Raw genomic sequence first — 72,089 nt, forward strand, 5'->3', positions numbered from 1 at the left:
CCCTCCATCCTCCCTACAGCCTTCATGGCTAGATGATTGGTTCCTCGGGTCTGGGCGCCGCTCACAGCCATGCCCCACCCCCCCCACCCCAAGATTCCTTTCTTCCCGGTGGTGCATGATGCACTGACGTGGTCGTGGGGGGCACCTTTCATTGCCCGCAACCAACCTCCTTGCTCATCCACTCTCACTACCTTCGATGGCGGGGCGGCCCACGGGTACTCGGAGGTCCCCAAGGTGGACAGAGCGGTTGCGATCCACCTGTGTTCCGAGAACTGCGCCATCTGGCGGGATTGCCCGTGCTCCCCTACAAGGCCTGTAGGATGACGTCGTCATTGACCACCAGAGCCTACAGCACCACTAGACAGGCTGCCTCCGCCCTGCATGCCATGGTCCTCCTACAAGTTCTAGGCCAAGGCACTCAAAGATCTGCACTTGGGTAGTCCTGACCCCGATGTGTTGCAGGAACAGCGCTCTGTGACCGACCATGCCCTCAGGGCAACGAAGGTCACAGCAGGGACACTCAGCCAGGGGAGCCTCCGCTAGGGAGTACCAGAGTGAGCAATGGGAGGTCTCTTGGGAAGTGAACAGGTCTATCTGTGCTTTGGCGAACCGCTCCCAAATCAGCTGGACCGCCTGGGGGTGGAGCCTCCATTCTCTGCTGAGCATACCGTGCGCACTCAATTGCATTAAATGTGAATCTTGTGAGAATTTTGTTTTAGTTACGCAACAAATACATTGCATAGTGTGCATTTTAATGTTGGTACATTGTAGTTTTAGACACCTAATATAAAGAAATCAAAACTATACAAGTAGAGACATTGCATGTTCTCTGTGGCTTTTGTGACACAGTTTTGGATGTGGATCATCTTCCAACAATGTCTCAATATGTAGAGGTCCTTTTGTTAGTAAAACAGGCTATCAATCATGTTTCTATTATTTGCTATGGAAAATTTTTAATTACATGATTATCTCTATGGACTGTAAATATTATGCTAACAAAGCTGCACTTGTAACCTTAGATGCTATGGAGCTTTTCATTGTTGACAATGGAAAGAAATGGGAAAATGCATCTGCTGCCTTACACTATATGGAGACCGATTGAACTGTTGCAACACATTATTGATGAGGTAATCCATCTTTGGGGTTATCAGTTGAGAGCAGTAGTTTTGCAGGTTTTATTTTGTAATTTTAGTTATTTGTTTCTCTTCCTCCTCTCAATGTACTTTTTGTCTTTCTTTTTTATGTTTGCTTGAAAAAATACTGACCATAAACATGCTCTCCAGACGCCATTGTGTTCACAGGCAATTGGAATGCTTTTATCTTGTAGAAATAGGCCCAATTTATTGAGTCCACTGCCCAGAGGTGATAGTTATCATCTCGGTTACTATCATAACCTCCATTCCCTGATGGAGGGAACAAGACGTTGTGTCGGTGTTGTGACACTAGGGGTCACTCTTGAGAGCCTCAAAACAACTCAGTCTTTGAGAAAAGGCCAATGAGAATTGGCAAGTGAAAAGTGAAATTTTGCATGCCACTCCCCCAGACATACGGGTATAAAAGGAACTGGAATTCCCACTCTCACTCAGGTATTGTGCTGAGGAGCCGAGACAAGGTCCCGGCCATTTCAGCGGCTAGTACACCTTTGTGGCAATAGGGACACAAAGTCTTGTTCCCTGCGATTACGACAGTAACCGCGACTTTCCCCTTCTGTCACTCACACAACGTTGTGTCGATGTGGTGACAATAGGGGTCCCTATAGAAAAACACCACAACAGTTGAACCATGTTATGTGGACTGCCGATGCAGGTGCGAGCAAGCTGCTGCGTGCGTAATAGCAGGCACATCAGTATGCACGTAACCTCCCCCAATGCCCCATAAGACGTCATGTAGTTCCCTACACACCTGAGAGGGGGAAGTGACGTAACTAGCATGGGAGCAGGCAGTGCCAGCAGTGGCCTTTTCTCTCCATGTTTTTCTTTCCACAGTGTTTTAGATTTGGCTAGGGAAATCTAACACTATTATACGCACCAGGGAATGTGTTATTTTCCTTTCCTATTCTTTCAGGGGGAAAAGACAACCATGGAGGCCACATACTGCCTGAAGGGGAGGTTAACATGTGGCAATATGTCATGTGGACTCATCAGTTGCACATGGAAGAAGCGCGGTGGTAGGTCCTGCCTCAAAGGTGAGGAGCTCTACAAACACAGTGGCCTGGGGTAGAGTGATCTCTGCCCAAGGGATACGTGGGTCCACCGACAGGGAAAAATTACATTACGGGGGGTTACCAGACTTAGCAGCACCTGTGGAGCAACTATTCCAGTACAGGGCACCTTAGTATCCATAGTGAATCTTCCTCAAATGACTTAGTGAGCCATAGGGCTAGGGAGGAAGGACATCTAGGGTCCACGACTTCATGAACATGGCTGGGGGTAAAAGTGCATGTTTTTGCCTCTAGGGTGTTCTGAACCTTGGAGCCTAGTCGGATGGCCTGGCCAGCCACCGCGACGGGTTGGAAAGCGCTATCCACGTGTCCAAGCTCCGGGCGAAGGGCACTAAGGAGACAATCGTGTCTGACGTACCTGGGGGTGGGGCATTGCAGCAGGGTGAGCAGGCAACACCACGTCAAGGAACCTTGCTTCGACCTGAGGCGGCTGCACTGAGGGGAACCTCAAAACACTTATTTCCCTGAGGAGCAGGGCGTCTTGTGCCATCCTCGAAAATCATCACTATGGTTGTAGGTGTTGCGCAGCAGGGCGTGCAAAGGCGGGGGGGGGGGCATTCATGGGGACCTGGCTGCCATGACAACAGCGGCTATAAACACTGATTATGTGACCCAAGGAGTGACTTTTTTGACTGTGGGTACCGCAGCCCGTTCGTGGTGCGGCGAACACACAGCAAAAGGAAACAAAGGATTTAACTTTTTACCACCATAGATAGAGGATAGAGTGGTCTGGTTACCAGCTCCGTAGCGGACATCTCTCTCCTGGGTTGTCCGTCTCAGGGGTGCTTAGGAGCCATCCGGGTCCTCGTGCCAGGCTGTGAGTCAGGGGCATCCGCTTCCTGCAGGGGGATACCCATGTGCAGCTCTTTATGTGCCTTGGCCTGGTGTACGTGCAGGAGAGCCATGGCATGCAGGGCCGAGGTGGCGTGATCAGCGGCACTGTAGGCTTTGGTCGCTTTGGCGATGTTTTGCGGGCACAGGTGCACCACAACCGCCTTATCCACCTTAGGGTCCTGCGTCTACCCATGGGCCGTCCTGCTGCCGAGGGTAGAGAGAGCAGATGAACCAGGAAGCCGACTTCGAGCAGCAAAAGGTGCCCTCCACGACCTCATCAGTATGTCGTGCACTTCTGGGAAGAAGGGAACCGGGGTGGGTGGGGGGCATCGTGAGCAGCGCCCCGAACCCAGGAACCAATCATCTAGCCACGAGTGCTCAGGGGAGGATGGAGGGTTCCAGTTCCACTTGTAGCAGCACGGAAAAGCATAGCAGTCAGCTCTGCGTCAGCCTCAGACTGGGCAGGCAGACCTGAAGGTGGCAGCCCAGTCGAGTCCTCAGTGTCTGATATCACCAATGCAGCAATCGAAAACTAATCCAGCTCGGGAGCCCCGACATAGACGCTAAGCTGGCCGTGAGGCAAACTGGCCTCATCTTGGAACTGGATGGGGCAAACAAGCGTGCTGAGGAATGGGAGGTCCGCATGGATTTACCAGGCGAAACAGTGCCCACCGAAAAAATCTGAATGAGAGTGGTCATTCAGCTCCTTTTATATCCGTATGTCCGTGTGAGAGGCATGCGAATTCCACTCACCAATTCTCATTGGCCTTTTCTCAAAGCCTGAGGTGTTTTGGGGCTCTCAAGAGCGACTCCTAGTGTCACTACATTGACACAACATCGAGTGAGTGACAGAAGGGGAAATGGGGATTAGCCCAGACCTCAATGGATGCAAATGTGAAATATTGATGAAATATTAGAAAATGTGAATAAGTTACACTTTAAAAATTTGAATAATACATAATTAATATTGAACAATAACTATTAAAATGTTACATCTTTACTGAGTCATTTTTATGAAGAAAAAAAAACTGTAGCTAAACAGGTTGCACTAACTTTAGTCTCAACCTCAGACATGCCCGGAAATCATGACTGTTTGTAGGCCACTTAAAAACAAGGTAGCTGAAAATTGACTAAAATATGTTGATCCTTTCAGATTTTGGAAGCTTGATGCACATTGTAAAAGCCTACAGGTGACACATGTCATTGGCTTGCCAAGAGTTTTGCAGGTCAGACTGATTTTGCTGAAGTCTGCTAAATTGCTAATTTACTCATGTGTGTAAACTGTGGGTGTATTTGCACAAATATACAGGAGGTCAATCTAAATTAAGTATAGTGGCAGTGGCGGTTCTAGATTGTATGGTGCCCTGGGCGAACACCCCCCCCCCCTCTTCAGCCTCGTGCCACCCCTGGAAAGTGCCCTGTGCTGCCCCCAGCAAGATGCCACCCCGGGTGGCTGAACATGTCACCCATAGATAAGTTTGCCATTGAGTAGCGCATGACCTAATTTGCTATTTTGGTGAGAAATATGTAATTGTGCTTAAAATATCTAGGAGCCATGTCTATTCTCAGTGCTTAGTCTAAACTCACGCCATGCATTTGCAATTGTGGAGATTCCAGGAGGTTCTATCAAAGTGCATGCCAAAACACTAGAACTATACTGGAACATAAAATGATGTCCCTGATAATGGCTGGGTTTTATGATCATCTTAACAATCAAAGCTCATTATTTTACAATGGGGTAATGCCTGTTTCCCAAGCCAGCATGTAGATAGCTTGTTATAAAGCTAAACTGAAGTGCTTCATCATGGGAGCTGTCCAGTCCAAAGGTGCTTATCACTTTTGCCAATATGTCTTTGTCTTCTCAACAACAAAATAATGTGGAAATACTAACAAACATGGAAGATGTTTGTTACCTTGTAGATGCACTGAAATGAATGAACAAGCCTAAAATGTTGTTACTTGGCTGGAAACAGGAACAAATGCACACAGAACAGGATTAAAATGATGGGCATCCGCAGTCAGCCTTTATCTCTCTCGGAGGCTTGATTAGCCTGATAAGGGTCCGGGTGTGTAGAATGAAGACCTGGCCCGGCCCTCTGCCCTGTCACATTCCTCCTTCGTTCTCTCAGGCTGAGCATGACGTACACCCCCCCTCTTTCCCTGGGGGAGGGTGTGCCTTGTGCCCTGTCTGATGGCAGGTCATACCCACCTTCCTGAATCAGGGAGGGGACAGGGGGAGGGAAAAAATAATGATTAAAATTATTTAAAAAAAACAATGTAAAATTTAAAAGAGACGGAAAAGGCCAACACAGAGCGGCAGCGGGAGAGAGAGGGTAGAGAAAAAAACGGTATCCCCCCATCCCTGGCCCCCTCGTGGTCAGCGGCCATTCCTCCACTTCCAGGCGGCCGGGCTCCACCGTCCCCTGGCAAATGGCCGTGGCTGCTCCATTGGGGTGGATGGTGTGGTGAGAACTCCACTACGGCGTATCCCTCATCCTTCCCAGGTTTCGACAACAGTGTAAAGCGATTAATGGAAAGGAGGAGGTGAGAACTTGCTTGACAATATAAATAATAGTTTTAATATAAAACTGAACCAAAAGACAGAAACACACACAAATGACTGATAGCTGCCCTCAAACGCTCTCTCTCCCTACACCACCATCCGCAGTCGGCCTTTATCCCTCTCGGAGGCTTGATTGGCCTGATAAGAGACCAGATGGCGCGGTGGGAGAGGAGATCGAGAGTCAACTGTCCAACATGTCAGTGATGCTGACAAAGGTTCTTGCTGACTTGGAGGATCTCGCTGCAATACATTGATCGATTACAGCGATGGAAATACAATTCTCTGAGTTAGTTACAAGAGTGGCAGATGTTGAGAAACAAATTGATTATCTGTAGTCATTGGAGAGGGAATTATCCGCTAATCCGCTCAAAGTTGATTTGGAACATGTTCTTGAAAAGCTTGAATATCTTGAGAATATTCATCTGCAGGAATAACATCCAAATTGTTGGAATTCCTGAGCATGAGGAGGGCAGAGATATGGTGAAATGATATATAGACAAACTTTTCCCGAGTCTGCTCGACATAACAGGCCACAAGCTGGAAATCAAGCAAGCTTACAGAGTTCCGACTCGGAGATCTGCTGAGGGAGAAAGGCACCGGTAAATCCTGGCCAATTTTCTGAGATCATCCAATAAAGATCTTGTGTTGCACCAGGCGACGAGCAAAGGAAAGCTTTCTTAGAAGAATCTAAATATTTTCTTGTTCCCGGACTTTGCGAGTTCGACAAGAGAGAGACGTGATCAATTCAGGGAATGCAAGAAACTCCTGCATCAACATAAGAATGCTTTTGCATAGATGTTTCCAGCCAAGCTGAGAATAGATGTGAAAGACGGTCGCAAAGTATTTGCATGTTCTAGGCACTGCGTACTTGTAGTTACTAGTATGTCATTACTTGCACTTGGGGTCACGTGATGCCATGCAAGAAGCAGACATGTGAGTAACAAGCTCTGCGCACTTTGCTAAATATTTAATTATTCTCATGATATAATCCATGTTATAATCCATAAAATATGGCGGAAATCTAAAGATTCAGCAGATCCATGTAAGAATCAGCTTCTGCTTGCATCTTTCTCAGATAACGTTAAATCTGCAAAAACCTCCTATTACCATACAAGATCAACAGCACCAAAGACGCTCACAGCTTGTTTAGACCATTCAACACACTTCTCTTCCCTCCTCCTCCACAACCTGACACATCACTGACAGAAGATATCTTCACCAAATTTTTTACTAATAAGGTTACAACCATCAGCAATACATTCTCAGCACCACACCCTGTCAAACACCTGTCTCCTGTACAGTATGCAACTCTTCTGTCTCTATGTTCTCTCCTCTGATTGACAATGAGGTCTCAAAACTCCTCCTCTCCAAACACCCCACCACTTGCTCCCTTGACCCCATTCCTTCTCACCTTCTCCAGGCCATCTCCATCCATCCTACCTGGACTCACACACATAATTAACACATCTTTACTTACAGGCACTTTTCCCACTACATTTAAGCAAGCTTGAGTAACCACGCTGCTGAAGAAACCCACACAAATAGAACACTACGGACCAGTCTCTCTCATCCCATTCATGGCAAAAACACTTGAAAGGGCGGTTTTCAATGAAATCTCTCACAGAAAAAGCAGCTGGATGACAATCAGTCAGGCTTCAAAAGTAGACACTCCTCCGGGACTGCCCTGCTGTCTGTCACTGAGTCGCTGAGACAGGCAAAAGCTGAATCCAGATCATCCATCCTTATTCTACTGGACCTTTCTGCAGCCTTTGACAGAGTCAACCATCAGATCCTACTCTCCACCCTCTCTACTCTGGGCATCACAGAAACTGTGCTTGACTGGTTAAACTCCTATCTCTCAGGTAGGTCCTTCAAGGTAGCCTGGAGAGGACACATCAGTCACACCAAGCCACATCAGTTACTTACTGGGGTACCTCAGGGATCAGTGCTTGGGCCACTTCTCTTCTCTATATACACAACATCACTGGTCATATGGTTTCTCTTACCACTGCTACACTGATGACACACAACTCTACTTGTCTTTCCAGTGCAACGACACCACAGTGACTGCTCGAATCACTACCTGCCTTGCAGAAATCTCAGCCTGGATGAAGGAACACCACCTGCAACTCAACCCAGCCCAGACCGAACTCCTTGTCTTTCCAGCCAACCCTTCTGTTGAACACAATATCACCATGCAGTTGGGTACAAATACAGTATCGCCCTCCAAAACGGTCAGAAATCTAGGGGTAACCATCGACAACAAGCTAAATTTCACAGACCACATCTCAAAGACTGCAACATCATGTAGATTTACACTTTACAATATCAGGCAGATAAGACCCTTCCTCTCTGAACATGCCACACAACTGCTTGTTCAGTCACTTGTCATAACTAGACTGGACTACTGTAACACTCTCGTTGCAGGCCTCCCAGTATGTGCAATTAGACCTCTGCAAATGATCCAGAATGCAGCAGCACATCTGGTCTTTAATGAACCAAAGAGAGCACGTTACACCACTCTTTCTCTCTCTCCACTGGCTGCTGGTTGATGCGTGTATCAAATTCAAGGCTCTGATGCTGGCATACAAAACAGTCACTGGGTCTACTCCAGCATACCTAAAATAATTTCTGCAGTGCTACATGCATGGGCTTGGCTTGGGAGGAACTTGAGGCGGTTCTTAGGGGTCAGATCATGTAGTATGACTCATTCATAAAAAAGAATCCAAAGCACGAGAACTGGAAGGAAATATTAAAAGTGCAGAGGCAGAGCTGAAGTGCCAAATGTCATCTGATGGCCTCAGAGAATTGCCCCATTTGAAATACAGATATAATACTATTTTGTCACAGAAAGTGGAGTTTTGGCTATTCAGGGCAAGACAGTCATATTTTGAGTCGTGGGACAAAGCAAGAAAACTTTTGGCTAGATTTATAAAACAGAGAAAGTCCTTTTCTACCATGCCCTCAGTGAAATCTGCTGGTGGTGAAATTTTTACCTCAGTCATTGATATTAATAATGCATTTAAATAATTCTATCTTGATCTTTATAGTTCCATGTCTTCATCTACTGATGAAGTTATTAGACATTTTTTTGAAATATTTGAACTCCCTAAATTGACAACTGAGCAAAAAAATTATCTTGATTCTGAGATAACCTTGGAGGAGCTTGGCGAGGTAATTAAGTCCTTACCTACCGTCAAGGCTCTGGGGCCGGATGGTTTTCCCGCTGAATTTTTAAAATCTTATGCTACAGAACTGGCTCCACATTTGTTAGACGTTTATACAGAATCATTAAAGAATGGAAAGCTTCCCCCAACCATGACACAAGCCCAGAAAAGTCTGATTCTTAAATAAGACAAAGATCCAAGTGACTGTAAAAGTTTCTGTCCAATTTCCCTGATCCAGTTAAATATAAAAATGTTGTCAAACATTCTGGCTAAATTATGACTAAACTTATACATATAGATCAGGTGGGGTTTATTCTGGGCTGCAGCTCTTCTGATAACATTATATTGATGAAACGCCTAATGTTTCATCAATATAATGTTATCAGAAGAGCTGCTGCCCGGAATAATATTTTATTGTTTATTCCGGGCTGCAGCTCTTCTGATAACATTATATTGATGAAACGCCTAATGTTTCATCAATATAATGTGCTCAGTAGCGAATTATCAATCTCCGGTCACTGCCATCTCACTTGATGCCGAAATGGCATTTGATATGGTAGAATGGGCTTATCTTTTTAAAATTTTGGAAATGTATGGGTTCGTAGTACAATTATTGTTTGGATTAAGTTACTTTATAGACAACCTGTAGTGGCGGTACAAACAAATGTATTAATTTCAGATTATTTTACTCTGAATAGGGGCATCTGACAGGTTTCCCTCTTTCCCCATTATTGTTTTGTCTTGCCCTAGAACCATTAGCAGCCGCAATAAGAAAGGATGATGATTTTCCAGGGGTAATTGCAGGAGGTGTGCCGCATAAGCTTTTGCTTTACTCAGATGATATTTTATTATTTGTCTCTGACCCTAAAAGATCTATGCCTTGCCTCCACAGAATTATTAATTCCTTTTCCAAGTTCTCAGGATACAAAGTCAATTGGTCTAAATCAGAAGCTTTGGTTTTGACAGCATACTGTTCAGTAACGACCTTCCAGCTGGGCGCCTTCCAGTGGCCCAAACAGGGCATTTAGTATTTGGGAATTTTATTCCTAGCAAATTTGTCTGATTCTGACTTAGTTAATTTTGATCCCTTAATAAAAAGGTTTTCGAATAATGTGAACAGGTGGGCTTCATTACATTTATCGTTGATTGCGAGGTTAATGTTATTAAAATGAATTATATTCCAAAATTCAACTCAGTGGTCGCTTTCACTTGAGAGAGCCCCTCCCTGGTTTTGTATTGTCCTTGCCCCTATTTCACCATTGCAAACCATTTCTATCAAACTAACAGGAGAAGCTTAGTTGCACCCCTTTATTTCGCATTTGCACTCGGTATGAACAAAAGTGTCCAGAGTGTTTAATTCAGACATTTATCTGAATGCTGCCTCGAGCATATGCCTGAACCCAAAATGATGTTTTGATAAGTCCCCCTTCTGCTGGTCAGACTGGATTTTGAGGGGGGTTACTACACTCAGTGACCTATATGAGAGTGGAGTGTTGAGACCCTTTGGTACTTTGGCTCAACATTTTGGGATTCCCAGATCTCAGATTTATAGGTAGTTAAAGTTACACCACCTGCTCTGTACTATTTTTGGGAGTAGCATACACCCCCCTAAAGTGGCAGATACTTTGGGAGAGGTGATACTTCTTGGGTCCTCACCAGTGTGATGATAAGCAGGCAGATTGTTTTGAGGGGTTGGAAGTCAGTGGGAGCACCCTCAATTCGGGAGTGGTGCGAGGAGATATGAAGGGTGGCAGCCTTCGAAGAGGTAATATGTAGAAGCCTGGGGATACGGAATTCTTTCAATGGGAAATGGGGTAAATATTTGATGATTTTGGGTTTGGGATTTGGTCTGTGGAGAGAGGAGTATGGTTTAGAGTAGTACGTTTAATATATGTGTATGTATATTTGTGTATGGCAATGCGTATGTGTATGTATGTATGCATATACACATACGTACAGAATATATGAGTATGTGTGTGTATATATATATATATATATATATATATATTTGTTTTATTATTATTTTATTCTCTGTATATGTGTGTACTTACGTAAGACCACTGGGATGTTTGGGGTCAGGAGGGGTTCTTGATTGGGGAGGGGTAGTAGTGGGACTTCATGTTGATTTATTGTATATAAGTTTTGGTTGCTTTGACAAATCAATAAAAATGTTAATTACTAAGAACTTGTACTTACTGCCTCTATGCGACATACAATTTTTGACTGCAATGCAAACAAACTGTAGGACTATTTGAACCAGCCATTAGAGGAAGTAAGAGGAAGATGTAGAGAGAGAGAGAGAGAGAGAGAGAGAGAGAGGATCACTTATTGCACATTATTACTCTAATCTCATTTGTTAACCATGTTTTAATTATTTATACAGGCACATTTATTATTTATAAGTTGTAGGCTAAATGTCTCGGTTACTATCGTAACCTCCATTCCCTGAAAAAGTGGTGAGTAGGTCATATCGGCCCTGGCGGTAGATCCTGCCCGTAGTTGTAACCCGAACACACACACACACAAGACGAGACAGTCACAATGCAAGTCAAAACTGCTTTATTAGATAAAAAGCAGGCGAAGGTACAGTGGGGAAAATCCAGAGGGAGAATGGTTGAGGTAAGCGTAGGGTCGAGAGCCGGGAAAATCAGGATATTACAAAAAGGGCAAATCTACAATAGAGTGGTCAAGGAAAGCAAGGGGTCAAAGCCGGGGTAATCAGAATAAACGCAGTAATCTAACAAGTAGAATAAACAGGGGGGAGCTAGGGGAACACTAGTGCTGGCAAAGTGAAGGGGTAACTAAACAATAACCAACAAGAGTGAGACGAATGTGCTGTGGTATTTAAAGAGGTGAGTGCAGGTGTAAACAATGATGTGGTGATTGGGACGAGTGCAGGTGTAATCAATACTCTGGCGATTGGGAGCGGGTATGTGAGCCCTAGGGGAGAGATTGCGTGTGAGCGGGAGAGCTCGAGGAATCAAAACGAGCGTGAATGCTCGCGGGCTCAGAACGAGCATGCACGTTCGTGAGATCGGGGCGAACCGAAGGGGTGGGGTTCGTTACAGTACTCCCCCCTCTGCTACGGACGGCTCCTGACGGCCGCGCTTGGTTGTAAGGAGCGTGACCTCTGGGAAGTGGTGCGGGATGATCGGGATGTTGGCGGTGGTAGTCCAGTTTAAGAGCTGGATCCAAGACATCTCTCGATCGTACCCACGACTGCTCCTCAGGTCCGTAGCCCTCCCAGTCGACCAGGTACTGCAGCTCGCCTCCCCGACGTCGGGAGTCAAGTAGAGCCTGGACCGTATAGGCGGGCTGACCACCGACATCGAGTGGTGGAGGGGGTGTCAGGGCTGATGTGGGTGGGAACATGGGGCTGTAGTGCACTGGTTTGAGAAGGGACACATGGAACACAGGACACATTCTGTAGCGGGGTGGTAAAAGTAACTTGTATGTGACAGGGTTAATACGTGACAATATTTTAAAGGGGCCGCTGTATTTGGGACTTAACTTCTTGGACGGCAGCCGGAGGCGGATGTCACGGGTGGAGAGCCAAACCCTTTGGCCCGGATGGAACAGGGGGGCAGGACAGCGTCAGCGGTCTGCCTTAGCCTTTTGGGTTTGGACCGAGTGTTGTATCCGATCATGGGTGGCCCTCCAGACCTGGGCACTTCTCTGGGCCCAGGCATCCACCGCCTGAACGTCGCTGGGGTTAGCCTCCCATGGGAATAGAGGTGGCTGGTAGCCCAGGACGCACTGAAAGGGGGTGAGGTGTGTGGACGAGCTGACCAGACTGTTCTGGGCGTACTCGGCCCAGGGGAGGTAGGTGTGCCAGCTGCCTTGGCTTTGGGCGCAGTAGGCCCTCAGGTACCTGCCTACCTCTTGGTTGAGGCTCTCGGTTTGGCCATTGGTTTGAGGGTGGTATCCCGAGGAGAAGTTGAGTTGGATACCCAGCCGGTCGCTGAAAGCTCGCCAGAAGCGAGAGGTGAACTGGGTACCCCGATCAGAGGTGATCTCCTCAGGAATGCCGAAGTTCCGGAAGACGTGGGTGATCACCAGGTTGGCCAGCTGAGTAGCGTTGGGCAACCCGGGCAGAGGGATGAGACGGCACATCTTGGAGAAACGGTCAATGACCACAAGGATCTCAGTCCGGCCGTCGGAGGGGGGCAAGTCCGTGATGAAGTCCATGGCTATGTGGGACCACGGACGGTCAGGTACTGGCAACGGCTGGAGGAGACCTGCGGGAAGGTGACGGGGCGTTTTGGACTGGGCACAAACTGGACAAGAGAGGACAAAGTCGGAAATGTCGTCCTTGAGTGAGGGCCACCAATATCTCCTAGCGAGCAGCTGGGTGGATCGGGTAATCCCCGGGTGGCCAGAACAAAGTGAGGTGTGTACCCACTGCATGAGCTGGGGGCGAATAGCGGTGGGGACATATACCCTGTTGGGGGGGTCTGAGGAGGCGCGGGCTCCTCGTCTTGAGCCTGTAGGATGGCCTCCGTCAGTTCCCACTGGATGGGTGCTACGATGCACGACGTGGGGAGGATGGTTTCTGAATCGGGGGTCTCGGAGCCCCGGTCAAACAGGCGAGACAGGGCGTCCGCCTTGAGGTTCTGGGAGCCCGGTCGAAAGGTTACGGTAAAGTTGAACCGGGTGAAGAACATAGCCCACCGGGCCTGTCGAGGGTTTAACCGCTTGGCTGCGCGGAGATACTCGAGGTTCTTGTGATCGGTGAAGACGACAAAGGGGAACCTAGAGCCCTACAGCCAATGGCGCCACTCCTCAAGGGCCAGCTTGATGGCCAGCAGCTCTCTATTCCCGACGTCGTAGTTCTGTTCGGGGGGGGACAGCTTGTGGGAGTAGAACGCACACAGGTTTATCTTGGCAGGAGTCCCGTGAGGTTGGGAGACTACAGCTCCCACCCCTACCTCAGAGGCATCTACCTCCACCACGAACGGGAGAGTGGGGTCAGGCTGCTGAAGGACCGGTGAGGTCATGAAGGCCTCCTTAAGGGCCTGGAAGGCTTGCTGGGCAGGTGCGTCCCAGGTGAGAAACTTCGGGTTGCCCCGTGTGAGGGACGTGAGGGTTGCGGCGATCTTGCCGAAGTCCCTAATAAAACGCCGGTAGTAGTTGGCGAAGCCCAAGAACCGCTGGAGTTCTTTGAGCGTGCTCGGTTCGGGCCAAGACAGAACCGCAGCTACCTTGTCTGTCTCCATTTCCATAGTTCCCGCTGACAGGACGTAACCCAAGAATGAGATGGAGGGGCGGTGAAAGGCACACTTTTCGGCCTTGACAAACAGGTCGTGCTCACGTAGTCTCTGCAGCACCCTCGAGACGTGGACGGTGTGCTCAGCGAGCATGGCGGAGTAGATCAGCAGGTCGTCGATGTAGACGACGAGAAAGTGGTCTAGCATGTCTCGGAAGATGTCGTTCATGAACGACTGGAACACGGAAGGGGCGTTGGCGAGGCCGTACGGCATCACCAAATATTCATAGTGCCCCCTAGTGGTGATGAACGCCGTCTTCCACTCGTCCCCCTTGCGGATGCGCATGAGGTTGTATGCACTCCTGAGGTCGAGCTTCGTGAAGACCTTCGCCTTACTGACCTGCTCGAGGGACGGTTGGATGAGAGGTAGGGGGTAGGCGAACTTCAGGGTGGCCTTGTTTAGGGCCCGGTAGTCAATGCAGGGGCTGAAGTCCGCCATCCTTTTGCCCACGAAGAAGAAACCGGATGCCACCGGGAGGTGGACGGCCGGATGATGCCCAGCTTGAGCCTCGTCGATATAATCCTCCATGGCCTTGGTTTCTGGTAATGTTAGGGGGTAGGCTCGGCTTTTGGGGAGTGGGATCCCCGGAAGGAGCTCAATGGCACAGTCCACACTACGGTTGGGGGGAAGACTAACCTGGGTCTTCGCGAACACGTCAGCAAACGCAGAGTACTCTGGCGGGATGGTAACTGTGGATTCCACTTCGGGGCTCTCTACCGAGGTGGAGGACACAGGAAGGGAAATACAGTGGGATAGGCAGTGGTCCGTCCAGCGCAACAGCTCCCCCGTGCGCCAGGAAATGTGGGGGTCATGGAGCGCTAACAAGGGATGGCCTAAAACCACTGGATCTCTAGGGGAGTGTATAATAAAAAACTGGATTACCTCCGTGTGGAAAAGGCCCACTTGGAGGGACAATGGCATGGTCCGGAGGGTGATGAGACCCGATCCAAGGGGTGCCCCATCCAGAGAGTTGACTCTGAGGGGTGGCACGACCGGACAGAGGGGGATGGACAGCTCCTGACCAAGCCACTGTCTAAAAAGTTTCCGCTGCCCCGAATCAACTAGGGCTGGGGTAGAAAAGAGACATCATTAAAAGTCAACGTTACTGGAAGGCAGACTTGCTTCTGGGTAATGTTGAGGAAAACGGACGTTCTCACCTGGCTTCTAGAGAGGGCGTGCCGGGGGCAGAGCTGGCAGGAATCAACGCGGTGCCCCGGGTTGCCACAGTACAGGCAGAGGTTCAGCGTCATCCGTCTGGTTCGCTCCGCCTGGGTTAGTGGGGCGGCCAAGCTGCATGGGCTCGGCTGGGGAAGAGCGCTCGGGAGTCACGGGTTTAGGAGGGTTGCGAGCCGCCGAAGGCTCGTGAACGACAGGGGGGCTCCGAAGAGCACGGTCCCGAAGCAGGTTGTCAACGGTAATGGAAAGCTGAATGTAGTTCACCAGGGACAGTGACTCGCCGCGGCACGCTAACTCCATCTGGAGCCGGTCATTCAACCCCAGGCGGTACACAGTCAACAGAGCCGGGTCGCTCCACCCACTACCTGCGGCAAGGGTGCGAAAATCAAGTGCGTAGGTGGCGGCTGTGCGCGACGCCTGCTTTAAAAACATGAGGCGGCTGCCGACATCTCGGCCAGCTGCCGGGTGATCAAAGACCACGGCAATTTGGTGACAAAATTGGCTGTATGATGATAATAGAGGGCTCTCCGCGGCCCACAACGCGGTAGCCCATTACCGTGCTTTGCCCGAGAGCAAGGAGATCACAAAATGCACTTTCTCACAGTCAGTTTGCAACAGGGGGTGATACGTCATGTATACAGTGCATTGCATCAAAAACCCCTGACACGCATCCGACGAACCGTCAAACCACTCGGGGGTTTGAAAGCTCGCGGCGCTGGGGAATACAGTGGGCACATCAACGGACACAGGGACAGGTACAGGCGGAACAGGCAAAAATTTATCAGAAATCGCGACGCATCGCCTGCAGGATCTCCGTGATCTGCTGTCCCTGAGCCGCGAGTATTTGGTCGTGTTGGCCGACCGTAGATCCCTGGGCGGAAAGTGCCGTGATAATCCGCTCTAATGAGCTGCGGAAATCCTCGGTGGGTTCCATTGTGACTGTCCGCGGTGAGGTTGGTTATTATGTAACCCGAACACACACACACACAAGACGAGACAGTCACAATGCAAGTCAAAACTGCTTTATTAGATAAAAAGCAGGCGAAGGTACAGTGGGGAAAATCCAGAGGGAGAATGGTCGAGGTAAGCGTAGGGTCGAGAGCCGGGAAAATCAGGATATTACAAAAAGGGCAAATCTACAATAGAGTGGTCAAGGAAAGCAAGGGGTCAAAGCCGGGGTAATCAGAATAAACGCAGTAATCTAACAAGTAGAATAAACAGGGGGAGCTAGGGGAAAACTAGTGCTGGCAAAGTGAAGGGGTAACTAAACAATAACCAACAAGTGTGAGACGAATGTGCTGTGGTATTTAAAGAGGTGAGTGCAGGTGTAAACAATGATGTGGTGATTGGGACGAGTGCAGGTGTAATCAATACTCTGGCGATTGGGAGCGGGCATGTGAGCCCGCGGGGAGAGATTGCGTGCGAGCGGGAGAGCTCGAGGAATCAAAACGAGCGTGAACGCTCGTGGGCTCAGAACGAGCGTGCACGTTCGTGAGATCGGGGCGAACCGAAGGGGCGGGGTTCGATGCGGGTGCACCGAAAGGGAGACCGTTTCACGGAAGATACAGACCTGTGGAACATTTACCCTAGTACAGGGCACATTAACACACTTACTGGGTCCGACTACGAATTCCTCCTCTAAATTTGTGAGCCAGAGGACTAGAAGGAAGAACATCCGGGGTTAACAGATCGTGAACACGCATGGGAGAGAAGAGTGCACGGCTTCAGCTCATGGAGGGGAAAGGCACTATATACAAGCGGTACACATGGCCAGCTGACCCACATAATGAAACTTACATGTTCAAAACTGGCTCAAGAATGTAAAATCTTGCGAAGGTATTGGGTGTTGCACAGCCCGCTGCTCTACAGATATCTGCTAGAGAGGTGCCATTGACCAGTGCCCACGAGGATGCCACACTCCTTGTGGAGTGTACTCGAAACTGCAAGGGGGCAGGCACGGACTGGTCTGGTCTGGTAGACCAAAGCGATGGTGTCCATGATCCAGTGGGCAAGCCTCTGTTTGAAGACAGCATTCCCTTTCCGCTGTCTGCCGAAGAAGACAAAGAACTGCTCAGAGTGTCTAAATCAGACAGGTTTACCTGCCATTCAAGAAAGACATAGTTACTGCGCAAAATAATGTAAGACACAAGTGTTCTACTGTATTTTTCTATTTTCTTCTGAAGTATTGAAAACAGCACTTTCCAACTTCTTATGAATTGAATATCTTTATTAACAGTAAATCTCTTACACATTGAGCACACAATTTTGCCAACCCACTTTCAGTACGCCTAGATTTAGCACATGCTTGCACAAAAATACCAGCACTTCATGGCCATGCTCACTTACTTTATAGGAATAGTTTAGCCATAAATGAAAATTTACGCACCCTCTTCATTTCTCATCATATACTCACTTTTTACTTCAACAGAACACATTTGAAGTACATATAAAAATATCTTAGCTCAGTAGGTCCAAATGCAAGACAGTCAGCATAAATGTCATCCATACGACACTAGCTGTTAAAGTGCATTTAAATGTGTGGCGTATCGCATGATCATGTTTTAAGAAGAGAATGAAAACTTTCAAGCTAGCAAAAATGGAAAAGGAGCGAAATGGGTACCTGAAACAGTCGTCGCGCAGACTGGCTATCTTTCATACACAGTTCAAACAAGAGACAATGTGACACAGAGGAGACATATTGACCAGTTGTTGCCTTCAGCAAATTCCAGGGATGACCCCTATGATTTGGAGACTCACAAACACACGTCTCACACAAACACTAATCAGGATGCAGTACCTGAAATCCTGCCACACAATCCATCAGAGAACCTCGCATAAGCATTCCTCCTGCAGATACATCTCCTGCTCTAGAGACTTCAACAGACACTTTAGTAGAGGCACCATCAGTGCCTGCCCTTCAGCGTTATCCTTCTAGAGCGCGGAAACCACCACAGAGATTGGACCTTTAGTCTAGTGGCTAACCACGACATTGGGGAGAATAATCCCCAGGGTTAAGCCTGGGAAGTGAGGCAGTCTACCCTCCTTCCCTAGTATTAAGGACAGTAAAAAATAAATAAATACGATGTGATATGTTTACTTAATGACTGTCCCTGTTAAATGTAAAAAAATAAAAAACAAAAATAAAACAAAAAAACAACATCACACAAATGTTACAGTGCCACAGTGTTCATTTGTTGTGGCTGACACTGAAAGTAAAAGGGAAGGAATAATTTATGTGTTGGATTCTATGTGTTGAATACTTTATGTCCCTCATGGTGTTCCGTATTGCTTTATGTCCCTGATGGCATTCCGTATTGGTCCTTTGATGTTTTGCACATGTGCTGTATGCTCCCTCTAATCTGTGTGTACTCTGGAATTTAAGCAGTAAAGTGGCATAATATAAATGCTTGTGACAGTGTCATCCCTTATGCAGTGCATGGTCAATAAACAGATGTAACACAAATAATTGTATTAGTGACAGAAAAGGCATGATACTTTTGTGGGAAAATTAAGGTTAAAAAACAAAAACATATGGGCTAAGAATCCCACAGCTAGCACCTCCCATGTCGCTACCCCACATAAAGGGTTAAAGAGTGGCTCTGTAAATAAACCAAAAAATTCAGAATATTTCAGGCAAAAACAGACAGCACAAAGTGCCAAGCTGTGTTGTTGCCACTAGAGTGGTGGGGGAGGATTGGGTAGTTTGGATGCTAGATGCCCTGTGGAGATTAGTAATGTGTTTTCTTTCATTCATGGCCATCTTAGGGAAACATGACAAGATTGCATTAGTGAAGCTGCTTCTGTAGGATGTTAAGTGACCTGGTCATGGTGATGTTACCAAGTAATGTCATGCATGATGGCAGTTTGATGTTTAAGCTCCTGTAAGCGCAGAGCAGGAGTGTGCCATTGCAGCTTCTTAGCAGGTTCCTGTGGCACCACCACAGGCTAGAATTCACTTAGAATTGATGGTGAACTACTCTGATGCTGTTTGCTAAGGAATGCACGCTGAAGCTATAATAAAATATAGGTAAAATAAATGATGCACCCTCCTCAGGCTCATATGCCTAAGAAACAGAAACGAATAGACAATGAACATGCTCTGGTGGGTTGTTGGTGATGCCATTGTTACCTGTAAAATTTGAAGCTGCCTCCTGAAACAACCAAATAAAAACGATATTTTACTCTCCACTGTTTGATGATGAAGAATCTCTCTACTCACTTTCACCTGCCGTGTAACTTTGAATTGTAGCACTTCAAATGCTATTGTCTTCTTATGGCATGTATTTGATGATGAAGAATCTCTCTACTCACTTTCACCTGCCGTGTAACTTTGAATTGTAGCACTTCAAATGCTATTGTCTTCTTATGGCATGTATTGTACTATTCTATTAAATTACTTTGGATAAAAGCATCTGATAAATGTAAAATTTCTCAGCATGAGTGCTGCCAAAACTAACAGATCAGAACCAATCAATTGCTGGCTTTAAAACAACTTCTCAATTTGTGAAAGACCTAGCATAGACATTTGAATAAACAGATGCAACTCACCCTAGTATCCCATGAGCTACTATTTGGAGTTTACAGAGCTAAAAGAACAGCAATTTGTTTAAATGCATTTTTCAAAACAAAAATGTCATTTTCAAAAGTGTCAACATAGACATGACTAAAACCTAAAAAAAATGGAATTGTTATGTTGTCTTCATTTATTCCATGTTCACACAAATGGCAAATCCTTAGAGTAGGTAAGTAAGGTAATGTCTCTTAAATTGTGGGTGAGCAAAATAATGTGGGTGAGCAAAATAAATGACTGTACATAAATAAATCAAATAAAATATTATGAAATGTGAGCTCAAACAATGTGAGTAGCAGTCATACATCTAAATGCACTCTGTCAAACAGAGACACCAAGTAGAAAAAGTTTAATTGGGAGGCAGTGTCTCTCACACCTACCTTCATTGCAGTATCACTGCTCATAAAGCGAGTTGTGAATGGGAGGCAGGGTAACTACCGAATTGTTACGTTCCTGTGTTGTCTGCCCTCTGATCTCTGTTTCACTATCACGTTGATTTCACGTTTCCTTGTTGTCCGCTCCGTGTTTTCCGTTTCACCCGTCACCGATCCCGTTCCATGTCACGTTTTCCCTGTTGTCTGCCCTGAGTCTCACTGTCCTTGTGAAAAACTACACTTCCCACAATTCCCAGATCTTCTCACTGCCATCACTGTGTCATTGTTTGCACCTCTTTGTCGTTTGTGATCCTCCTGTGTCTGTGTATATAAACCCTGTGTGTTTTCCACTCCTTGTCGATCGTTGTATGTGTTAGCTCCTTGTTTCCTGCCCGTGTTTCCCGTGATTACTCACCTGTTCGAAGTTCCTGTGCCCTTTGTAGATGTTCCCGTGTCCTTTCAAAGGTTCAGTCTCTGTTTTCCCATTGTGGATGTTTTCTTTTGTGCCTGTGTTTTTATATGATTTTTAGTTGCCTTAATAAATACCGCGTTTGGATCCGCACCTCTGCCTGTCTTGTCCTGCTTCCCAATTCATAACAGAACGATCGACCCTCACAAATGGATCCAGCGGTCCAGCAGGCCAACTACCAACTGCTTGGTTTGAAGCAAGGGGACCGACCAGTAGAAGACCACGTCCGGTACTTCCTGGAGCTGGCAAACATCTCCAACTTCCCGGACTCATCCTTGGTGGTTTTCTTCTGGGGTAACCTGGACCCCTCGCTGAAGGAGCGGCTGACCCCGGTGACGCGTGGCTGACTTTGCTGGTCAGCGGCTCGCCACTCTCTGTGGGCGTGGCAGAGGAGGACCCAACCTCACCTTCCGCAGTGGAGACTTCCCACTCGCCCATGGCTCTTCCCATCATGCCTGCCCCACCTGCCAGCGAGCAAACCCCCACACCAGTCGTTTCCCATGAGCCTGCACGGTCCACTTCATCTGCCCGGAGGAGGAACAGAAGACGGGCTTCTGCCTCCCGGCCCACGCCTGCCCCGGTCAGCGAGCCAGAGCCCACGCCTGCCCCGGTCAGCGAGCCTGAGCCCACGTCAGCCACGGTCAGCGAGCCTGAGCCCTCTTCAGCCACGGTCAACCAGCCAGAGCCCTTGGCCCCCGATGTCAGTGAGCCAGTGCCTATAGCCTCGACCGTCCCTGAGCCAGCGCCTGTAGCCTCGACCGTCCCTGAGCCAGCGCCTGTAGCCTCGACCGTCCAAGAGCCAGCGCCAGTAGCCATGACCGTCCCTGAGCATGACCGTCCCTGAGCCAGCGCCGGTAGCCATGACCGTCCAAGAGCCAGCGCCAGTAGCCATGACCGTCCAAGAGCCAGCGCCAGTAGCCATGACCATCCAAGAGCCAGCGCCAGTAGCCATGACCATCCAAGAGCCACCGCCTCTCGAGCCTCCCAGGGCTCCGCCTCTCAAGTCTCTCGAGCCTTCCAGGGCTCCTCCTCTCGAGCCTTCCATGGTTCCGCCTCTCAAGTCTCTCGAGTCTTCCAGGGCTCCTCCTTCCGAGCTTCCAAGAGCTCCGCCTTCCGAGCCTCCCGAGCTTTCCAGAGCTCCGCCTTCCGAGCCTCCTGAGCTTTCCAGAGCTCCGCCTTCCGAGCTTTCTAGTACTCTGCCTTCCGAGCCTCCCGAGCTTTCCAGAGCTCCGCCTCCCGAGCTTTCCAGAGCTCCGCTTTCCAGAGCTCCGCCCACCGAGTCTTCCAGGGCTCCTCTCGAGCTTCCCAGAGCTCCGCCTCCCGAGTCTTCCAGGACTCCGCCTCTCAAGTCTCTCGAGCCTCCCAGGGTTCCTCCTCCCGAGCCTCCTAGGGCTCTGCCTCTCCAGTCTCTCGAGTCTTCCAGGGCTCCTCCTCTCGAGCCTTCCAGGGCTCCGCCCCTCAAGCCTCTCGAGCCTTCCAGGGCTCCGCCTCTCAAGCATCTCGAGTCTTCCAGGGCTCCTCCTCTCGAGCCTTCCAGGGCTCCGCCCCTCAAGCCTCTCAAGCCTTCCAGGGCTCCGCCTCTCAAGCATCTCGAGCCTCCCAGGGCTCCGCCTCTCAAGCCTCTCGAGCCTTCCAGGGCTCCACCTCTCAAGCCTCTCGAGCCTCCCAGAGCTCTGCCTCTCAAGTCTCTGGAGCCTCCCAGAGCTCCGCCTCTCAAGTCTCTCGAGCCTCCCAGAGCTCCGCCTCTCAAGTCTCTCGAGCCTTCCAGAGCTCTGCCCCTCAAGCCTCACAAGCCTTCCAGGGCTCCGCCTCTCAAGCCTCTCGAGCCTGCCAGGGCTCCGCTTCCAGAGCCTCTCGAGTCTTCCACGGCCCCTCTCCCCGAGCCCCCTACGGCTCAACTCCCAGAGACTTCAGAGCTTTCTAGGGCTCCGCCTCTCGAGCCTCCTACGGCTCCGCTCCCAGAGACTTCAGAGCTTTCTAGGGCTCCGCCTCTCGAGCCTCCTACGGCTCCGCCCTCAGAGCCTCCCAAGCCTCCTACGGCTTCCCCTCCAGAGCCTCTTATGGCTCCACCTCCCGAGCCTCCTACGGCTCTGCTCCCAGAGACTCCAGAGCTTCCTACGGCTCCGCCTCTCGAGCCTCCCATGGCTCCGCCTCTCGAGCATCCTACGGCTCCACCTCTCGAGCCTCCTACGGCTCCTCTCCCAGAGACTCCTGAGCCTCCTACGGCTCTGCCCTCTAGAGCTCCGCCCCTCGAGCCTCCTACGGCTCCGCCTCTCGACCCCCCTACGGTTCCGCCTCCTACTGCTCCGACCCACTGAGCCTCCTACGGCTCCGTCTCCTGAGCCTCCCTTGGCTCCGCCTCCAGAGCCTTCCAGGCCTCCGCCTCTAGAGCTGCCTACGGTGCCACCGCCCTCAGCTCCATCTCATCAGCCTCCCTCAGCTCCGCCTCCTGAGCTTCCAGAGCCTCCCTCAGCTCTGCCTCCTGAGCCTTCCTTGGCTCCACCTCCTGAACCTTCCTCGGCTTCGCCTCCTGGACCTGCCTCGGCCCGGCCTCCGGGGCCTCCCTCGGCTTCGTTTCCCGAGCCTCCCTCGGCTCCACCTCCTGAACCTCCCTCGACTCCGCCTCCCGAGCCTCACTCGGCTCCGCCTCAGAGGTCCTCCTTGGCTCCGCCTCATGCAGCTAGACCGGCCTCTGTCCTGTGGCCTCCTCCCAGGCCCCCTAAACCTGTCCCTGTCCAGTCGATACCCCCCTGGCCTCCTAAACCTGTCCCTGCCCGGTCGATACCTCCCTGGCCTCCTAAACCTGTCCCTTTGTGCCCCCGTGGACTGCCTAATTGCCCTTTGTGCCCCCGTGGACTGCCTAATTTCCCCTTGTGCCCCTGTGGTCTGTCTCCATGTCCCTGGTGCCCCCTTGGTCTGTCTCCGTGTCCCTTGTGCCTTCTTGGTCTGTCTCTGTGCTCCCTTCTCTCTGTCTATGTCCCCCCGGGTCTACCCCCTCACTCCTTGGATCTTTTGTTTTGGTTCTTCTGTGTGGGTTTTTCTTTTGCTTTAGGACCGTCTGGAATCCGGTCCTTTTAGGGGGGGTTATGTTACGTTCCTGTGTTGTCTGCCCTCTGTTCTCTGTTTCACTATCACGTGGATTTCACGTTTCTTTGTTGTCCGCTCCGTGTTTTCCGTTTCACCCGTCACCGATCCCGTTCCATGTCACGTTTTCCCTGTTGTCTGCCCTGAGTCTCACTGTCCTTGTGAAAAACTACACTTCCCACAATTCCCAGATCTTCTCACTGCCATCACTGTGTCATTGTTTGCACCTCTTTGTCGTTTGTGATCCTCCTGTGTCTGTGTATTAAACCCTGGGTGTTTTCCACTCCTTGTCGATCATTGTATGTGTTAGCTCCTTGTTTCCTGCCCGTGTTTCCCTTGATTACTCACCCGTTCGAGGTTCCTGTGCCCTTTGTAGATGTTCCCGTGTCCTTTCAAAGGTTCAGTCTCTGTTTTCCCATTGTGGATGTTTTCTTTTGTTCCTGTGTTTTTATGTGATTTTTAGTTGCCTTAATAAATACCGTGTTTGGATCCGCACCTCTGCCTGTCTTGTCCTGCTTCCCAATTCATAACACGAATATAGGCAATAAGTGATATAAGGGGAGATATTAGCTCCAATTAGCTGTAATTCATTCAATACTTACCAATCAATCAATGCTATAGTTCCCGCCTCTCATGATCTGTTCCTCACATGTCTCTGCTGATCGCTATGAATGGGACGTACTGATGGAAGTGCAAAAACGATTTGACAACCGCACTTTTGGTCACATCCAAATCAAAATCAAAAAACCTAAAATTACTTGAAATATGAAATGGTATGTGAGTGACTCGATTTTTAGTGATCATTCACTCTTAAATGTACAGATACATGTCATCATGAACCCTGTGTTGTTTACCAAGGAGTAGATGACGGATGATCAAAAATAAGATGACTATACATATAATAGGTGAACAGATGAAATATGCAATAAATATGCTTGTTGCTGTATTCTTGTAGGTATTGTTTTTGAGGCAAAACATTTTTAATTATTAAACAATGCATACACTTGATGAGTCTTTGATTTGACTTATTGAAAAATAAGTATTTCATGCTGATTTACAGTGTAAGTTAAAAGGTATTTCATATGCCTTTCCGTTGTCACGGATCCATCAAACTCCTGCTCTCACACCACACTCTGCTCCTTCTCCCTTAATCAACACAGCGCTCACTCTCCCCTGAGTTGATTATACGCACCTGCACCAAAGACTGGTGCAACAAAGACCAAAAGACTGTTGTGAGTTTTCTGATCACTGCACTTTAATTACCCTGTTTGGTGTTTACTCACCTGTTCCTTTCATACCTGTATTTGGAATACCTCACCTGTTTGTTTCACCTCATCCCTTTCCTTGTCAATAAACCCTGTGATTCTCTGCATTATTTTAAATATTTTTTTTGAAAACATGTTTAACAGTGGAATTCCTGGTGAAGAACTACACTACCCATAATCCTGAGGGGGAAAATCCACCAACCAGCAACTTTTAAACCTTTATGGACAGATGTACCGTGAGTTCCGAGGTTGTTCATTGATGTATATGCTTCTGCTAAAGCCATCATTAAATTTTAAGTTTATTGTTTAAAAATCGTGTTAACCAATCAGAGAACGCCCTGGTTACTTCCGTAACCTCCGTACCCTGATGGAGGGAACGAGACGTTGTGACAATGAAGTGGGTGGCTGTGGCTCAGTTGGTAGAGCGGGTTGGCCACTAATCGCAGGGTTGGTGGTTTGAATCCTGGCCCACACGACTCCACATGCCAAAGTGTCCTTGGGCAAGACACTGAAACCCAGGTTGCTCCCAATGGCAGGCTAGCACCTTACATAGCAGCTCCACTCTTTTGAGTGGAAATACATCACATGGTCTTGCCAAGTCTTTTTTGTCTAAAGTATGCCAAGTGGACAAGTCCCACGGTAGGTCCTACCCCACGGGGGAGGAGTTTCAACAAACATGGTGAGTGGGGCATAGGGGCCTCTGCCCAAGGAAGACACAGTTTACCAACAGGGAAATTAATTAGCGGAGGATATACGTCGCATGGGGTTACCAATGGAGAACCAGCACATGTGGAGCACCTACCCCAGTACAGCTTAGTTAGCACATGTACTGAGCCAGCAGTGAGTTTCTCCACAAACTCGTCTGCCACAGGGCTAGGAGGAAGTTATCCAGGGAACACATTTTGTGAAAACTACTGGGAGTCAACAGCGCACATCTTCAGCTCAGTTGAGGTGAAAGGCGCTATGCACAAGCGATACACCTGTCAAACTGTCCCGGACTTACCTGTTCGTTCCTGTCAAGACACGGGACAAAACCGGCACAATCCGGAGATTGTAGAACCTCGCAAAGTTGTTGGGTGTTGTCCAGCCCGCTGTTCTGCAAATGTCTGTTAGAGAGTTGTCACCGGTCAGAGCCCAGGAAGTCGTCACTCTCCTGGTAGAATGGGCTCGTAGCCCTGCGGGAGGCGGCACGAGCTGGGCATGGTATGCCATAGCTATGGCGTCAATGATCCAGTGGGCGATCCTCTGCTCGGAGACAGTGCTTCCATTCCGCTGTCCACCAAAGCTGTGTAAGAGCTGCTCAGAGACTCTAAAGCTCTGCGTGCGATACAAATAGATGTGTAAAGCGCACACCGGACACAGCAACGTCAAGGCTGGGTCTGCCTCCTGGGGCAGCGCTTGCAGGTTCACCACTTGATCCCTGAATGGGGTCGTGGGAACCTTGGACACATAGCCCGGTCGGGGTCTCAGGATCACATGAGAGTAGCCCGGACCAAACTCCAGGCACGTTTTGCTGACAGAGAACAATTGCAGGTCACCTACCCTCTTGATGGAAGTGAGCGCAGTCAGAAGTGCTGTCTTTCTTCATTAGTCTACCCCCATAGACCCCGAAGGACTACAGAGAGGTCCAATGAGGGAATGAGGCACAGTCTGGAGGGATTCAACCTGCTATAGTGGCTGCATACAAGGTGGAAGGGAACAGCCGTCCCTCCAACCTCTCCTGCAGGAAGGAAAGCACTGATCTGACTGCGCATCTCTGAGGGTCTTCACGTTGGGAAGTACACCACTTAGCGAACAGACACCACTTCAAGGCATACAGGCACCTCGTAGAGGGGGCCCTAGCCTGAGTTATTGTGTCTACCACAGTGGGCGATAGGCCACCTAGGTCTTCCACATCCCATCCAGGGGCCAGACATGGAGATTCCAGAGGTCTGGTCACGGGTGCCAGATAGTGCCCTGTCCCTGAGGGAGAAGGTGCTTCCTCAGGGGAATTCACCAGTGGGGCCGGACGTGAGGAGCGTGAGGAGGTCCGAGAACCAAGTCTGCGTGGGCCAGTAGGGTGCTACTAGGACAGCCTGCTCCTCTTCCTCCCTGACACAGTGTCTGTAGGGGGTGCGTGAGGGATAAAGGCGGTTCGAGAGAGAATTACAGTCAGCTGCTCTGTGTTTATGTTTGTGTGTTTTTCATTTATTGTCAAGCCGGTTCTCGCCTCCTCCTTGCGCATTAACCGCATTACAACGTTCCAATGTGGCTGCGGGCCCATCCAGGAGCTGGAGACTGCGTGCCTGCTTCATACAGCGCCCCAACTCATTTTGCAGGCATCTGTCGCATGGAGACCTACTGTAGGGGGACACCTGCCCATAGAAATGTGAGGTCGGTCCAAGGGCTGAAGAGGCGGCGACAGACCGGCGTGATGGCCATGCGATGTGTCCCGCAGTGCAGCTGCCACAGGGGGATGCCCTTTGTGATGAGCAGACAGAGTTCAAGGTCTTGAGCCATGCTGCTTTCTGGGCAGGATGTATTGGATGGTCTCCATCTGCTGCTTCACTGCCGAAATCTGCTGGGCAAAGTCCTCAACGGTGTCGCGGAATAGGCCGTACCTTGTCGGTACATCGGTACCGTACCTTGTCGGCCTTTCTCATCTCGACCATGGAATCCATGTGAATTCAGCTTGCTTATTTCTCAATTAAATAGCGACCGCATGGCACCCGAAGAGAAAATCTGAATGAGCGGTTCACATGCCAGCTCCTTTAAACCCGAATGTGCGGGGGAGTGGCATGCAAATATTCCCACCTCAGAAGGTGTCTCAGTCTCCCAAGAGTGACCCCTAGTGTCACTTCATCGACACAATGTCGAGTGAGTGACAGATAGGGAACTGCAGCTAAGAAAGCCTGCCAAACAAGCCCGGAAGCGACCGCCCACTCCCATGACATACTGTGGCAGTGTCGCATTTCTTGGCCACATGTCATCGAGGCTGTCTCGTTTCATAAAAGCGAGTAGGACACAAGAACGCAGCCTTCGAATGTGACCTTCTTTCACGGGAATTCAGAGGATGCATGAGGTGTATCCATTGTGGGCACTCGCAAACCACAATTCTTTGCTTCAACAGAAATGTCTAAAAAAATAACGCCATTTCACCGTAAATATGATGTTCAAATGCAAGTAATGATAATTCCCAAGCTGAAGTACTTCAGTAGATGGGAGCAGAGTATATAATATGTATTATTATATTATTATATAATTAAAATAAAGTATTAGACTAAAAGTACACCTGTTTCTCTTTCAACTTTATAACTCTCCAGAAATATACCTCATACATTCCCTTCTAAAGGGACTTTGTTACCTTCTCACTCCAAGTTCTTGCGCTTGTTAAAGAGAGGCGTGCTGTCATAGTAACCATGTTACGTTCCGTTTCCATTTGTCCTAGAAGGCTGTTTCGTTTATACAAGATTTGTTTAAAGGAGGACGCTCGGTATACTGCAGCCTTCAAAGGATGCATCCTACATAGCACGCAGCCTTCAAAACAAGACACAGCCTGTGACTGATGCAAATGAGTTGGTCTCTCTTCACGGTCAAATATATGTATATAGTATATCGGAATATTTCACAATAAATGTATTGATTCTATACGTTTTATCAAAATTATCACTTTTTATTGTTATTCTGTTTTTTTTATTATTATCTCTGTCTTGTTGCTGTATTGTTTGTGCACTGGAAGCTCCTGTCACCAAGACAATTTCCTTCTATGTGTAAGCATATCTGGCAATAAAGCTGATTCTGATCACCAACCTAAAATCAATAGTTTTATTTTTTTATTGTTTTACATTATATTCTATTTTGTCATTTGCAATGCTTCATGGGATTGTTGTCCATGCCCTTGTGAAAGATGGAAAGTACACAGCCTTGTACCTTTGTCTATTTGTAGGATGTTCTAGTACTTTTTTGCTTTAATGTTGTGATTCACTTCAGAGCTGCTTGGTTAGGTTCATGGCTTAGAACTCTTTTATGAAGGATTTTCAGAAAAGTCTATGGAAGAATCAAATTGGCAACATACTTCCGGAACCCAGGAAGCTAAAAAAGTTATTGGGCTCTGTTGCACTTTATTGCGGCCAACGAAGCATTCCAAACAGCTCTGTAGCAACCGCTCAGTCACATTTTTTTTCTCCAAATCATACAATTGTGTCAGTCTTCCTACACTCTCAGTCTCAAACTGCTTATATACAATATTTGCAAACTTCTTAATATTTTCCAATAAAATGTAAATATATTGTTTCCAAACTTTTAAATCAACAACTTTAAATAGTTGCATGTTTTTCCATGGTTTTATATTCAATCACATCATATACAATGCTTCATGGGACTTGTACATTCCCTAATGAAAGTATACAATCAGTACCTTTTATCTTTTTGTCCAATTTTCAATGTTTTTTTTTTTGTTGTTGCTTAAAATCAAAGCTTGTAAAGCCTGAAATTCAATGATATTTTATGTCATTGTATGAGGTGACAGACTTACACAGTGTCATAACCAGATGCGACACGATATGATTCAGCAACAAGTAATCTGTTTTTCCACACTAAACCTGACATGGGGAGACTGGTAAATGTTTGATTAACGTCTCAACTGTATTAAACTGTAAGAATCCCATTTGGTAAGTCTAGCCCTTGCATAAATTGCATAAATAGGCTTCCATTAGAAGACTGCATGGGAACCAAGTGTAAAGTGAACTGGGTATTTGGGAAGCAAATACCCGGCAGGATGAAAAATGCTACGTACTGGAAATAAAATGTGTTTTGTGAGATCAAAGGAAATGTGGCTCAGTGGCCTGTCACCACTCTATGGTTTGAGATGTCTTTTTCATAGACCATTAGCCAGTCATAGGGAGAAGAGCAGGTGGTTTTCTCCTGCTGGGTGCATTCACAGAAGCGATGTCATATTCCTCCACACGCCAATGACAGCGCGTCCCAGTACTATGGCGACACAGGATCTATCATCCATTTTCACATGCAGAGGAGTAGTTTAACTGCCCTGGACTCACACTGCATGCATTAGAGAGGCACCAGAATACTTATAGGGCACAAGCAGTGGCGCAGACTCACTCAAGCTCAAAGAAAACTTTTAATGATGGCTGTAAGTTAAAGGGTGGAATTCCCAGGGGGAGAAAGCATTCGTTTGTGGAAATTTTGTAGGAGAGACAAAGATGCCTCTGGCTAGCAATGTTGCTGTGATGTTGGTGTCACATATTTGGTGGCATCAAGTGTGTGACAAACACAATTTGTTTTGCGTAGAATCAGCTCAAGGGAAGCTATCACACTGAGGTTCAAAATCATAATCTGACCTTGAGCGATGCTGATAAATGCATTCCTGTGGCAAATAAGTGCTCTTAATGCTTGGGTCACATAGTGTTATTAGAACTAGAAATGTAGTTAAGAGTTTAAAACTACAACAACAACAACATATATATGCAACCATAATGTAAAATATTTAATGTGTAATATGTAATATGTTTATGACAACAAATTGAATATCTATTTCTCAGTGTGCTTTGCTCAGGGGATTTCTCAGGGGTAAAAATCTGAAATTGATATTAAAGCTCTGACTGGCTTTTCTGTTCCTACATAGATGATTGATAGATGATATAGTTTCTTCAATGTGTTAGTATGGAACTTTTACATTGGGAATTTATATATATATATATATATATATATATATATATATATATATATATATATATATATATATATATTTATATATATAAAAAAGAGAGAGAGAGAGAGAGAGACAGAGAGAGAGAGAGAGAGAGAGAGAGAGAGAGAGTTTTGTGTTAACTTTGAGGTCATTTATTTAAAAAAAGAAAACATTTTATTCGATTTTTTTATGTATACTGTACACCTTCATTGTGATTCTTGCCATTAAGAAAACACAGTTTCACAATGAATAAGACACCCTATGCCTTTGGGCATCATACATTATGTTGCAGCTAACTAATAATACCAGTTGACATTTAAAAAAAACGTCCAAACACGAAAGCCAGAACTTGAAACAACACTTAATGCTCAAGCAAGCCTAGGTGGCACCGAGTATGGCTGCTGTGTTGCGAGCTCCGACAAAACACTGCAGTTTATTGTTTGTTTTGTTTACAGTTTTTTTTTGTTTTTTGTCATGGATGTTGTCTGCCTTATTGTATACAACAGACAAATGCTTTTGGACAGTGGTTCTGCTATTACACACTGAAAACCGGACTTCAAATTCCTCAATGCTGACCCGCTGTTTACAAACACGCCAGCGGAGCCCTTTGTCTGGCCGTGGAAACGCAGAAGGAAAAGGGGAAAAAGAGCTGGCGTTCTCATCAGAGTAAGACGTCGCAAATCGACCCCCGCTACCCAGTATTCTACTGGCAAATGCTCAGTCTCTGGACAACAAGCTCTGCGAGCTGAGAGTATGGATCTCTTTCCAATGAGAGACGAGGGACTGCTGTATTATTTGCCTTACAGAAACTTGGATGTTTGTGGATATTCCAGACTCAGCCATCGAACCCGCGGGGTTCTCCGTGCACCTCTCAGGAAAAAGCAGAGGTGGTGGTGTATGTTTTATGATCAACAAATCATGGTGTGATCAGAGGAACGTACATTGTATCAAGTCTTTCTGCTCTCCTGATCAGGAATTTCTCATGCTTCTGTGTCGACCATTCTGCTACCGAGGGAATTTAAAGCGGTCATTATCACAGCTGTGTATATCCCCCACAAGCCGACACAGACTGGGCACTCAAGGAACTGTATGGGAGTATAAGTGAGCATAAAACTGCGCACCCTGAGGCCACGTTCATTGTTACTGGGGACTTTAACAAAGCCAATTTTAAAACAATCGCACCAAAATACCACCAACACATCAGCTTTAACACAAGAGGGGACCGCGTTTTGGACCATTGCTATTCTCCTTTCCAGGATGGCTACAAATTCTTACCCCGCCCACCATTTGGCAAATCAGACCACTCTTCCGTTCTGCTTCTGCCCGCTTACAGGCAGAAACTGAAACAGGAAGCACCCACCCTCAGAAAGATCCAGTGCTAGTCGGACCGATCAGACTCTGTTTTGATCACGCGGACTGGGAGATGTTCCGGTCCGCCTCTGTTGAAGACATCAAGGTTTACGCTGATAGCGTAATGTGTTTCATCAGGAAGTGCGTAGAGGACATTGTTCCGACCAAAATAGTATGGATCTACCCCAACCAGAAACCATGGGTTAACAGCAATGATTGCGCGGCAATTAATGCGCGGACCTCCGCTTTTAATTCCAGGAACTCGGAGGAGCATAAACAAGCCAGTTATGCCCTCCGTAACACTATCAGAGCAGCCAGTACAGGCACAAAATTGAAGGACAGTCAACACCACCAACTCTAGAAGTATGTGGCAGGGAATTAACATTTCGTTTCGTCAGGGTACATGGTCATGCTGCGCAGGCATGAAAACTGGTCAGGGGTAAAAAAGGTGAGAAGGATATGCCAGGAAAAAATCCAATCCAATCAACTTTATTTATATAGCACATTTTAAAAAACAACAAGGTTACCAAAGTGCTACTCAAAGAATAAATAGAAAATATAATAACACATAAAACACATAAAATATTGGGCCATTTGTGTGTGGAAGCAAGTCATTCTACAAAACACACAGCGTAAGAGGGGTCTGTTTTTATTTTTTGTCTGAACCAGACTCTCAAGGGCCTGTTTTCTCTGTTTAGCAGCATGTCTCAGCCTTGCCCTCTTCTCCTCTTCAGCTGCCTGTTTTTTGAGATCCTGAGCATTACTGGATCCTTTGCAGCCACAATTGAGTCTCTTTTCAAGCATACTCTGCTGCTGCTGGTGTTTGTTAGTGGTTCCCGCTGAACGGATGTTCTTGTAGAGTGTGCGATCCACCTCCCCATACTTGACATCATCTCGTCTGAAGAACTTGACTGGTGTCTTCTCCCTGGATTGGAGGGTGTATTTGACAGTTTGAATGGCTATTGGATGTTACACATTATGGGTAAATATACTTTCTTATGGCGTTTGCCTACTACCATAACAGCGCACATAAAAATCAGGAGCGTGTATGTAATACCAGTGCACAGAACCGTATCCGTGGGCGTAAAAACGTCCTCGCGAGGGAGCATTTCTGCTCCGGGTGCACACAGAACAGTATCTGGAGCGCTTTTCTGCTCCGTATGCATGCGTCTGTGATGAGTGCCGACAAAAGCCCGAAATCGTAGGCAAATTGGAGCTCACACCCGTGAGCGACGATCACAATGTATGAATTATCAAAGACGCGAATTGAGAGAAGTGCTGACACATCGCCAATGTCAGTGAGATATCTAGGATGTTAAATATCTGGAGCCGTCTGCGATTCCAAATTGCACAATGTGAACTATGTTTTGACTAAATACAACTGCAGCGCTGACCTACAGCCAATGAGAGAGCAAGAAACGGAGCACAGAATGTTTCAGTGTGAGGAGTCCTGAAGGACCTGCAACAGAACATCAACTAGCATGGCTGCGATATCAAGAATGTCTAATTGGACCGAAGAAATGGAGGAAAAGTAGTGGAACATTGGCAGGAGCCAATATTTGATGTTTCATCTGATCTGTAGCACAATCGGGTGGAGAAAGAGAAGAGTTGGAGAGAAATAGCCAATTCTCTTGGACAGTCAAGCAAATAGGTCCATTTTTCAGTAGGAGGTACTTTTTCATATTGTAGCCAATAAAATATATGATGCCTTGAGGCGATTAAAAACATACACATCATATTCTGAAATGCATAACATATGATCATGCATTTATTTTCGTTTCTCGTATCACTTCTTGTATGTACTTTGTTGTGAAACGTAATTTGGAGACCAGGCAGAGTCGTCGGGGATTCATCAATAGTGAAAGGTTTTGTAATGTGTTCACCCCTGTCGTCGATTCCTCGTGTAATTTGAAAATGCCACGACTTCCATGACAAGACAGTTGTGTCTAATGTACGGTACCACGATCGATGTCTTTGAAAGTCATATAGTATGTAGGAGGCATTAGCTAACATTGTTGGTTAATAACAGTGGGTTAAATAATGAAATGGCGAATTTCACAGAAAGGTGAGGAGTTTTCATGCCTTGCTGCATTCTATTCAAGTTGGATGTAGGAGTGGGATATTACTAGGTAATGTCTCTGACCATTTTGCATTCCATTCACCAATATTACTACCTGCAATGCTCCCGTTAGCTTAGCTGGTGTTTGACTCTCATTAGGGATGTCTCTTAGCAACCCAACTGATAAACAATGCTGCAGCGCTAGCATTTGTGCATATGAGTCTACAAGTTGTAATTCTGACTTCAAGATGCATTCCATTATACTTTGACTAGTAGGAAGTTGTAAAATCCGACTTTCCGAGTTGAATGGAATACAGCACTACTTTTCAAAACTTGATCTGACACTGAATGCTCAAGCAGCCTAATTTACACTTAGAAAACTCCTGATGTTGCAATGACAATGCATAAAGCACTTACCAGTTTGCTTGAAGTGAAAATTAGTCCTCCTTTCCTATTTAATAAATTAAGCAATCACACAGTCATGCAGAACATCTCTTTCTCAATGGCAATAACAGCAGTAATGACTGTTGACTCGTCAGCAAGCTCTTCGCTCTTGAATTACGTACATCACTTAAAGCGTGATTGCGTCACTCAAGGCCAGCTAGAAGGCCTCAACCGGGACATATCCTAAAGATCACACCCACTAAGATCTAATAAATCAATCTGATTGACTGATGAATCTGACAATCTGACTTTAGTTGCCCATTCATTTGCACTGTTGAGAGATTCTGTTTAAATTCTGCAGGCCTGACGGTGTGGAGCTCAGAATCATGCGCTGCTTTGGACATGTGATTTGTGAAACAGTTGTCACGCGTCACTTGTTTACTTGTTATCAAGTAATAAATTCTGACTGGACGCATTTTTTTTTTTTTCTCTATTTGTTTGTAGATTAATTAAGAGTGGAAAGCGATTCAAAATACATTGGCAAAAAGGTGATTGAGAATGAAAGGATGAAAAATATTTATTTATCTGGCATGTTAGGCCAGCAGAGGCTTTGCTGGCCCTGAGAATTCGCTACTGCTGAGATGTGGGTTCTAGTCCCATAGAATTGTGTTCACATAAACAATATTGAATGCGACTTGAAGGCTGCTTTTTTGTTTTAAAATTATATTTGACTCCACTGGCTGTTAAGTTTAGGATTTTGGCTAAGGATTAGAGTTAATAAAATATGCATTTCTGTTAACTGTATTACATAATTTACAACTAAAAATACAACATGCTTTTGGCAAAACCTTGTGGACATTTCACCCAGAAAATGATCGAAAACACTTCCATTTTCAGCCACTGGATTTCAGCAGCAGAACTTTTGACTTCCTGTCACCCCTATACTGCAGTACATCATAATGTTGCAGAATGCCTCTCTCAATCTACCACTGTTTCATTTAATAAATGTTTTCAGTGAAAAAATGTTTTTTTTTTTATTTAGGTGTCTGTCAGGTCAGGGCAAGAGGTTTAGCTGCCTGTCAACTAAATGGAGATAAAAATGGCTATACATTTCATCAGCAAACTCTTATCAGGAAATTGTTACTATAAACTTCAATTGATTGTATCTGAAGGACAGTTCTCCCGAGACAATCATAACAGGCCAGAGCAGATCTTATCAGATACCATGATCACTGGCACAGTATTGTATGAATTAGTCTCCCAGGATGTGTGTGTGCGTTAAAGATGCTTGTCGCAAGTGGATGAATAGACGGCAATGATGAGCCAGCAAAACTCGCCCTGGCATCACAATGGCCTATACAGCATAACACACACCCATAATTTCAGAGGCTCATTAAATTGTGCATGTTGCATGAACTTGAAATTATCCATTAATTTGAGGCAAAGACTTATTAGTGAATTATCCACTGCAGCTCTATAGCTTTTGTAACACATATACTGTAGCTCTGCTACCGCAGTTCATATACTCTCCTGGACACTGGCGCCCTGAATTTGATCATTTAATCACTATTCTGGCATGTTTGCGGCAGCTTAGGTGACCTTTAATTAACTGTGACTTTCAACATTGTAACAATTATGCCTCACGCACGCCTGACTGGGTTCCATTTACCACAGAGAAGCTTTGTTATTGCTGTTTATAATTGAGAATACGGAGGCTGTTGAGATATCACAGTTATCATTAATTGCAAGAGTGCATGCACAAGGAGTATGTAATTGCTAAAGGTTCTCTCACCCTTTATGGTATGCTCGAGCATCCATGCTGTGTTCTGTTTAATGTGGAACATTTTGTGTGCTATCACCATACTCAGAATGTATAACTCTTCTCCATACCTGAGTGTGTGAATGAAAAAATATCTTTCTGTCAAGGAATGTTTGTCTCTGTATTTAAAAAAAAAGAAGAGGAAAAGAGATAAAGTGCAGGTATAAAAGAAAGACAAATGGCAGACAAACTCAGGAGTATGATTCTTATAATATGCAATTTTTACTGTAAAAAAAAGAACAAGCTGAAGGTCAAAGTTTGAAAAGTGGGTGAGTGGATTATGGCAGATTTAGGGCAAGTCCTCCTAAAATGAAAAAAGGCAGTTTAAAAAGATGTCTGTAGGTGAGGGTGTGCTTATTCAGGACTGTTTGGGTGTTGCCACCTAGCCAACATTGAAAGGTGGGGCCCATGTAAGTAAGACATGGTCATGAAGAATGGGCCCCAAATGGATTTGCTTGTGGGTTCCATGTTGGCCCTATATGGAGAATCTGAGTGGGGCTAATATAGGGCCCAGCTGGGCTGCCTGCATTAGGCCCATAAAGGTCCCACCATGGCTGCATTTCCAAAAAGCATTGTAAGCTAAAGTTGATTGTAGAGACCATGCTTACGATGCTTTTGGGAATCGCAGCCCATATGAGTCACACAAAGGCTCATTATGGGTTTGTGCTTGGATACTGTATTTGCCCCACATGATTACATGTGAGTGATCCAAGATCCAAACACTGTCTGGTTCATCTTCTGATCTACTGGCAGAAACTAAAATCAGCTAAACCTGTAGTAAAGACTAAAAAAGATTGACCAAATGAAGCAGAGCTGGAACTACAAGCCTGCTTTGACTGCACTAATTGGATTGTTTTTGAAGCTGTAGACACAGACCTGGATGAGCTCACAGATACTGTTACATCATATATCAGTTTCTGTGAGGACATGTGCATTCCTACTAGGACTTATTTAACATACGACAAACCATGATTTACAGCACAACTCAAGGCCAAAGAGGATGTTTACAAAAGTGGGGATAAAATCTTCTAAATACTGACTGACAAAGGAGAATAGGGTGGCTAAAAGAAACTATTCTGAAAAAAAAGTTTTCAGCTAACAACCCTGCATCAGTGTGGAGAGGCTTGAAATAATTTAACAACTACAAGACAAAATCCCCCAACACTGTAGTGAGTCAACAACTGGCTAACGACCTGAATGTGTTTTACTGTAGATTTGAAAAGCCCAGTCACACAATTCACACCCTCTCCAACCTTCACAGCAAACAAAAATTGACACCTCCTGCCATCACCCTCCTCCCCTTTCCTACTACTCAACATGCACTTAAGATCAATGAAGATGATGTCTGCCGGGTCTTCCAGAAACAGAAGACAAGGAAAGTACAGGTCCCAGATGGGGTTTCTCCCACTTGCCTAAAATCCTGTGCTGACCAGCTGGCCCCACTGTCACACAGATCTTTTCATGTCACTATATGTATATATACCACAGTTAGTTGTGGTCCTCAAATCTGATTGGGCGTGAGACGTTCCATGAGCACTGATGGTGTGACACCATCAGCTCTCGGATGCTTCACTGTGTGTGTATCACTCCACTTGTGTTCATTACAAACTAAAGTGTAAGAATAGTGCATATCTGTTAGGAGTTACTGTCTTTATTTTTGAAATTACATATGTTAGTCAGAAGGTGGTGGAAAAATATAATTTTTGTGTGTAATATGAGCCAGTTGGTGATGTAAAGTAAATCCGTTAGTCATTGTTTACATTGAACATCGCTCTACCAAAAGCTAGGAAATTGTAATGAGGCTGCCGTAGGCGGTAATCGATCCCAGGTCTGTAATGCACAGGTGTTTGGTGTTCTACCACTGAGCTAACTCCCCGATAGTTGAACCCAAGTGCCGAAGAGTAAAGAGTCTGGATACTTGCGTTTCTTCCAAAAAATATAATCTTTTAATTGTTGAGGTAAGCAAAGTACAAAATAAACTGGGTAAGCAGAGTTTACACAAAACTGAGAAACAAAATAGACACAAGGGTCAAAAAGTACAAATAAACTGGGTAAGCCGAGCTTCCACAAAACTGAGAAACAAAATAGACACAAGGGTCAAATGTACAAATAAACTGGGTAAGCCAAGCTTCCACAAAACTGAGAAACAAAAGAGACACAAGGGTCAATAAATACAACTGGGATAAGACTTAACTGAGAACTGGTCACGGGAGGAACACAGTACAAAGGCTCAAGACTGAACACAAAGGGGAGAAACAAACAGACTTATATAGGGCAAAACACAGGTGAACGGAATGAGGGTTGATGAGCAGATAGGTTAGGGGTGTTGGTGCCATCTGCAGGAGTGGAGAGGAGCATTGCACGGGAGGTCTGGAGGAGAACAGCAAAAGAGGAGATCCCTTACAGAAATAGCTTTAAACAGCTTTAAAAGGACAACTTCCGGATTAAGGCACACACACACACACACACACACACACACATCCATACGTCTATCCTTGTTTATCCAATGACTTATTAGAAATAGCACAAGCCATGATACTATTTCTGAAGTGAACTTTTTGAATTACTAACGGAGGCTTGGACGCATCATTTGTTTTGAACCAGCAACGGCAGATTCTGATCCGTCGCATAAGAAAGTAGTTCCAAGCACAAATGCATTTTTATGACCGTACTAATTTTTTTTCAAATGTTCTTGTTCAATGAACTGTTGTAGATAAGCAATAACACACTCACAATCATGCTATATGGCCCTACATCAGCACTGCTTTGATTACCTACGGCACTCAGCCTGTGGTCTCGAGCCTGCTGCCGAATCACAGCAGTGCTGATGTAGGGCCATATCGCACTCTTGCTTGTGTAATATTGCTTAAATATATGTAATTATATATGTTTGTATTAGGGCTGTCGATTTAACGCGTTAATTCAGTGCGATTAATTGTATAAAAAATAACGCAATTAATTGCAATGCCCCCAGACCATAATAAGGAAGATTCCTGAGAAATGCAAGATTGTAGTACCCCCTGTTTACTCCAGAGGGCAGGAATTGAAATTTCAGCTGTGTGGCAACGTGCAGTTTATACAGTGAAGAAAACACTTTACGTTCTTGCGTTCAAAACCCTTGATTGAGCGCAAATTCGAACTAAGGAATCTGAAGATGTGTTCTAAGTATTAGACTATATTTAACTTGACAGAGTGACCTAAAAATGTTATGTTTATGACGCAACGCACCCGAGACGCTACACAAGCATGTCTGATGCAGGTGTACATTGACGGGCCCTTAAACAAGCCCTCATAATAAATCTCAAACTTGAAAAATTGATTGCTGTGAACCGTATGCCAATGATTGGCTTATGTTCAATAATATGGTAGTAAACAATACATTGTATTCTAAAGCCTCTTTTTGTATTGTCTTGTCAATATTAACTCTTCTGCCACAAGAATGTAATGTATTTTGATTATCTGAATATATTTTCAGATAATCTTATATATAATTTTTATATATATGTTTATTTAAAGATAACTATGTATAATTATTTCATCATTATATATTGAATTATTGTTATATGAGGGGCTTTCAGCAAATATTTGTATATGCGATTAATCACGATTAATTAATCGGGGCACCATGTAATTAATTTGATTACAAATTTTAATCGATTGACAGCCCTAGTTTGTATATATGTTGCACTCTCTTGCACTGGAAGCTTTGTTAACATGACAAATTCCTTGTGTGTGTAAGCATACTAGCAAATTAAGCTCATTGTGATTCTGATTCTAATAAGGGTTTAAAAATGGATCTCACTTGAGCAGAATATTTGTTTCTTTTAAAATGTATTCTGATTTAACTGAATATCTGCTGATAAGAGGTTCAAGGGCATAAGTATATCACAGAAGTTTATAACTACATACTTGAAATAAAATTTTAGAATGCATGTTCAGCTAATATAATAACACGTATAATGTATCAGAAGTTCACTCTACAAAAAAGTACATGGAAATTAAAGAATTGAAAAAGATCAAGAGAGTTGGTGCATCTAATAATCTTTATTGAACACACAAAAACACTTTCAAGTTTAAAAACATGTTTTGGGGGGAAAACATTACACTACACTACCATGGCATTCCTCATTACTCCACCTGTAAATACAAATAAATGTCTTAGATCTCAAATGTTGAACAGAATCTTTGTCAACACAATGCCAATATTAATTGCCTTTATGATAAAAAAAAATTAATGTATAACTTTTATATACAGAAAAAAGTGGTGACCTGCAATACACTCTTAATATGGCTCTAAATAGTACCAGAAATGTTTTCAGCTTATAACAATAGCAGAACCCTTTTTTAAAGGTTCCATAAAAAGCCAACCATTGAAAGTGCTATAGAACGATGCACAAGTGCTTTTTTAATGCAATTTTTTTATTTACCCCTCTATACTGTATACCTGCTCCTATAAAACATTATAGCCTCAAATATTTACATTGAATATGAACAAGCAAAGCAATGAATGGGTGTAAATTAAGTATTTTTATTTTCTATAAAGAGTGGACATAAACTTCTACATTATTTTATAGACAGAGTATTTTTATTCCATATTGACAACAAATCATTTAAAGAAGAGCAAAGTCCCATGGAAACACACTAAAATATCTGCACAATTCTCTATGATGTCTTCGATATTCATCAATGTGTATTTTGATCTTATTGAGTGTTAGTCCTTCTTTGCGAATGAGTCTGTGGGAACCAACAGTGTTCATCTGAATAGAAATACACAGTTAAGTTCAGAGTCAAATGTTTCAGTATGTGGACAATATACTGTAAGTGAGCCCTTCACAATGTGAAAAAGTAAGTGATGTAACGTGTGATGGGTAAAATGTTTATGCATTAACACAGGTAAATAATTGAAACATTCCAAAATTCTAATTAGTTCTTTATCATTCACATGCTAAATGGAGAAGCGGAGAAAAGCATCCTCACCGAACACAGCTGGAATACATAGTGTAGCTGCTTTTTTTAACTGTAACCCTTTAATGATGAGTCAACAGAGTTGAGATCCATGTGCAGCTTTAATAAAAAATAAACATAGTAATACAGACAGGCAGGTGTCAATCACCAGCAACAGTAATATCCAAGGCAATCTAGAGAGGTAGTCAATAAACAGGCAAGAGATCAGGGCAGGCGGCAGACAATCACAGGTTATATCCAAGTAAACAATGCAGTAACAGCAGACAGGCAGCAATGGGTCAAAACAGGGTAAACAGTCCAAGATCATACACAGGCAAGACAGGCAAGGCAGATAACTCAGATAACTCAGATAACGCTCAGAAATGTCAGCCAGAGCAAAACAAACAATGACAGAGTGTATGAGACTTAAATAGCTGAATAAACGAGGAACAGGTGAGCAGGTAATCAGTGCCAGGTACGTGGATTATGGGAAATGGAGTTCAAAGAGTTAAAGTCAATACTAATGTGATGGAATCCTCTGGTGGTGAGTGGAAGGAACTACAGAGGCAGGATACATTTTTTGCAGGGTAGATGAAGTCTGAGGTCATGGGTATAAAGCCAATCCCATTGACTGGGACTGTATTCATGATTCGGGCGATGATGTCAATTGGCGTGTTCCTCTTATCTTCTGACAGCCTGTTGAATATTGACATGAGCTTTATCCCAGGTGGCCTCGCTTCTTAGGAGCCAGTTGTTAACGGCAGGAAGGTCTGTGTGCTCCCCTGACCAAGGAAATAAGGGAGGCTGAAAACCAAGAACACACTGGAAGGGAGTCATGCCAGTTGATGGTTTGCAGAGGGAATATTCAGTCCAGAGTAGGTAGCGAATCCAGTCCGATTGGTTCTGATTGCAGTAGGTTCTGAGGAAGTGGGTCAGCTCTTGATTCATGCATTCCGTCTGGCCGTTGGATTGTGGATGGTACAATGTTTATGTTGTGTTGTTGAAAGAAAGCTGTCCATAGGCAGGAGGTGAACTGAGGCCCGTGGTCTGAAACTTCAGGTAGACCATAAAACCTGAATACATTATTGCATAGATGCTCAGCAGTATCAAAGGCAGTAGTAGCGAAATTAAGCGGTAAGCCTTTGAGAAGCGATCTACTACCATGAGGATGATACAACTCTATGGCGATATGAGACCAAGAAAGTTGAGGTATGGGTAGAGGCTGCAGTAACCAAGCTGGAAGTTGTCTAGATGACTTGTTGATGTTGCATATGGAACAGTTCTGGACCTCACGGATGGTGTCTTCCTGCAAGGTGGACCACCAGAACCGGTTGCGTACCAACTGAAGAGTGGCATTGATGCCCGGGTGAACAGAGCTGAGCGAGGACTGGACCCTCTGGATAACCTTCTGATGAAGTGGGAGTGCAACATAGGTTTTGTCAAGTGGATAGTCGTGAGGCAGTGGATCATTGCAATGAGTGTTAGTTATCTCTGTCATGATGTCCCATTGTACTGGAGCGATGATCAGTGTGGGTGGAAAGATAGGTTCTTCAGTGGGAGTTTGAATTGAGTATTCAAACTGGCGATAGAGGGCGTCGGCCTTGAAGTTCTTAGAGCCTGGATGATATGGGTCTATGAATTTGAAGCGAGAAAAGAACACCCATCTTGCTTATCTTGGGTTGAGTCTCTTGGCTGTAAGAAAGTACTCTAGATTCCGATGATCCGTTAGGATGAGAAAATGTGTTTGGCTCCCTCCGTCCAATGATGCCACTCATCGAGCACTACTATTATAGCTAGTAGTTCTCGGTTCCCGACATCATAGTTCTGTTCAGTGAAGCAGAGTTTGGCAAAATCACTGGAGCAATGAGGAGGTAGTTGTGAGGCTTTGGCTTTGCTGAAGGCTTCAAATAAGTCGGAATTCTCAGGAGGAAGACTAGGAACTGAAGTGGGTTCAACTTGCACAGCAGCAGCTCTAATAGTCCTGGGAGAAATGGGCTTTAAGCAGGTGGAGAAGCAGGTACTGGACAACTGGGTAACTTGCTGATCGCTCTACGATCGCTCTATGAGATTTTAGGGTTGTGTTTCTGCAACCAAGGTAGACTTAAAATTACAGAGTAATGAGGTGATGGGATGGCATGTAGTAGAATAGTTTCAGTATGCAGTGCTCCAACTTGTAGAATGACATCTTTGGTAGTGTTATGAACATTACCGTCACCAAGCGGGCGTCCGTCTAACGCTGCCACTGCCAAAAGAGAATCACAGAGGTTAAGTGGAATATTATGAGCTCTGGCAAAATCCTCATCAATAAAGTTCCCCGCTGCCCCAGAGTCCAGCATGGCTGTGGTAGAGACAGATCTTCCTCAAAAGTTAATAACACCGGCACTTCAACACATGAATTTGAGGGGTTTAATAAACTACAGGCACTCACCATCGTGGGGCAACTTCGAGAAGGTCGAACATGGCACGAAATCTGTTGATGTCTGGCTTGACCACAGTACACAGATGCTGCTTAACGCGAAGGTCTCTCTCTGCAGAAGTAAAGTAGGTGTGTCCAATTTACATGGGTTCCGATTCAAACGGGTTGAATGCAGCAGTGGTATGTTTTACAGGAGTGTTGGAGAGTTTTCGTGCTTGGAGATTATCAATACGTATAGTCAATTAAATTAACTAATCCAAAGTCTTACCCTCGTCGCTGATTGAAGCTTTAAGTTCAGTCCCTTCCGAAAAAGCAGCTTTAAAGTGTCCTCCACCCACATGGTTTGAACAGCGAGAGTACAGATGTTGCGAGCATATTCTGCGGCGGGAGCATTACCCTGATGAAGAGACAGCAGCTGATCTCCAGAATCTTTGCCTCCCACTGGATGTTCAAACACAGCACAAAATTGTTGGAGGAAGCAACTGACCGAAGGGAATGTCATTCGGTTACCGTTCCACACCACTGTAATCCAGTCCAAAGCCTTACCGGTGAGTAGTGAACAAACAAAGGAAATGCAACTCTCATCAGTGGGGTATAGTGCAGATTGTTGGATATCATACAAGGAACATTGGAGCAGAAATCCCTTACATTTAGCTGGTGACCCATTGAATTTCTCAGGAAAGGTGAGGCGTGGGTCAGCGGTGAATGTGCTAGGTGAGACCAGGTGAGCCACAGGATTAGAAAAAGAGGCTGAGGGTTTGGTGTTGATACATGGAGGTTTTGCAAAGTCTTAACAAGCACCTCTGTTAACAATGTCAGCTGATCAAGCTGTTGGTGGTATATGGCCAGTATATTCGCTTGCGCTGAGACCTCGGTGGTGAGTTGCAGAAAAGATACAGGATTGGTGTAAAGGAGGGCACAGGTCACAGAGTTTCTCTAAACCCAGGTAAGACTCTTATTTTTTATAAACGTAACATAGGTTTCTGCCACACAGAAAATTAGCTTCACAATAATAATTATCTTGGAGTCTGAAGTCCGAACTCTCTGGCTCAGTCTCTCTCTGTCTCTTTCTGCTGGTGGTGTTGGTGCTTTTATGCCACTCTCCCCATGCTCAGTGGAATAAGAGACCAGTATTAGGCATAATTGAGCTCAGGTGTAAGTGCCCTTACCGCTTTCTCTCTCTGAACGGCACTTGACCACGCCCCCGCTGCCACAATCGGTTTGTCTTCTGTAATGATGAGTCAACAGAGTTGAGATCCTTGTGCAGCTTTAAAACTGTTGTGTGAGATGTGAAGGGGGAGGAGAATTTATGCATGCGTCGGGTTCTTCGACCAAAAAGTCTTCCGCATAAGATGTTCCTGTGCTTCCTTGTTCAAGCGTCCTCGAGCAGCTCCCTCTGTCCTCGGTCCTCGCCTCCTCGAGGTGCATTTAAAGAACTGATACATCCATCATGATAAGTTTCCGGGTCACATGCTCGCACAATTTAGGAAATGTATCAAAGCACCCATGTATCAACGAGCTGCAGATGTCAGAGAGAATGTCTTCATCTAGCATTGGGTGAGAGGATGTTCTGCGTACCTGCAAGGAAATATGGAGTAAGATAAGGTGAGGATGTGATGGTCGATTCTACTTGTTGCAAAAAAAAAAAAATTGCTGGCAACTGTTATTTAATTTCCATTAAAATATTAAGGTAGCTATGATATTTTTCGCCAGCCAATGCAATGCATGTCAATAGTGAGGAAATCAAAACTAGTCAGCAGCCAGCCAGTGAGCTAGTGTAACTATCATTAGTGAGTTCACTAGCTATCGTTAGCTAGTTTGCTAGCTAGCAAGATAAAATGGAACATCATTCAAATTTGCCTTCAATTAACTTGAAGGAATAAAAGAGAACTGGGAAATAGCGGTAGCACTAGCACTGGACGTTAGCGCTAGCTAGTCAGTCTTGCCAGCTAATGGTTGTTGGTGTTAGCAACTGCTTGTGTATTTACTAGCTAGCTAGTCAAGTGTGTAAAGCATTACTCCTTGCTAGATAGCAAGAAAAGTACCCAATGTTTTACATGTGATTTATTTTAATAGGGTTTGGCACAAGTAATAGCAAACTGAGTATATATATAATTTCTTTTTTTTATTTTTTCCTACTGGGTAGGGGAAGAGAAGAGGTAGGTAAAATGAAAACAAAAGTTTCTAAGCATTTGTACGCCAAAATGTTCTTTGCATTCAGATCAAGTCCAGATAGATTTCAGCCTATAGTGATACTTCATGTATTTTGTGTATTTTCAAGATACAAAATACTGTATTTTATTTTGATAATTTGTTTTTCTACACAGTATTTAGCATTTTTTAGAGGTATTTTGTCATTTTATTTTAAACACATTTTCATCTATTTGTGCCCATCTCTGGAGATTACCAAGATCTTACTAACACCACAGTTAAACTCTGGATACAATGCAAGAACTATGGTCATTTTGTTTTTAGTTTTTTTTTTATATATATATAAGTACAAAGGAGGATTTAATAAAAGGGCTTTAAAGTCTGCACAACCATGCATTATGGACAAAGGAAATCTTTAATCAAAGAAAGAAGTTAATTCAATAGTTAAGAGCCCGACGAAAGATAAATCAGTAAAGAAGTCCTACTGTCAGAATGTTTGAACACAACCCTACATAAATAAGTTGTTAATTAAAATTTTAACATATATTATTGTTGTTAATTTCAGTACATTTAAGATGCAATATTAATACTGTTACCTGCATTTGCATTTCAATAATAAGGCAAACATTTTGAAAAAACACTATTACAGTTTAAAGCTTTGTTAACCTGTTGATATTAAAATTCCCCTGCACGTTGTGGTGACGTCACTCTGCTTACATTTAATATAGAATTTACCATCTATAAATGTAATTAATGTTAACAAATTATACATCTTTTCAAAGGTCTAAGGGTTCAACATTGATATCTGATCTCTGTTTCACGATAGCAATGCTCCAGAAACAGCAATTTAGTTATTTGTGCCAGGGGTACAAATGAAAACATGCAATATCAAAACGGGACTTTTGTTATGAAAACGCGATCGCCAGATGAATCCAGTTTGCCACACTTGGGTCAATTGTCCATCACAAGCGTTCATTGAAAAACATCCAATAGCACTTTTTGTCCATAAAAGTGATAAATCTGAGAAATATTGATATATTCTCCATTGTTTACATGAGATTTCGCCTGAATGAATTACCCTTCGTCGTCATTCTTCAACAAACTATGCAATCTGAGCAGCATTCGTGTTGTAAAACTGTTTATGATCTTATATATTAGAGTGTCGTAAACAAAATGAGCCTGTCTCCAAAGTCTATTTAAAAAAATATGGCATAGTTTTATTCATAATATCCAAGCAGTGCAGTCAGATTTTGTGTCGTCTTGAAAGGCGGAGCCTTAATCTTACTCTCTACTCCGCCCAGCCATTTTACAGAGAAAAAAAGCTGGCAGGAACCTCATTTCTTGTTAGATCATCTTCAAATTTGAACCATATCTTCTTTAGACTTATGGCTTTGAGAACATTGAATTTCTGGGTTGCCTTGGCACTTTATTATTGTTTTTAGATTAATATTTCCATTACAATAAACTTCAGCTTCTCTAACTTTAAAAAGTAACAACATATATTAATTCTGAAACTTGGGAAATAAAGCCAAAAGTATCTTCTTTCAAAAGATACTACAATTCTGTCCATACTCCAAAGGGTCCAGTAAGTATTTAAGTAACCATTTAAGTTCAGGTATGTCATTTTCATGGTTTGTGCTCAAAAAGTGGGTGTGTATCAACAGGTTAACTTTTTTATTTATTAATTGATTCAATAAGCTGTCCCATATTCTCTACCATTCAGTACATAATCTCCAAAACTGAATGATATCTGCCATTACATTTATGAAGGGCAAATAGCCAAACTGAATTTAGTTGCCAAAGCCTCTTTCCCATTTGTAATCACCCTCTTTGTTCTGTTCTGCGTTCTGATCTGCTAATGCATTATTTATCTTGGTGGGTCAGATTTGTAATTTTTTTTTTAAATTAGCTCAAGACAAACAATTAACTGCTGCTGTGGCCTGATATACACTGCACTGGAGCGTTTATCGTTTTTGTCACGTTTGGAGCACAGCAGAGTCTGGCCATGAAAAGCCTCCTCTAGTGATTGTCGCCATTCGTCATTCAATATGTTTCCATTCCATTCGGAACACAGCAGGGTAGAAAATGGTGTAACAATGAGCCCTGAATCGCCAAACTACAAGAATACCCACTAGAGTTCTGAACCTATAAGATTGTATTCAAATAGCATGACACTTTTCTATAACAAATCCAAAATAACACAGACTACTTGTGGAACTGAAAAACACTCATTTTTAGTGACTGCATTAATGAATGGAAGGTGAGCTATAAAGAAATATGGAGTGTCTTGAAAAATTTTTTTATTTGAATAATGAAGGGCAAGAGGGAAATGTGCTGGGTTCTGTGGATGTTCCGTTTTTCAGTTCACAAGAACCAAAACAGACTTAACATGTCTGGAGGTAGAGGTATAGAAGAAATAAAAAATAAATAATGACATTTAATGACATTTCAGTGAATAGGGAAATATACTGAGTCTCTGTTGGTGAATCTCATGAAAAAATGGCCAGGTTACATAAAAAAAAACACTTAAATAAAATGTAAATTATGTTATTTTTTTAATAAAAAATTAAGAACAATTAACCCACATCTGGAGATTTTACTTTTGAGTTTTTCTTTTATATATATATATTACAAATTGTGATTTTTATTAGATTCTTGTTATTGTAATACAGTACCTTTTATATAATACAATGTTTGTTTGTTTTTTCAAAGTCAGCATATATTCACATTGCAGTAATGAGAATGAGATTATTTATTTATTTTTCTTTTTTTTGCATTAAGGTAATGGGAATTGGGCTGGTGTTGAGATTAAGAGTAATTTCTTGTGAAAATAATGTCAGAATTAAATTATTTCCTTTTTATTCAGGGTCAAATACGATCTGGACAGCTTTCATTATGATTCACCCATGTTGTTTAAACACTAATTTAATATCTAAATATATTGTTGTTTTATAATGACCTTTTTTATTTTTTATTTACTTTCATTTATGTGTTTTAAAAAAATGAAATTTCTTGATATATTTAAGAAAAACAGTTCCTTTCAATGCAAAGTGCTGCCCAAAAAAGCCCAAAACCAAGTGCAAATGATGTGTTTTCAGCTGTTTATACATCTGCGCTTGATTACCTGGGTCAACAAGAGAGATGCTTAAGGCAGTACTGTTCAAACAGTCAGAGCCAGCAAAATCAGGATGTGTCTCAGTTCATCTTGATCCCCTAATATTCCCTGTATTTTAGTTAAACCCTCTTGTATCCCTGCATTTGTGATGTAACCATTCTTTTAGTTAATTTGGAAAGCGTCTTCTTAATTTATCAGCCCACTCAAAACCACACAGAGAGGTGTGGAACGTGATCTTTTCATGTTGAAATCCACAACCCTGTTAATTGACTCAATAAACGCGCTTTTATAGGAGTGGGTAAACTGCTATTGATATGACCACCACACAATATAACAGTCTGATATTTGTTATTGGATATATTTGTAAAGAGGTTAATTGAAAGGAGGAGGTGAGAACCGGCTTGACAATATAAATAATAGTTTTAATGAAGAACTTAAACAAAAAGACAAACACACAAAAGTGTCGTACAGCTGCCTGTAAATCTCTCTCTCGCCTTCCCGGGTTTCGACACCAGTGTAAAGGAATTAAAGGGAAATGAGGTGGCGAGAACTGGCTTAACGATATAAATAATAGTTTTAATGAATATCTAAACAAAAAAACAAACACACAAAGGTGTCGGAGAGCTGCCCATAAATCTCTCTCTATGTCCCACTGCAGTCTCCATTCAGCCTTTATCCCTCTCTGAGGCTTGATTAGCCTGATTAGGGGCCGGGTGTGTAGCATCACGACCCAGCCCCACCCTCCGCCTTAAAGAGGAGTATCTACTGGTAGGCAGTAGATAAGAGGTCAGTTGTATTAGAATTATCAGTCTGTATGTCCCACAATGAATGTAATCTTAATAAAAATCCATTTATTTTCCTTACTCTTTCCTGCAGCAAATAACTTCAGATTAAAAGGACATTGCACAGTAAACTGCTGTGCATTAATTAACATTTTTCTCCACAGAAGACCTCATAGGACCTGCTATTATGCCAGCAACAGATGTTCCCCAATGTTGCTGTTAAACAGAAGTCGACAGGTTTTGGACATTGCTTTACACATTCACAAATTAGCCAATTTAGATTGTCTCTGAAGGGAAATTTTCTATACTAGAAGCCTAGAAACCATGATCCATGTAAATACTGATTCTTTGTTTTAGTTCTTGTGTCATGTTAGCTCTATTATTTATTGTCATATATTTAGGCTGATCTTGGAAACAGTATTATCAAAACAAAAAAAGTACAAACGTTTAATGAAAAAAACTCTCAAAATCTTATAGTGAGCCGTTTTTAGGTGTTGATATTTGCACTGGAATGAGAATATAAAATTCTAATTCTTAAAATAACTGAAGAATTAATAGAATCCTCACATCACATCCTTTGCAGAATGTTGGCACGTTGCAAACAAGACTGGACTGGTACTCTGGCATACCGGGCATTTTCCCAGTTTGAAAACGCACTTTGGGGCCGATCATGGGCGGACTTGAAAGTGGGATAACCGAGCCGGCCGAATGTGCAGCGATATGTGAAGCCGCCGCGTTATGTAGAACGGACCACAAAACGGCACCGTGTTATGCAGAAAAGGACAGCTCAACAACTTTTGGGCCAGCTGCCATGTAAAATCCTGGGCCGATTTCTCTTCCCAGTCCAGCCCTGGTTGCAAATAACCTTTTACAAATAAGCCAGCTTCAGTCTTATTCTCCAAAATGTGTAACTCCTGAGAGCTGTGAAATAAGTGTTTTACCACAGATTCAATGTCATCCCAGAATATTTTTGTGTGCACTAAAGGCAGTATTCCCACAATAAAGGTCTGCGGGTAGAGAGAGGTCGGCGATAAGACTGCGGGATGCTTATAGAAACATTCTGCTGTTACGCACCGTATAGTTTTCATAATGAGCCATACTGTGCGCAACCAGTCCACCACATTTATTCATTTTATCCACAGTCTCACTCAGATGAACAAGACGAGCACAGTTTGCATAATCTCCTCTGTGAAATTCTTCAGTATCAATAAAGCAATCTGATTTCAATTAGTTGCTTATTGTTCCTCTATGATACCTTTTTCCAGAATTATTCCACTAAGGCTGTCACTGTACATTCTAAGGAAATCTCCACCTGCTGTGTTTTGTGGGGAGGTACTTTAAAGGTGCAGTATGGTATGGCTAGATACTTTGACCCCTTACTTACCATTGCAAAGTGATGGAATGCTACAAAGCACTCAAATGGCCAGCTTTGGGAGACTTTTCAGACGTCTGAAGTCCTAAGTTTGGGACTGTTAAAAGGAAATGGCAGTCCACACTCTGGCATTAAGCATGGTCACACGGCCAACAGCCCCTTTATGGACCGTCTGGTCATATCTAAAATGGGAAGTTAGTTCTGAGAAAAGTTTGCACAATTTTCTTTACAACCTTTCTCTGAGACTATGGCATTATCTGAATTCAGAATATTTCTCTTAGTAAGTCACATGCCTTTTGATATCTGTCTAATAAGATACTACATTTTCAGAAAAGTACATGAAAGAACATCAGGGACTCTATGTTCTTGACCGTGCTAGGCACAGTGCAATGCACAACATTTTTGTGGGATCGATAATTCGTTTCAGCACAAATGGGCATGGGTGGAAGTGTTTGTGCTTTTTGTGGGTGTATGAATTTCCTGAGAAATAGGTTATTGTGGTTAGACGTCTATTTTCAGCATGGTCTAAATTCAGTTTGCACATTCCACCAGCAGGTGGTAATAAAAGTTATGTCCAAACTCTGAAAATAATATGGTGGAACATCAAATTATGTCCCTAACAATCACAGTGGTATTAATTTAATGAAAAAAAAAAAAAAAATATGAGATTTGTCTAAAACTATCTATCAAGGTCATGGTTTATATTTCAATGAATGAAGATCCTATGTACAATTTATTTATGATCTAAATGAATTGGTATTTTCCACCTGTTGTCGTAGAGTGATTTTTAAGTCACTGCAAAAGGGGCTGGTGGAAGATTTTGGGATTTAGGGAGGTGAATTTAAACCATATTTAACCACTTCGTTATTTTGATTATATAGTATTTTTGTTTAGTTTGAAAAGTTATTTGAATTTAGAAGTATTTTTAGTTGAAGTTGTTCATGTTTCAATAAATTAATTACATTTTTTAAGTAAAAGAAACTGGTAGAAGTGAAGTGCGTGCAAAAAAAGAAAAGATCCTCGATCCATAGCCGATACAATCACAGTTAATACTAGTCATGAACTGTGTATAACTTATATTTACATTCGTTATAATTTAACAGATCCTACATCCTGACGAGAACCACATTTTCCATGCATATAAAAGGAGTGTGTCAATGTCATAGAAATATGCCTGACATTTAACAAGGACGCAGTTAATGCACAAAAGAACGTAAGTTCATATATCTATTCTTGTAATTCATTGCATACAGCCCATTTACACTATCATCCTCTTATGGTGTCTTTGTTTTTAAACACTTTGCACACGCAGATTTGCCAAATGCTTGCATGAAAATACCAAAACTTCATGGTCATGCCCATTCACTTTGATCTCATGACTAATCAATAGCATTGCGCTTAGCACTAACACTCTTAAAATAGGGCCTTGGGTCTCATTCACTAATTATTGTGTGGATTTTGCGTATTTGTAAGTACAGGAAAAGTTCTAACAAAAATGTTCTGCCTGATTCACAACACGTGGGTACGCACATGTGCATGACTGTAGTTACAGCTTCGGCCACTGGGGGCAGTTTGGACATTCCGAAAGCATAGACAGATTTTGGCCGAAAAAATGATCAAGCCAGGCATGAGGCCACATAAGAGCCAGAGTGGCACTAGTCCACCCAGATTGGCAGCTGATTCATCCAATCAAAACTGTAGGAATATAAGAAAAGTTAGCAAAAAAGATACTGCATTTTGTTGCACGCAAAATAGCTCACATGCAAGATAAGCATCATATTCCTGTTATAAATATATTTACAAAAAAAGTATTTATTTCAAATAAAAAGCTTGATATGATTATAATGAACTGAAATCACTCATTTTCTCTGCGCTGCGTAGCTCTCTACAGTCATGCCTGTAAACAGATACACTTACTGCACTTAGCACCAAGATAATGTATCCACGCTTTGTCTCACATAATTTACTATTATTATTTTATATGGGAGTGTGGTAGATGTTTCTGTAGGTGACATGGCAGGGTAAGAAATTAGCAGGTGATTTTGCTCATCATCTACCAGCAACTGTGTGGCAGGTGACCTTTAAGACTTCTCAGAGTGCCAAATGACAAGAAATGCTGTTAGACACAAATACGCGCATCTGAACAGACAAAAGAGAAGCCATCGATGCAGGTCTCTGATTCACTGTGTGTTTAGAGGTTTATTGGCACTCGCATGTGCAGCGCAAGCATGTCTCGCGGAAACACGTGTATATGATGAGTTCTCACTATTTCTTTGCTGTTCGTAATCTGGAAACAATTCATAGGAATAATTTTATCTACGAGAACGCTGAATATTATCTCAGACCATCTCAGGATGCAAGGACATGGTGAATTGTCATATGTGTCATAATTCAGTAGCTACAACCTCAGAAATGGCTCTTGAGCAAGAAGTTTAATTTCTGTGCTTGTCTACTCTTTATCCTTCATTTGAATGTAACATTCCCCAACTCAATAGGACAGCTGTTAAATAGAACATCTGATTCACTCGTGTTTTTCACCAGACCTCTTATTTTACATAGACTGCTAATCATAAGAAATATATTGTGACACTGCAGCAGCTCCACGAAGCCCAGAACATCAGCCAAGGAGATTGTCAGATTTTAAAGATTCGATCTTTGGGGAAATAGCCAATGCAGACATTATTACTGAACTACACATAGACCTTTCTAAACATAATGAAGGGAATCTCTCATTGCACAATCACTCTAACCTCTTTTGTTAAACATATTTTAATTATTTATTTATTCCTATTTATTTAAGTTTTAAACTGCAGGGTTACTTTACTCACATGTCTAAAGAAATGTGTTTAATAAGATTATCTTTCTATTGCTATCATAGTTATGATTGTCAAATAAGGCCAATAAAACTTTATACTGTATTATGTGTTATGTAAATTTAGATTTATCATTAGACGTAATGTAGACCTATCACGTTGCATGCGCAGAATGTGGAGATGGACAGTTTTTTTCAATGCGATTTTTCCAGACTTTTTTATCTCTTAAAACAGTATACAATATCTTTCCAATGATCAAAATATATTAATATAATTTATTCAATGTCGCTTTGTCACTGATAAACTGAAAGATGGGAGAAAGATACATTTAAGTTGCACTTAATGGACATAATAGTGGTTCAAAGCTCTCGATAATTTACAAACGTTTTTACTTAGATAACAATGCTTTTAGGAAATGCACCGTAGAGATGAAGTACTACTTAAGTGCTACTAACATTCTTCTTAGTACTTGGGGAAACCCAGCCAACACCTGTGAAAAGCAGGAGGACTGAAAAGTGTCTAATAATAATGTTTATTGCTATATCTCTTCAATTTATTATATTTATTTCTATGGACATTTCTTTTTTCATTGTGTAACAGGTGCTTTCTGGTGATGGGGGCCTGGTCGTGTGTCTGTCTGCAGGAGAGAGGGAGTGGTATGGCTTGTCAAGCTGTTTGACATGATAGCGGAGAGATGCCTTAAAACAGCTTAACATGCCAGAAGAGACAGAGAGAGAATGAGTGTGCAGCATCGTCAAACTGTTTACATTACGTGTAGAAGCCATAGAGTGTTTGTTCAGAAGTTTGGTAATTTTTGAGTGATTTATTGAACTTAGTGAAAAATCTGATAAAGAGTGTATCTGCTGCACAGAAGGCAAGAGAATAAAAGCCTTACCTGAACCGTGTCACTGCTCCCCATCCCCTCCTTTTCCATACTCGAACCTGAAGGTCTGTTGTACTGGTGCCGAAACCTGGGATCCGAGGAGAAGTGACGTCATGGAGTCCTCACCACTGGGCAAGGTGATCAAGACCCTCGCCGGCATCCAGCAGAACCAGCATCTGGCCCTAGTCAAGCTGCGGCTGGAGCAGGAGCAGAGTTTTCAACTGCTCTAGGACCAAGTGGAGGACTGATCAGACATGAGGGGGTTGCTGCTGCAGCCCCGGAGCCCATCTCGGCTGTCCAACCAGTCACCCTCATAAAAATGGAGCTGGCCGACGATACTTAAACATTCCTCGACATCTTCGAGAAGACAGCCGAGGTGTGGGAATGGCCACCTGACCAGTGGGTGGCCCGACTGTTGCAACTACTCTCTGAGGAAGCGCAGCTTGTGGCCCAATAGCTCCCCTCAGCCAACCTCCTTGTTTAAGCCGACTTGAAGAGAGCCATTCTGCAACTGGTTGGCCAGACCCCCGAACAGAGCCGACAGCACTGAAACTGGGCAAACACAGCTGCCCATTCGGTTGTGTCCGCCCAGGTGCCCAGGACATTGTGGCAAAGGTGGTACTTGAGCAGTTCATCACCCAGCTGCCCCGTGGGCTGGCCGAGTGGATCCAGTGCCATGATTCAGCTGGCCGAGGACTACATGGTGACGTTTACAGGAAGCAGTGATCTGGAGTCACTTTCTCTGTCTTCTCTCTCTCTCTCTCTCTCTACTACCCCAAACCCTGCTTCTGCCCCTCCTCTTTCTGTCCCATTCTTTCCAAAATAGGCACTGTGTATACCCCTTTAATTATATGTAAGCTGCACTCTCCACCCATTGGCTGGTGCTGTGTAGCGAACTGGTTTCCGGTTGGGTCATTAAGATTTGTGCCAGCCGAGAGAGTGGTTGTGGTGAGTGAGTGCTCCCCGTAAAAATATTTTTATTAATTTCTCTTATTTTTTTAGGGGTTAACATCGACATGTATTTTGTTTTGTCATGTACTAAAGTGTATTGTATGTTCTCTTGTCAAGCTACCATGTTTTATGTGTATTAATGTTTGATTTAATGTTCATCCTCATTATACAATATGCGTGAGCATGTTTTTGGGACTGACCACCACTTTTCAATGTGTTTAAACATGTACAGACTTTATATTTTAAATAATGTGTAATTATTGCATACCTGTCCTAAATTGTTCATACAAAAACATTAAGATTTGCACCAGCCGAGAGAGTGGTTGTGGTGAAACATTCATGACCATGATTATTGGGACTGACCACCACTTTTCAATCTGTTTAAACAGAATAAAACAGATGGTGTCAATCGAGTGCTTAATTCAACACAATGCAGAGACAACACATTACAATTCCATCAATATGACCTATTAAGGTAAATTTCTAATAATATTTAAAAAAAAAATATAATTTTTGATATTGTATATGAAATTATGCAACTCTAATTATTAGGTAAATTTGAAAATATTGATTCATAAAAGCTGAGAAAAGGGGCAAACTTCATTATATTCATGATGAAATTAGGCACAGACTAGAGGTCCACCCTGTTTCACCAAGGTCCACTCATCTGGAGATTTATGGTCTCACCCCTGGATCAAGCTTCTGTTGCCAATTTTGCTGTGAGACCAGTCTGGTCTGTTGTGAATGCCCCTTTTCACATTATAATAAATGGCTTACTTAGCTGCAGAGGTGTCCTGAATGTAACTAATTAAAAGTCTGGTTCTTCAAGACCATATGAAAGGTATCTAAGAGGCAGAGTCAAGATTATCTTCTGCATTGCAACCAAAGCTATTATTCACCTCCCATGTGAGACAGGTGCCTTTGATGGACAGACAGAAGGAAGGAAATGAGGAGTATTTCAGCACATACAGTAGTAGCAGACTGGACATTTTTCATGCTTCCACTGCAACCCAGAGCCAATTAATTCCAGTAGTAAGGATGAGTGGACTAGTGTGGGTGTTATGACCTTCTGACATCTGTCTGTGCTGCACACATAATTCCAAAGGCTGAAGCACTGTCAGAAGCCGTCATCTTTGATCCTGACCCTCCCTGTTGAAACCATAACCCGTGATTAGAGAGAGTGACAGGTCATTACACACTATACATATTTATTTGTGGTAACTAGAAGAGCTGATAATGACAAGACTAATGTGTGTCATGATATTATTCTGAATGTGGTTGAACCAATTCAAGTTCATTCATTGAAGAATGACTCTGATGTTCCAGAAGTTGTGTAGTAAAAAGGTCATGTGTTAGTGCTGAAAATAATTTCTATAACTTAAAGACATGGCATAGCACTGAACTAGCACATAGAGCACCTGGTTAAAGTAAATATCAGAGGGTGATCTCATTATGTTTGTTATTATTTTCACATCAGCATGAAGATGCGGCGATGGCTTTTAGCTAAAACTTCTCAGGGAACTCATAGAGGAGGTCAGCATGTTGTTTCTGATACATCCAGTACCCTAGGATCAGCCACGTTATGCCGACTCACTAACAAGAAGCATCTCCTCCTATACGACTTGGAAGACTACAGGTATGTTTGCATCGGCTCCAGCATGTTTGCCTTCCCCTGTGGTGCAACCTGAAGCACATTGTGTCAGCAATGAGGGAGACCCGGGTTTGGATACCGTGTTGAAACCAGGTAGTAATCATGTTTTCATAACCAGTGATGAGTGCAATTCAGAGGTTGCCTTTTTCCCTCTTTCATTTTTTGTCCACTGAAGGTTAGGTTTAAGTTTGGGATTTTGGTTGGCATGTACAGTTTGTATATGCATTCATTTTCACGTGCATTCCTTTTCACTACAGGTGAAAACAACTCACTCCATAACTTGCTTTTGGTGCTCCTCTGTGGACATTACACCCAGAAAATGGAGCTCATTTGTCCATACACCCAACATCACTTACTGCTTAGGCCACTGGGGCAATGTTTAGAATTACAGTAAACATAGACTAATTTTTAGCTACAGAAAAGTTGACATATTGTTCCAGATTTCACTGTGAGATCAGTCTGTGTAAATTCACATAAATTTGAATATTGAAAATAATTAACTAGGCCTTGAATAGAATTTTAAGATGTATATAAAGTGTTTCAAATAAAAAACGGTTCTTTGCAAGGGCTTTTTTTTTTTAACACAAATTGTGACTTTTGGTAGCATTTTTGTCATTTTACTTTTTTCTTTTTCTTATCTTTTGTTTTTATTTATTTATTGGAATTTTTGCCCCAAGCCCCCATTAACTTCTGACCCTGCCTGGGACCTTGCTTTCAAACAAATCAGAGTATAGCGTTTTTGGACATGCACCATGGTTGTACCATGGTATTCTTGGATGTAAACACCATGGAACATATCAAAATACCATCAAGATTCCATATTCGGTTGTACCACTAGAGTAGACAATTTAGCATTTTTCTAATTTTATAAAATTATATTTAAGCAATATCACACAAGCAGCAGTGCTATATGGCCCTACATCAGCACCGCTGTGATTCGGCCACAGGCAGAGTGCTGTAGGTAATCACAGCAGTGCTGATGTAGGGCCATATAGCACGATTGCGAATGTGATATTGCTTATATACAACAGTTCAATGAACAAGTAAATAAAAAAAAAAATGGAAAAACTGAGAAGAATCAGAATCTGCCATTGCTGGTTCAAACCAAATTATGTGTCCAAGCCTTCGATAGTAATTCAAAAAGTTCACTTCAGCAATACTATCACGGCATGTGCTGTTTCTAACAAGTTATTGGATAAACAAGGATGGATGGATGTGTGTGTGTGTATGTGTGTGTGTGTGAGAGAGAGAGAGAGAGAGAGAGAGAGAGAGAGAGAGAGAGAGAGAGAGAGTTGACACACCCAAGCAGAAATGTTGTCAGATTTCTGAAGATCAGCTATCTCAGTGGAAAAATATCTAATTTCACGGTAGCTGATGAGCAAATCATTCACTATAGAAACCGCAATGACCTGCTTTTTAAACAACGTGTCCAATCCAATGTGGAAAGTCCGATAACAGGTAAGCGCCTTCAGTTTGTGTAATTAAACAGTCTGTTGTGTTTCTCCGCTGTGATGAGCCGTAATGCTGAAGTTGTTTGTTTAAAGCCATTTAAAGTAGGGCTGTCGAGTTAACGCGTTAATAACGCAAAAAATAATGCGCTAAAATTATTAACGCATTTATCGCATGCTTGTAGTACCACCTGTATACTCCAGAGGGCAGTAAGTGAAATTTCAGCTGTGTGAGCAACACACAGTTTATACAGTGAAGAAAACAACACAGATATGCGTTACTAAGGGTTCAAATGCAACTCAATATGTGTTTAAAGGTTGAGTATTAAACTATATTTAACTTGACACAGTGACCTTTTTATGATGCGACACAAGCATGTCTGATGCAGGTCGTATGGTAGGGTGACCCAGTCCCGAAATTGGGAGCTTTGTTCCGCGTCCCGCAAGTCATAAGCAGTGTCTTGCATTTCAACTTTGTCTGTATAATTTTTTATCTTTATTATTATTTCGGCATCATTTTATTTCATCGTCCTTTAATTATAAAATCACTATAAAAAAAAGTTAATAAGAAAACACTTAACATGCACAGCGCAGCCTTTTTTTCTTGCCAGAGCGGGAAAACACTGGAGAAAAAAAACTGCAACAGAAAAATGGGTCTATCCGGATCTCCCGAGAAGAAAAAGTGTCTTTGTTCGAATAATAAAGAATTGGAGATTCCAGTTACAGGTGACCCTAAAAAAAGTGCAGGGTATGCCACAGAAGTTTCACGGACAGCTCTGCTGAAGCAGTTCAGTGCCCCAAACATGACAGCTCTGATATCTTTGGCTTTGAGCATTCCTGTCACCAACGCGTTTGTGGAGAGGGTGTTTTCACTGATGACCTCTGCGTGGACCGAGACAATGAACTGAGCACCTGTGCACCTCATCAAAAGTGAACTCCTGGTGAAAGTGAACATCTACACCTGCCAGGAGTTCTACAGTCAAAATGAATGAGAAGCCCTACTGGAAGCAGCCAGATCAGACAAAATTTTTTTAATTCAAGATGCACTAAATCCGGTAAGAACGCATTTAATCTTTCTAGTCTTTAATAATGGAATTGATGTGCTTATTTGGAAGTGTGCTTTTTAACAATTAGATTATTATTTTCACTTCATTATATTTACATTGAGTAGGTCTGAGCTGTTAAAATTAGTTTGTATCATAGACCTTATGCCAAACTGAGTGACGTTCACAGCGCCGTCATTAACATTTAACATCACTGCAAAAATACATCTAATATAAAATCAATATTTATTCACCTATTACAATAATAGTAAGTTATCTCTCCCTCGTGTCCCGCATTGTCCCGCAAAATCAGGTCTGCTGACCTGCATCAGAGCAATAGCCAGGTGGTCACCCTTTCGTATGGTCTTTACCTCACAAATATTTAATTACCGGTTAAGGAGGTGTCCTTTAACTGTTACACTGTTTTTACCCAGTCAATCTTTATTTAAGAAACATGCTTCCTGAAATAGATCCACTTTGCTCCTTCTGTAATGCTGTGGATAAATCTCCCCCTCATCTTTTTTGGGAATGTGTCCACACAGTAGTATTTTTGGAGAATTTTTTAAAATATATTATTTAAATACTCTTTGTACCTCGAACAACGCAAAAGCATTGAAAAGCATTGCACTATGTAATGAATATAATGTCTTGGCATTATTGTAAAATATATCTGTAATATTGTGTACTATGTATACCCCTGGCTTGTTTAAAAAAAAATATATCTGACGCAGTTGTTCATTGACGGGCTCTTGAACAAGCCCTCATAATAAATCTCCAACTGATTGACGAATTCACTTGTGAATGTCACATGTTTATAGTAGCCTCCTCCAACAGCAGTGAGGGATTCACATGTGATAAATGTAAGGAATTAGTCAGGCTGACAGAGAAGGTTAATGAGTTATAGACTCGCATCCGAACACTAGTGGAGGTCAGTGAGAAAGAGAAGCCGGTAAATACTGTTTCGGATTCGAGTAGTACAGAGAGCAACATGCACACTTTGGTTCCAGCTGTAGAGCCCCTGCAGCAGGGCATTTGGGTGACGTCTCGGCGGCATACTCACTCAGCAAAGAGACACCACTCTCCCATTCATGTTAGGGTTTCCCCCACTCAGTGATGCACCCACTAAGAATAATGTTGAAAGAGCCCTTGTTATTGGCGATGCTATTGTAAGGAACGTGGAAATAGAGACTCCAGCTAAATTTTGTTAATTGCATTTCGGGTGCCAGAGCGTCTGACATCAAATCAAATTTACAAGGGTTCCTCTCCCTGCTCATCGTAATGATGAGGTTTATAGTAGATTAGTGTCACTGAATGGCTGGATGTCTGAGTGGTGTCCGAAGAATAAACTAGGATTTTTAGACAATTGGAAGAGTTTTTGGGGTAGACCTGACCTGCTAAAGAGAGACAGACTCCATGCCTCCAGGGAAGGTGCCGCTCTCCTCTCTAGTAATTTTTAAAGAAAATTAAAGAAATAAGCCCTGCACCATGGTACAATGATCACACTCATGCTCTCAAGAGAGCAGCTTGGAAAATTACTCGGAGGTACTAATTATTGGACCAAAAAACTCCACTACAATATAATTTGTCTCTTGATGGATGTACTGTTACATCATCTTTAACAGCAAAGAACTTAGGTGTTATATTTGATACCAATCTGTCCTTTGAAAATCAAATTACCAATGTTTGTAGAACAGTATTCTTCCACCTAAGAAATATTGCTAAATTACGGCACATGCTCTCTGTTGCTGATGCCGAAAAACTAATTAATATGTTCATGACCTCAAGACTAGATTATTTTAATGCATTACTGGGAGGATGTCCAGCAAGATCAATAAATAAACTTCAATTGGATCAAAATTCAGCAGCCAAAGTGCTAACGAGAACCAAGAAATATGATCATATTAGCCCCATTTTATCATCATTACATTGTCTACCTGTTAAATTCTGTATTAATTAAAAAATTCTGTTAACTACGTACAAAGCTTTGAATGGTCTAGCTCCACAGTACTTAAGTGACCTTCTACCACGCTATATTCCATCACATTCATCACAAAATTCTGGCCTGTTAATAGTTCCTAGAATATCAAAATCCACAAAAGGAGGTAGATTCTTTTCATATTTGGCTACTAAACTATGGAATAGTCTCCCTAACACTGTTCGAGATGCAGACACACTCCCTCAGTTTAAGTCTAGACTAAAGACTCATCTATTTAGCCAGGCATACACCTAATTTATCTTCCAAACCACAATTTGGCTGCTTTAGTTTAGTCTGCCGGAACCAGAAACTAGAAACATTGATCATGATTTATAATCTGCAATAAATTGAATGGCATCTATGCTTATGTTATTTTATTATATTTTAGTTTCCCTGTCTCAACCTCGGGACTCCTATCCTGAGGTCACCAGAACCGGCTGGTCGCTGAATAATTATGATTAAATGCAGCCGGTGTCAGCCAAACATCACTTCAGTCTATTATGATGGTCTTCAGAGGATGAACTGATGCCAACTCCAACCATAAGACATGGAAAACTTCATATGCCATTGTCTGAACCTTGGATTTAGGATGGACCACACCGAACCTCACAGAAATTACCGGCCAGGTTGAACTGCGATTCACATCCCTGATCTCTGCCTGCATCACCTCGGTCTATTGATGGACTACAATCATGAAATGGAATGCATAGACTAAAAATTGTCAATTCATCAGCCAATTAACAAGGACAATTGCATCTATGTGAACTTCTGCAGTTACTCCAGGATGGACTTCAAAGACATTGGTCATTAATCTTACAGTTCAAACAAAATCAATGTTTAAACACTGACCCTTAACACTTAGTTTAATCATTTTAAACCATGACTTTAACTAATACATAAGTAATAGTTACATTATATTCATGATGTTAGCCAGAGGGGAACTGGCCCCGACAGTGAGTCTGGTTTCTCCCAAGGTTAGTTTTCTCCATTAATCAACATCTTATGGAGTTTTGTGTTCCTTGCCTCAGTCGCCTTCAGCTTGCTCACTGGGGTTATTAATACAATTATTAATTACTTATTTTTAAACACGATTAACAATCGTATTTGATCTAATTACACAATGATGATTCATCGACATTATAGACATTACAGTTTTATCATCTGTTAATGCCTGATCTTCTGTAAAGCTACTTTGAAATGATGTGTGTTGTGAAAGGCGCCATACAAATAAATTGACTTGACTTGACAAACTTGACAACAAATAGTATCAGCCTGAAGCAGAAGGAAAAAGCTTTGTAAGAAGCTGATACTGTCTAAGCAAATATTCTCAGAGTGGTTACTGGGCTTGAAAAAAGAAGTGTGCACAAAACCACAATGCCTGGTCATGACTCTTCTTCGTCAAAACATTTACAAATGCTGTCTGGCATTGCAACAAATCTTCAAACATTTCACAAAATGAAGTCCTTTTCAACTGTGCCCAACAAGGTCAAATTCATTCACCAAAACACGGTGCAAGAAAAACACAGGCCAAGCACCATTGCTTTGCTTCTGACTGGGTATAATGCTGGGATGATAAGGAATGCTCGCCTAGTGCACTTTGACAAAGTCATTTGATGAAGACAGATGGTTGAATTGGCTGCCAGCTTGGTTGTTGAAATCACATTAAAACCATTTTCACCCCAAGGAATGGATTATATGGGAGCTCAGCCTTGAGATAGTCACTCATTGGACAGACGTTGAACCTCCACATAAGGGCTGAAGACAATTCTCACTAGCCTCAGATCCTTGGAGATGCTGAGAATCACTGTGCTTGTCATCACTGCTCACAAACAGTAGTCCTCTCCTTGAGACAAGAATGGGGGATGCATGTTAATATACAGTGGCAGTAAAAAGTAAAAGATTGGGGCATTAAGGGACACTTAAAAACATACGAATATCATTTGCACTGAAAGCGAGCTGCCAAATGGCAGAATTTTAAGGCCTTGTTTTCCATTCCAGGCACAAAATTTTTTCAGAAACTTACAGTAATAAAGTATAAATAAATTAATTTTGTTGATTAAAAATAATAATTAATTGTACAATATAATTATATATAATTGCATATAGAGTGCAATTATATATAATTATATAATTAAAAGTATTCAACTCACTACAAAAAAATGCATAATATTAAACAATTTTGGTAAGATTTTTGGGAGGAAGAAATCGTCTAGGTTACGGATGTAACCTCCGTTTCCTGATGGAGGGAACGAGATGTTGTGTCGGAGAAGCGACACTAGTGGTCTGTCTTGAGCACCGAATATACCTCTGATCTATGAAAAAAGGCCAATGAGAAGTTGGCAGCTAGTATTTGCATACCCCGCCCCCGGAAATACGGGTATAAAGGCGAGGAAATACTAGAGTTAATTCAACGATTTTTCTGAGGAGCTGGAAATGGTCATATACCCCAGGAGCTTGGAAAGGTTTTAAAGGGACCGCCGAGCCCGGCCTGAAGGTGGTGAGGCATTTCAGCACCGACTGCGCGCGCTCGTTGGCAAGGCGGGCTGACAATGAGGCTGAGTCTAACTCCATGCCGAGAAAAGAGATGCTCTGAACCAGGGCGAGATTGCTCTTTTCCCAGTTGACCTGAAGCCCCAAATGGCTGAGGTGCCTGAGCACCTGGTCTCTGTGAGAGCATATGAAGACGCGAGGGGACGGAGACATGCCGAAGGGGAGGACTTTGTACTGGAACGCCTGGCCTTCGAACGCAAACTGTAGAAAGGGTAGGTGTCGAGGCAGAATTGAGACGTGGAGGTACGCGTCCTTCAGGTCTACCGCTGCGAACCAATCTAGCTGCCGAACGCAAGTTTTAAATGTGTTCTTGCATGAGCATTTTTGAATGGGAGTTTATGCAAAGTCTGGTTCAAAAATCATAAGTTCAAGATCGGTCGTAAGCCGCTTGGTTTACGATGAAGCCGCTTGGCTTCCTTGGGTACGATGAAGTAAGGGCTGTTGGGACCCTTCTTCATCTCGGTTGGAGGGACAGGCTCTATCGGGTCTTTAAGTAAGAGACGATTTCCACAAGCAGGGATTTGGCGTATTAGCCGTGTACTGCGGTAAAGCGGACACCCACGAACGGGGCGGAGGCCTGGCAAACTGAATTGCGTAACCGAGTCGGATGGTCCTGGCCAGCCAGCGTGACGGATTGGGAAGTGAAAGACACGCACTCCGTGCTGGGGGTGCTAAGGGGATGATAACTTTTGACATACCCGGCGGGGCGGAGCAGGTAGTACGGTGTCGGGACTACTGCGGTAAAGCGGACGCCCACGAAAGGGGCGGAGGCCTGGCAAACTGAATTGCGTAACCGAGTCGGATGGTCCTGGCCAGCCAGCGTGACGGATTGGGAAGTGAAAGACACGCACTCCGTGCTGGGGGTGCTAAGGGGATGATAACTTTTGACATACCCGGCGGGGCGGAGCAGGTATTACAGTGTCGAGAGTACTACGGTAAAGCGGACGCCCACGAAGGGGGCGGAGGCCTGGCAAACTGAATTGCGTAACCAGGTCAGATGGTCCTGGCCAGCCAGCGTGACAGATTGGGAAGTGAAAGACACGCACTCCGTGCTGGGGGTGCTAAGGAAATGATAACTTTTGACATACCCGGCGTGGCGGAGCAGCGGATCGGAGCAGATAGTACGGTGTCGGGAGGCGAGGACGCGTCCCGAGGCTCTAGTGCTGAGAAAGGACTCGAAGCACTTACCTTGCTCCGCACACCCGGCAGGGGGCTGGTTAGTGACTGAGGAGGAGGTCCTGTAGCGCCATCCTCTGGACTCGTCAGAACCGGCCGGCCGGGGGACAGTTGTGGGGCTGAGGGTGGAGGGTCCTCGTCCATCATTCCGGGACTGTTGAGGTGTGGCAGCAGAGTGCCGTGAGAACAGCATCTGCGGGCCAGGTGACCCAGAAAGAGGAAATTGCTCTGTTAGTAAAAAACCTTCCAAAAGGAAGTACCTTTAACTGAAGATTTCTCTTCTCGGCCCTCCACCGGGGAACGGAGTGGTCTGTTTACGAACTCCGGAGCAAATGTCTTGATCTCTGGGTTGTCCATCTCTGGACAGCTTGGGAGCCTTCCGGGTCCTCAAAGGGGTCCGTGAGACGGGGGGTGTGCGCTTCCTGCGGGGTGCTCGATGCTGGGGTTGAGAGCTGGGCCCACTCCTGTTTGAGGCGGAGCAGCACGTTTAAACAAAAATAATTTAAGCCGCAAGAGGACGCCATCGGCAAGCAGATGGGGCATGGCCCCTGGCGGCAGGTTTTCGGCAGGGCAGGATGTGAAAAATGGCTTCCGTCTGCTTCTTCACCGCTGAGGACTGCTGGGCGGAGTCGTCAACGGTGGCGCCGAATGGACGGAGCTGGGAGATGGGGGAGTTCGAGAAGTTGTCCGTATTTCGACCAGGTTCAGTGCATAGGTTGCGTTTCTGGACCACAGGGGTGGCCATCGCCCGTTCGAGTGCTGGTGCTCAGCATCTGCGGGCCAGGTGACCCAGAAAGAGGAAATTGCTCTGTTAGTAAAAAACGTGCAAAAAGAAAGTACCTTTAACTGAAGGTTTCTCTTCCCGGCCCTCCACCGGGGGACGGAGTGGTCTGTTTACCAACTCCGGAGCAAACGTCTCGATCTCTGGGTCCTCCGTCTCTGGACAGCTTGGGAGCCTTCCGGGTCCTCGAAGGGGTCCGTGAGACGGGGGGCGTGTTCTTCCTGCAGGGTGCTCGACACTGGGGCTGAGAGCTGGGCCTGCTCTTGTTTGAGGCGGAGCAGCACATTTGTTATGTTTTTTTAAGCCGCAGGAGGATGCCCTCGGTGGCAGGGTTGCGGCAGGGCAGGATGTGTAAAATGGCCTCTGTCTGCTTCTTCACCGCTGAGGGGTAACTGCACTGCCGTGCAGAGAAGGAGAAAACCGCTGTAATGTGCCGTAGAATTCAACAGCATGCAGAGCGTCAGAGGAATACAGGAACAGGTGTGACTCATAGCTAACAGCATGCACAACCATCGGCTCCGAAGAAAATTTCTGAATGAACTCTGGTATTTCCTCACCTTTATACCCGTATGTCCGGGGGCGGGGTATGCAAATACTAGCTGTCAACTTCTCATTGGCCTTTTTTCATAGATCAGAGGTGCACAGTACGACTGAAGCCCACAGTGCACAGCATCATGAACATAGCAGCTTGCATAAACTGCAGCCAGTGTCCTCTCTTCTCTAGCATCTAGTCTTTCTGCCCTGTCACTATACAAAAATTGTGATACTGTGATTTTCTGCATGTTTCATTTTTATGAAAGGAGCCATTCATTCAGGTATGAGGGAACTGCTTGAACATATTTAACCTCTGATCAAACTTCATTTGTTTTTAAGGTAGGCAATGTTTTAACTGTGTCAAACATTAACACAATGGTGTGTAGGGGTGGAAAGAATAAAATCTTACTCAAGTAGAAGTACTGTTACTTCCCAAAAAATGTGTGTGAGTAGAGTAAAAGTACTTAAAAGTGCTTTTTGGAGTGTCAAAATTTTGGCCCCCATTCACTTACATTGAATGGACCTACAGAGCTGAAATATTATTCTAAAAATCTTAATTTGTGTTCTTCTGAAGAAAGTCATAGACAAATGGCATGAGGGTGAGTAAATGATAAGAGAATTTTCATTTTGTGTGAATTATTTCTTTAAGTATCACATGGGGGGCACATTGTCCTCATTTTAAGATACAATGTTCCACAATGATTTATTTATTTTATCTTTTAAGCCCAGAAATAATTGTGTTCTCATTATAATGCATGATGCAAGTTTGTGACTGGTGAAATATTCTGCTGAAGTATTGCTCTGCAAATGTTGATACTTTTCTATCGTTCTAAAGGCTAAGCATAATTATGAATTATTTTATCATCTCTACTTTCCTGGTAATTTATTATACCAATTAACACACTAGGGTAGTTTTAAAAATTTACAATATTTTCAAAAAATATTATAAATAATGTCACTGTTTTATTCTATTACATTGATACTTTTAAAGCTACTAAAGTTATTCAGCCAAAAGTAGTGAGTGGTTTTCTCGTTACCTTGTTAATGTTGTTTGATTAGTAGCCTTTAAATGACATAGCCAAATTTCGGTTACATGTACACTTCAAGTCCAACATTTTGATGCAAATATGCTTTTTTGTCCCACTGATTAAATTCACTTTAGACATAAATTACTGTATTTTCATTAAATGCTGATCAAGACGGGCATTGGTGGAAATAGAAACTGTATTTTTTCATTTAGGCGCATTAGCGCATTAGCAGCTGTAAACTGTGCTTGAGGCATTCTCCACATCCATAACAGTTGGAGCCAGATCTACAGCTGCTGTTCAAGTTTTTTTACGTGTGATTTGATTTGATGGGAGTCACGAGACTCTCCCTAGCCAATCATGTTGATAGATAAAAATAAAATCAGGACAGGAAAGTCCTGAACTTCGATGTTGTGTCAAGTGGGCCCAGCTCTCAGCCCCATTGTAGAGCTCCCCGCAGGAAGCCGACGTCCCTGTCTCACGAACCACTACCGGGACCCAGAAGGCTTTCCTGAGACAAAAAACCAAGAAGCGAGATGACCAGTAAGGAGTTGGTATCTGGGCCACTCTATCCCCCATCTTTTCTCCCCAACATATTACCTGCTCCCCCCATTGCGAAGCCCCACAGGGTACGTCATACGTGATCATCCCCTTTGTGCCCCCCGCTCGGAGCTTGGACGCATCGCTATGCTTCCAACCCGTTGCACTGGACCATCCGACTCAGCGACGCGATTTAGTTGGCAAGTCAGAGACACTTGCCTGGAGTTCGGTCCGGCAGACACCCATGTCGTCCTAAGACCGTGACCGGGCTACATGCCCAAGGATCCTACGACCCCCTTCAGAGACCATGTATTGAACCTGCAAGCGAAGCTGCCCTGGGAGGAGGCAGACCCAGCCTTTTCGTTGCTGTGTCCGGTGCGTACTTTGCATATATATGTGGACCACACACAGAGCTTTAGATGTTCTAAGCAGCTCTTTGTCTGCTTTGGTGGATAGCGGTAAGGGAACGCTGTCTCCAAACAGAGGCTTTCCCACTGGGTCGTTGACGCCATCGCTTTGGCCTATCACACCCAGGCTATGCCCGCCCCCTTGCGGGTTCGAGCACACTCGATGAGAAGTGTGGCATCCTCGTGGGCACTGGCCTACGGCACCTCCCTAGCAGACATTTGCAGAGCAGCAGGCTGGGCAACACCCAATACTTTTACGAGATTTTACAATCTCAGGGTTGAGTAGGTCTCGTCCCGTGTTCTCTCATGTCTGAGCACGTAGAACTGGGGAATGTAGAACATCTGACCGGGTGTTCTGCTTGCACATAGTGCCTTTCCCCTCCACTGAGGTGATCACATGCTCTCTTTTCCCCCAGGAGAGTCCACTAGATTCACGCTCCCTGGATGTTCTTCCTCCCTCGCCCTCTGGTCCGTGAATTCAGCTGAGGAATTCCCCGACCAGACCCATTACGGGTACTATAATTACTCTGTACTGGAATAGGTGCTCCACAGGATGGGCTCTTGTGGAATAATCCCCCTGTGTGTATTTTCTGCGGGACGGTCACCCTACGGGCGGATCCATGTCTCCCTTGGGCAGTCCCCGCTCCTCCCCGGTCGCCCTGTTTGTAGCAACTCCTCCCTCTCAGCAGGTAGGATCTACCACTGCAGCATTTCCACATGTGGCCTGAAAACACATGTGACGTATTTCACCACTCTTTACATCCCCCAAACCTGGGCAGGTGGTGGTCTCCGTGGGGTCTTTTCCCCCTCAAAGAATGCCTTCCCCGATGCATGTGATAGCGTTAAGATGGCCTGCTCCCATGCTTGGAACATCGCTTTGCCCCCCTCGGGATGCCGGGAACCTAAAACATTTATGACGATGTTATGTGGCCGCTGGGGAAGTGTACATGCAGTCTGACACAGCCTGTTGCTTTGGCACGCAACTGCCTGCCCGCACCTGCATCAGCAGTGCACGTACACGGTTCAGCGCATGCCATGATTGAATAGGGACCCCTAGTGTCACTTCACTCGACAAAACGTCGAAGTGAGCAACAGATGGAGAACGTCTAAATTACTGTTGTAACCTCCATTCCCTGATGGTGGGAATGAGACGTTGTGTCCCCCTGGCCACGACGCTGAACCGAGCCACTGCAATGGCCGAACTTTATTCTTGGCTCCTCAGTGCAAAACCTGAATGAACAGAGGCATGATTCCCTCCCTTTATACCAGTATGTCCAGGGGAGGGACATGCAAATTCTGTCTGCCAAATTCTCATTGGCCTTTTCTAAAGTTCAGAAGTAACCGAGGCCTTCCCACCCGAGGCCTTCCAGAACGTCCCTAGAGTCGCTTCACTCGACACGTCTTGTTCCCTCCATCAGGGAATGGAGGTTACAACAGTAACCTAGACGTTATAGCACTTAAAATATACTCAAGTAAAAGTAAATTTATACAATTTTTAAACTACTTAAAAAAGTTAAATTCTTGGGAAAAATTTGTTAATTACAGTAAAGTGAGGATTTGTAATTTGTTACTTTACACCCCTGGTAGTTTGACATATATGTGGTGATATCTTATTTACTTGCTACTATATGTCTAAAACAAACTTTTTAAATACCTTAGAAATATACAATGCCAATAGTGTCCGAAATTAATAGGGACTCGAAGCAAAAATGCTACAGATATTGACAAAAATATCCCTGAAATTCAAAATATGGGGGCAAAAAATGCCCATGCAAAGAGTTCCCTTATTTTATTAATAATATCTAATATAGTTAGAATTACATACATTGCGATCTACTTTTGACTTTTCACTGAACATTATTTGTTTCCCACATTCCAGGTCCTTGCACCATCGTGCACACAGACATGCTGTCTGCTTCTAGCAATACGCATCAGTACGGTATTGTACTTCCACGTTAAATTCCGTAACTGTTCGCCCCTCTTGTTCAAAATAAACTGTATTGTGATTTCCGAATGGTAGCGCAACCATTTTCAATTCTTCTAATAATAAGCACATTTTCTTGAGTACCAAATTAGCACTTTAGAATGTGTTTGTGAGGAATAGGTGACACAGTATATGTTTGCCATCATGGATAATGAAAAAATTAAATAAATACCACTTAAAACAATTATTTAAAACCATAATCATAGTTTACAATTAATGATTTTGGCATTATTTTGAACAATTTATTGCATTATTGGTGAAGCATCAATTTCTTTCAAGACAAAAATGCCTTTCTGTCCTAAAAATGGAAGCTTATACTGTATAATAAATATAATATAATTTTCATAAAGTAACTTGTAACATAATTACTTGAGTAGTTTTTCTGCAAACTACTTATTTACACTTACTTGATTTATAATATTTATCAGTACTTCTACTTGTTCTCAAGTTAATTATTTCTTCAGTTGCAGTACTTTTGCTGAAGTAAACGAGTAAAAAAAAAACAGTACTCTTTCCACCACTGCTTGATTGCAGATGCAACTTGGTTGTTATATTTTTATGCATGGATATTCATACATTTCAAGACTGACCATTATTATTTCAAGCTACATTAAGTGTCCACATTTTAGGGGCCACTGTTTATTCAGTAGAAGATGCTGTAATTGACTTGACACAGCTGTAGCTATTGTAAGAAGACACTAAATTAAAATGTGAAATTCTGTATTTCCTAGACTGTGATAAGAATAGTAATAGAGTATATGTATTATCCAATAGTAATTTGAATGCTGAATTGTGCGACAGTCATAAATATATGAATAAACAACTATGGATTGTGTTTATCAGAGTTCGTAATGGTACATTTTCTAAAACCACTTTGCGCAAACATCTCCCATGTGACCCAAGCACAAACCAGCATGTTTCCCCATGTTAGTATGAACATGTATTATTCAATATGAGCTGTTTCCTCAGGATACTAGCATAGTATGCTTTCTTTACATAAGAAAAGAATGAAACAATATATCTGACTTCTACAAACATTATACCACATTTTCATCATTGATGCTTACAGCTGCATTGCATTCCAGTCAATATTTGCCTCTACAAAGCAGCTCAAACACATTGTGTTATTATTAATTTATAGAAATAATAACACAGTGATATGAGGATATTCTGGCTTGTCTGATGTGATTTGAGAAAAAGCACAAGGAGGATTTCATTAGGCCTCAATGATTTTTTCATGTGTAAATGTAACCTTCACAT

This window comes from Xyrauchen texanus, chromosome 22, assembly GCF_025860055.1.
Source record: "Xyrauchen texanus isolate HMW12.3.18 chromosome 22, RBS_HiC_50CHRs, whole genome shotgun sequence".
Lineage (NCBI taxonomy): Eukaryota > Metazoa > Chordata > Actinopteri > Cypriniformes > Catostomidae > Xyrauchen > Xyrauchen texanus.